This window comes from Macrotis lagotis, chromosome 1 (assembly GCF_037893015.1).
Source record: "Macrotis lagotis isolate mMagLag1 chromosome 1, bilby.v1.9.chrom.fasta, whole genome shotgun sequence".
Taxonomy (NCBI): Eukaryota; Metazoa; Chordata; class Mammalia; order Peramelemorphia; family Peramelidae; genus Macrotis; species Macrotis lagotis.
This window is the reverse complement of record NC_133658.1, coordinates 150,930,452-150,991,399: the sequence shown is the minus strand read 5'-3', so window position 1 is coordinate 150,991,399 and position 60,948 is coordinate 150,930,452. Positions and strand designations below refer to the sequence as shown.

General features: G+C 38.2%; 3 protein-coding genes across 4 annotated transcripts; 1 reads left to right on the top strand and 2 right to left on the bottom strand.

Annotated features, from left to right (window-relative positions):
• Positions 1-2,427: 2,427 nt before the first annotated feature.
• On the bottom strand, positions 2,428-7,479 carry NPM2 (nucleophosmin/nucleoplasmin 2). The gene is made up of 7 exons (XM_074209105.1): positions 6,426-7,479; positions 6,091-6,176; positions 5,830-5,955; positions 5,217-5,310; positions 3,759-3,967; positions 2,804-2,869; positions 2,428-2,555 (listed from the first exon to the last, which is right to left on the bottom strand). Exons 1-6 carry the CDS (start codon positions 6,478-6,480, stop codon positions 2,831-2,833), a joined length of 609 nt encoding a protein of 202 aa, XP_074065206.1. The 5' UTR covers positions 6,481-7,479; the 3' UTR covers positions 2,428-2,555; positions 2,804-2,830.
• A 2,430-nt stretch (positions 7,480-9,909) lies between these two features.
• On the top strand, positions 9,910-15,472 carry LOC141504230 (protein PBDC1-like). The gene is made up of 6 exons (XM_074209104.1): positions 9,910-10,062; positions 10,157-10,222; positions 12,946-13,005; positions 13,433-13,573; positions 14,300-14,411; positions 14,635-15,472. Exons 1-6 carry the CDS (start codon positions 10,024-10,026, stop codon positions 14,745-14,747), a joined length of 531 nt encoding a protein of 176 aa, XP_074065205.1. The 5' UTR covers positions 9,910-10,023; the 3' UTR covers positions 14,748-15,472.
• XPO7 (exportin 7) lies at positions 15,293-51,346 on the bottom strand. 2 transcript variants are annotated; one of them, XM_074209102.1, is made up of 28 exons: positions 50,956-51,346; positions 49,798-49,944; positions 47,466-47,559; positions 46,768-46,934; positions 46,445-46,537; positions 43,984-44,088; positions 41,450-41,615; positions 40,780-40,853; positions 39,313-39,432; positions 37,619-37,765; positions 33,825-33,997; positions 32,208-32,401; positions 31,770-31,875; positions 30,160-30,295; positions 29,667-29,740; positions 28,560-28,640; positions 27,844-27,907; positions 27,246-27,354; positions 26,636-26,742; positions 24,695-24,783; positions 23,786-23,893; positions 22,696-22,778; positions 21,893-22,107; positions 20,528-20,666; positions 19,647-19,807; positions 18,772-18,870; positions 17,406-17,533; positions 15,293-16,938 (listed from the first exon to the last, which is right to left on the bottom strand). In XM_074209102.1, exons 1-28 carry the CDS (start codon positions 50,974-50,976, stop codon positions 16,845-16,847), a joined length of 3,294 nt encoding a protein of 1,097 aa, XP_074065203.1. In that variant the 5' UTR covers positions 50,977-51,346; the 3' UTR covers positions 15,293-16,844. The 2 variants fall into 2 exon arrangements, with proteins under 2 accessions (XP_074065203.1, XP_074065204.1); XM_074209103.1 differs by having other exon boundaries at positions 46,472-46,537; positions 50,956-51,345.
• Positions 51,347-60,948: the final 9,602 nt, after the last annotated feature.

The following is a 60,948-nucleotide window of genomic DNA, read 5'->3' as shown; positions in this document are numbered from 1 at the left end:
CCCCTCCCACACCCAAAGGTCAGGAGGAGGAGGAAGAAAGGCCATATGGTCCAGGGAATAGGATACAGTGGAAAGTACATAAGACTGAAATTCAAGGAGAGGAGAAGGGAACAGCATTTATGTAGCCCTAATTACATTGACAGTCACAACATTTCCTCATTTAATCCTCCCTATAACCTTGGTAAGTGGGTACTATTATCCCCATCTTACAGAGAAAGAAACTGAAGCCAAGTTGTTAACTGACTTGCCCAGGATCTTCCTGACTCCATGTCCAGAGCTTTCTCCACTGTATCACCAGCAGCCTCAGGTTCTGGTTCTGTCATTCACTTTGTGATTTGGGTAAATCACGTCTGTTAGGCTTCAGTTTCTTCTTATTTAAGAGGTCAGTTTTGCTCGGGGGGGGGGGGGGGGGGCGATCTTTAAAGCACCTTCCAGATCTAGCCTCTGATTCTATGACATTACAAAGTATAATATTCTACACCAATGCCAAGGATGATAATTGTATTATCAGTGTTGCTTTAGTTTTCCTTAGTGTAGGGTTATACTCATCTCTCCCTCCCCACCAGGGGACCAGAAGGTGATAGATATAATGTGACTTTGGTTTTGATTAATCTCTATCTTTAGTGCCAAGTTCAAACCCCACTCCCCATCCCCAGCAGGAACTGTCTCACACCTACTTCTTCCCCTAACACAGAAGTGGAGAGGTTTGCTAACAAGACTTCACTGTCACATCCATAGTCGCAAAGTCTTCATCCTATTTCATACAGGACTCTCAGTTCCGACCCACCCAAAATATTGGAACTAAAAAATGTGGGAAAGTCTAAGGAGTTGTCCTTCTGTTCTCTGGCAATCCATTTGACTTTCCCCTTCTCTAAAGTGATATCCCACCAGCCACAGCAAGATTAACCAGACAGGCTCTGGATTTAGGAGCTAGAAGACCTGAGCTCTAGTCCCAGCTCAGTCTCAGGCTCACTCTAGGATTCTTGGATGATTTCCTAGCCTAAGTTTCTTCATCACTAAAATGTAGGTAGATCATCCCTTTCCTACTTCCCTCAAGGGAAGTTCTGAGAATCAAACTGGACAGTGCTTCAATAACCATAAAGCATGATATATCAGGTAATGAGATAATCATCGTCCCTTCCACCACCCCCCCCCCCACCAAATTTCCTTGTTGGCTTCTCACATCGAAAGGGAAATGCTAAGTATTTAGGTTCCAGCCCTACTCTGTGCACCCAAGGACATCTCTAAAGTTTTTAGCCAATCTTCCCGCCCTCCCCCCATACATCTCCCCACACACCTGGTCTGGTTATTGTATTCGGCTTTGCTCCCCAGCAATGGGGCCATGCAGCAAATCCTCACTCAGGCCAGCACCAAGACCAGGTCAATGGTGCACAATGGGGCCCCCCTATGGCTCCCTAATCCCTTATTGTGTCCCCCTATTCAGGACTGTTCTGGTTTGGAAAAGGGGGGGCTGGTTTAACTGGAGCCCAGTCTTTGAAAAGTCTGTTTGTGTCTGCATTCATAGGTACAGGAACAAGGTTATAGGTGTGTGCATGCAATGCTTTAGTGGTTAGATTGGGGGGAAGGGAACAGTACCCTTTCCTTCAGTTTCTTCACTTAAAGATCTATAGGTGTCTCAAAGCACAGCTAGAGACAGTAAGAAAGCTAGACCAGAGATTTAACCCAGCAATCAAGCCTGGTCCCAGACTGATCTTTCACAAACTCCTTCAATGAGTGAGAGATACACCATTTTTATATTCCTATCTATTCACTCCCAGCAGGTATGCCCTCTATAAATGAGCCCTTTTCCACTATCCTCTTCTCCCTTGAATTTACTTACATTGCCCACCCCAGTCTAGTTTGACTCTCCTTTGGAACACCTCTGTGGCACCTCCTTGACTTCTCTGGGCCCTGCCTGGGTCCTTAAACTAGCCAGCCACATTTTATAGATCTTCAGTGACTTCCATACTGTTCCATATTGGATTGATTATTCCAGCCTAAAGTGAGCTGGGATAAAGTCTAGCCTCTTTCTTTATCTGTCTCTTAGTGAGGGATGGGGAAGAAGAGCTCTGGGTGCCTGGGATATTCCCTGAAGAAAATGCAAGGTTGGTGGAAGCACAAGGTGGGGCAGGGAAGAAGGGTTTTTAAACAAAAATCTGTCCCCTCTAAATAAAGGCTTCCAGAAGAAAGGGAGGAGAGTTTGGGAAAATGGGAAACAGTGCCCAGGTAAGGGCTAGGGAATCAACTGCAGAGGCAGCTTCTAGTGGAAGAAAAGGGGTTACAAGGGCTGCTCTGAATGTGGAGCAGAGCCGGCCAAACAAGAGCCACTACAATCACTGTTTCAGCAGCTCAGACCTGACCTCTGCTGGAGGTCTGGGTCAAATGCAGCTGGTTGGAGGCAAGAAGGGGGATGCCCACCTGCCAGGTGGGATGTGGAGGGGAGGGGAGGAGGGGAGGGAAGAAGGGAAAGGAGCCCAAGAAGCCAGAATTCCAGAAAACAACAACTTTTTAAAAAATTATTGTTCTCCCAGTTCTTGCTTTCCTCTGCCTTGATCCTGTAAAAACCAAAGAGAGTCTATGAGAAGGAGGAACAATGAGAGAAGAGTCCGCAAGCTGAGTATCAGCCTCTGCCTGTATCCCACCCCTCTCACACAGAAGGGGCAGGGAAGGGAACAGGAACATGACATTGTTCTTTTCTTTCACTACCTTCTTCTTTGAGGTTATATCTCAGCCCAGTGTCAGACCTTGGGGGAAACTGAGGTATCCCATTCATTCCCTTTTGATGAGACTATGCTTTACTCACCCTTACTCTTTCTTTTGCAGGTTGCCTTTATTTCCTGAATTCTGTCCTTGCCTTCTTGCTTTTTCCCTGTTGGGGGAAAAAAAATAAAGGCTTTGTGTTTCCCACTTCAGATCACTGGGTCACACCTTCATATAACCTCTGTCATCTCCTCTGCTTCTACCCTTAGTTTCAAGACTCATTGGGGAGGGGATTCTAAGAAGAGAAAATAGGGTCTCATGCTGGTACCTCTTGAGACCAGGCTAAAGAATTAGTGTTCCTAGGAAGAATTGAACTTTGACAATTTGGGGGAAGAAAGAAGTAACGATTTAGAGGACTGGGCAAGGTTAAGAGAGAATATTTCCTCATAGTTGCTCCAGATTCAACTCTGATCTTCCCCCAGCTTCTTTTTTTGCAGTTAAAGAAAAGAGCAGTGGCTAGAATGGACTTTATGGCCTCTAGTCAAGACCTCTCTAAAACAATGGGTTAGATACTCTGTTCCTTCTACTTCTGGGCAACTGTTGGCAGCACCTTATGGATGAAGGGCCGAAAGGAACTTTAGATACCATCTAAGACAATGTTTTCATTTTACAGATGAGGAAACAGAGGTGCTGAAAGATTATGTCTCAAGTCACACAGCTTGTCAGGGTCAAAGGTAGTATTGGAATTTGTATCTTTCTAACTTCAAATCCAACAAGTCTACTCATTACTCAATGAGGTTTTTAGTTGGAAAGGAATTTTCAAGTTCTAGTGCAATCCTTCATTCTCTAAAGATATTACATTTTTACGAACTTGTTTAGTGCCACACAGATAGTAAAGAGAACTAGGACTTGGGAACTTTGTCACTTACTTCAGATCCAAAGCTGTTTCTACACTAGATTATCTAGGGAGACCATTTGGTCTACATAAGGTGATGAGCCCCTACACTTTTTCTTTTAATCCCTCTATCCCAGACAACATCTGGGAATTCTGCTCTCACCTTCCCAATACCTTTGCTGGAGGCCCGTCGCTTGGCTGATTTAGGTGGAGAAATCTCCTCCAGGGATATATCTTCAGACTCTTCATCATTGTCATCTTCATCATCATCGTCATCATCATCATCATCATCATCACCATTGTCTTCATCGTCATCATCTTCCTCTCTGTCCTCATTCCTCTCTGCTTCTATCCAGGATGGATCTAAATTCACTGCAGTAATAGAAATACCAAAAAACCTTTCCTAAAACCCTTTCTTCTTCCAGTTTTAAAAAGACTTGAATGAACTAATGAAGAGCCAGGAAAACAGTATATATAATGATCACCACAACATAAATGGAGGCCAGTGCCACAAAATAATTGAAAATGAATATTATTGGTCTCAAAGAAGAGATATGAAAAGATACTTCTAGCCATACCCATGCTCTTGTATTTGTGATTGTGTATGTAGACAAGGGGATTGTCTATGGGTGTGGAATATTGAATGTATTGTGAGCTTTCAATGAAGTTTTGCTAATTCCCTCCCCTCCTTCATCCACTCACACTTTTCTCCTTTTCTTTTTTAAGTTTCTTTGTTATGTGGGATGACTTTTTGAGAACCAGAAGGGATGGATACATGGGGAAATTTTGTAAAAGCAAAACAAAACAAAACAAAAATGTTTGTGGCACACCTGTCCTAGATGCTGAGGAAAACCCAAGAATCAGTAAAATTTTGAGGAGAGGGACTAAATTAAGAAGGCACAAAGGGAGGCATCTTCCCATAGTCTTTAGAAGTGTTCTCTGCACATGCTAAAGGCTTGATAAATGGATGTTGAAAAGAAAGATACATACACAGGAAATAGGACTAATAGGAATAATGAAATGGGGGCGGCTAGGTGGTGCAGTGGCTAGACCAGCGGCCCTGGATTCAGGAGGACCTGAGTTCAAATCCAGCCTCAGACACTTGATAATTACCTAGCTGTGTGACCTTGGGCAAGTCACTTATTTCCATTGCCTTAGGGGAAAAAAACAACAAACAAGAACAACACAATAAAGCAATCTGTACCAAGTGCCACAGGACTTTATGCAGTGGGCTAGGAAAGTTAAGGAAAATTTTCTGGAGGAAGAATGTGTGTGTATTTATATGTATATATTTGGTTTTTGTATACATGTGTATATGTGGAGCATGTGGGAGGAGAAGGGAAGGTTTTAGGAAGACCTAGAGAGGAAAAGGAAGGCTTTTCAGGAAGAAGAAAGTAAAAATGAAGACTTTGAAAGCAGGATTGAATAATGTGGGGATCTATGTTGAGAAGTTGGGGATCAGGACCAGTTTAGAGATAAATTTGAAAAGGCACGGTTGGAGATAGACTGAAGGGAACTTTGTATCCCAGGTCAACGTTTCTCTGGACAGTGGGGAGAACCAATTGCTATTGCCTATCATATACTTAGCAATGCAATCTCATACTCTCTCCTGCTGACTTACCAGTAAGATCGTGGCCACTGATATAGACTGGGCCTGAGCCACACCGAAGGTGGAAAGTGATGGGGGGAGTGAGCTCCATTCCTGAAATATTGGCCTGAAAAAGGAAGCCATGAGGAAGCAGAATTTTCAGGTTTCCTGTCTCTACTTACTACCCTGAAGCTACTGGTTTTGCTAAGTAGCTTTGGAGAAAAGCAGAAGTTGGTCAGTCTAGAGCTATAAGGGATACCCAGTTAGTACAATTGTTAGCTTGCATAGCTTACCCTTTTATTTAAGCTTGAACTATTATTTAAGGCTTAAAACTGCTTTAAGAATAACCCCAAATTCATGGTGAAAGTGAAGTCAAGAGTCATCTTAACCATAGTTCTTTCTTCCCCCCTTTTCCTTTGTGCCCCCTTCAGTCTCTCTACTTCCTCAGTGATGCTCTTATTTCCTAAAATGATGTTTATTCATTCTAAGGTAAGAGTAACTGAAAGTGTTACTCCTCCCAGAAGTCTTGAATTTTAAAGAGCCTAGCAATATTTAACTTAATGAATCTCTAAGGGTGGAATTTCAGAGAAAGTAACTGGTCTCAATCCCTACTTATCTCTCACCCTCAGGGCCACGGATGGCTTACCATGGGCAGGACGGAAAGCTTCAGAGTGGCAATGGGAAATGCTGGTCTCTCCTCGCCATCCTCACTAGGGGGTGGTATGATCTCTACTACATTCACATCATCCGTGCTCTTCTCTCCTAGGCAGATCTGCAAGGAGGTTTGGGAACAGACTCAAACTTCTTCCTAGCTACCACCCATTGCCTGGATATCTATCTAATTGGTCCTCAGGAACACTATTCTTTCCTATTCAGGATTCCTAGTCAGAATTAAGGGTTCACTTACCAGTTGCAGCTTTAACTTATGGTCACCCTTTTCATCTTCCGAGGGGTCAAAGGTGTACGAACGATTATTCCAATTCAACTCACAGCCTTAGGAAGAGGAGGACGGGAAGGGGAGTTATGAAGAATGCTTTCCCCTTTTCTCTGCCCTTGCCAATGACCTCTTCTCTACCATTTTAGGTCAGCAAAAATGGAACTCTAGGCATCAATCAACAATTTTTTGTTGCAAATGACTTTCTAGTCCCAGTTCTGAGAACAGAGTAGAGATGAGGGAAATCCCAAGCTGGGAACACCATCCAAATCCTGACTTTTCCAGGTACAGAATCCCACCCTACTTACCCCAGAACAGAGACAAGGACTTTTCAGCCTTGCTGCTGACACTGCTTGGAGGCATGATGCTTGAGGAGGGAGTTTAAGGGTACCTGAGACTGTGAGAAGAATAGGGGAGATAAGTAAGGGCTGCCCTGAAAACTCTAGCCCACAGTAATCTTCCAGGCTTCTCAACTACAGCTGCTCTAGCCTGTCTATCCCTCTCCTTCAACCTCTTATCTGCCTTGCTGTGTCATATAACCAACCATTCATTAGGAGTGTAGACCTTTTATTCTCAGACAAATTATAAGTTCTCCTTAGATTTCTTTTGTTTTCCTCCAAAATCCTAAGGTACGGGGCACACAGAGGGACTCACTAAAGGCAAAATGAGTAAATAAAGCCAAGTTTAATACTAAACTATAGGGTTTTAATGTTCAGAGGTCACCCATTCCTCTCTTAGGCACCATCATTCCCTCTCTTGGGGAGTTACGAAATTTGTAGATAAAAAAGAAGCTGGGGATCAGGAAGGAGCTTTGGTTCCCACTTGCTTGATCTCACCCCTGCAATGCAGTCTTCTTGTCCCCCTCAAACCGAAGTCATTCCATCCTGGCCAGTGTTTCTGCCACTGCTCCCTCAGCTATGCTGCCTCCATGCTCACCCCTACTTCATTCTCCCTTTATCATTGGGCAAGGTAGTCACACAGGTGGTTCTTATGAAGCTTGTTAGATCCAATCAGCCTATTGACTGAAGGTCTTAAAGTAGAAGAGACCCTTTTCCATATGCCACTTTCTTTTCCTAATAAATCCTAAAGTGTTTATAGAGGATTTAGCTTCTGTCCAGACCTAGGACCAGTTAGGAAGAAACACAAGAATGAATGATAAATTCTTGGGGACACAGTCTTAACTTGGAAATAAGAGTAGCACAAATTCGGGAAACACTCACAGTTTAAGTATTTCTCATTTTCATCCTCAGCCTCCAGTATAGTGGGGAAAAAACCCCAACCTTATACACCATATAATAAAATAAGTGCCAAAAGATGCATAACCCAGATATAAAGTCACATCATAAAAAAAAAAAAACTAGAGGAAGGATGGAGATAACTTTTGTAACTTTGGTTAAAGAAAAAATCTCATGACCAAATCAGGGATCACAGAAAATAAAATGGATAATTTTAATAGACTGAAAAGTTTTTGTACAAACAAAATCAATGTAATTTTAAATTAGAAGGGAAAGAGTGAATGGGGAAATTTTTTTGCAGTAAATTTCTCTAATAAAATTGTCAGCTAAGACATATTTTTAAAAAGTACATAGTAGAAGAAGAGCTGTTACCCAACAGATAAATGGTTAAAGGTAGTTTTTAAAATAAAAATTCAAACTATAAAAGTTATATGAAAAAATGCTCTTCAAATAATGAGAGAAAGGTAATTTAAAACAACTTCTAAGTTTCATCTCACTCATCAGATTGGCAAGAAGGATTTCAGATCAAGATCTTGGAGATGGAATAGTTTCAAGTGATGGTGTCTTCCAAGTATGATAGCTGATCTTTATTCTATTCCAATCAGTATTAATCAGTTTGATATGATTCCACAGAGATGGTAATTATAAATTCTGTATCAGAGCTGTGAACAACAGATTGTAAGTTCATTGGAAGCTAAGTGGATTACTTCCATCTTTGTTTTTGCCTCCTTATGCAGAGATGACTCAATGATGAGGAAAGTCCCCCAAGTATTTTTGTGGCCCCTCAGTCCTTTGTCATCTTTCTATAGGTCTACATATTGGCTCAATGGGACTGCCTGAAAGGTCGATAGGTCTGTCCAGGTCTACTTATCAGTTTATTTGTCAACCAATTCTGTATTTTGTGTAAACCCCTCTGGAGGATCAAGATCTATCAACCAACGAGGCTCTGCATTTTATGTGCCACTTCTGTTTGTGCTGCATGGAAGATACTGGCACAGAACCACCAGTAAGGGCTACTTTCATTAGGGAGGGTGATGTGTTCTATGAGCAAGACAGAATTGAAGCAACTCAAAGGAAACTTGAGATATGTAAGTATAGCGTAACCACTCCGGCTGTGCACATGAACAATTTGTTTCCCCACCTTGTATTATCCGTATTTATTAGTCTGATCAGCCACAATCAGACAAGCCGCAATTTGTCTCAACTACAGTGATGTCATTTTGGCCTTCTTCAGCGAGGAAGGTCAAGAACTGTATCATTTGAGTATCTTTGAGGAAGGAAGCATCTCAGATTGTGAAAAAATCTGAGGTCCGCTTCATGGGAATGGGTCGTAGACCTTTAATAAATTGCAGTTGGAACTCCTCCAAGGGCTCTGGACTCTGACCTGAAGAATGTAGTCCTTTTCCTAAGGGCAGAATTTTAAGGGGAAACCAATTTAACCAACAACTATTCTCCGTGGCTGTAGGCAGTCGGTATTCTCCAGGGAAACCGGAAAGTCAGAAAAGCTAAGGCTCCAGAGACCCTGAGGGAAAAAAAATCAGAGGGGGGACAACCTGAGAATTCAGAGCTAAGGATTATCAGGGAAATAGAAGCATAGGTCTTTGGAAGAGTTGTAATGACGGTGCATATTTATTTTTGTCTTTTTTTTTTTTTAGGTTTTTGCAAGGCAAACGGGGTTAAGCGGCTTGCCCAAGGCCACACAGCTAGGCAATTATTAAGTGTCTGAGGCCGCATTTGAACTCAGGTCCTCCTGACTCCACCTAGCCGTCCGAAGGTTCATATTTATGTGGAATGTTTAACATTTACAAATAAGAACCCCCCCCCCCCCCCCGAGGAAGTAATACTATCTCACAAGTGAGGTGGGCTGTATGATTTACGCCCCGGAGGAAGGCTCCGCGCGTCAGACCGGGGCATACATGCTCTTTTCTTCGTTTTCCCTTATTTTCTTGCTGTTTTTATCTTTTTTAGATTTTAGTAAGGCAGCGGGGTTAAGCGGCTCGCGCAGGCCGCCGCTGGTCACTCCGGGGTGCCCGGGGGTCTGCCATCGGCCCGGCTGGGGGCTTGGCAGAGGTCTGAGGCGGTGCCCCCACGGGCCCGCCCCTCCGAGGGGCAGGAGGGGCACCGCCCCGGGCGGGGCGGCTGGAGTCAGGAGGACCTGGGTTCAAATCCAGCGTCAGACACTTAATAATGACCCAGCCGTGCGGCCCCGGACAAGCCACTGAACCCCACTGCCCTGCAAAAACCTACATTGCAAAAAAGGGTTGCAAGAGTTGCGAGACTGAAAAGAGGGAGAGAAGGGTCTCGGGTGAGAGCTCGGCAGAAGCGCTTCCGGGGCCTTGAAGAAACAAGGAGTCCCTCCCTCGCCCCCCGCCAAAAAGCCGGTCCGCGCCCCGCTTTCCCCCTAGAGCTTGGTTGTCCCGGAAGGCTCGCCCCCTTCCGCCGAAGCCCCAGCGTGCGCCTGCGCCACACAAGTGCTACCGGGTCCTTGGCGGGAGGAGGGAGCCCAATCGCTTCCGTTTTAGACCCCGCCCCGTGCAGGGGCAGTTGGCGCGCGCGCGCACGCAGGCGCAGGGCGGCCCGGCCGCTTTCCCGGCCCCTCCGTAGGCGAGGATGTACTTCCGGGGCCCGGCCGGGCCGGGGCGGCGGGGCGGAGCTTGCTGGCGGGGAGGCCATGGCGGCGGGGAGCGGCGCGAGTTGCCTGGATGCGCTGGTGAGGCGGCGGGAGGCCGGGGGGCGGGGCGGGCCCCGGCGCGGCGGGAGGCCGGGCCCTGAGCCGCGCTGTCTCCCCGCTCTTGTCTCCGCAGGGCCCCGGGGAGCTGCTGTCGGCGGCCCGCGCGCTGTCCCTGCCGGCCGAGGCCTACGGCAACGACGTGAGTACGCGCGGCGCCGCGCCCCCCGCGCCCGCCGCGCCCCCCCGCGCCCCCGTACCCGCCGCGCCCCCCGCGCCCCTGTACCCGCCGCGCCCCCGCGTGCCCCCGTACCCGCCGTGCCCCCGCGCCCGCCTGCCCGCCCGCCACGCCCCCGTGCCCCTGTACCCGCCGTGCCCCCCGCGCCCCTGTACCCGCCGCGCCCCCCGCGCCCGCCCGCGCCCCCGGCAGAGCGGCGTGGGGGCCCCGCACCCTGACCCCGGCTCGCCCCTCCTCCCCGCGGCTCTTCTCCAGAGCATCCTCCCAACCCCATCTCTGCCCTCGGTAATCTCACCCTTCCCGCTCGGGGCCTCCGTCACCCCCGGCCTGGACTATTTTTTTTTAACAAATTTTATTTATTTAAGGCAATGGGGTTAAGTGGCTTGCCCAAGGTCACACAGCTAGGTAATTTTTAAACGCCCGAGGCCGGATTTGAACCCAGGGCCTCCGGACTCTGGGGCTGCCCCAGCCTGGCCTTCATGGTCTCTTGTCTCAAGGCTTTTCTTATTCCAATTTATCCGCCTTTGCCAAAGACATTTTTTTCGGTCTATCTCAGGTCTATCTCATTCACCATCTCAGTTAATTCTTGGCTCCCTATCACCCTTAGCATGAAATATAATTTTAGGTATTAACAGCTCTGCCCAACACTGTGACCCTACCCTATCTTTCCAGGCGCTACAGTGCAGCTCCCACACGGAGTGCCTTACCCTCCTTCCTCAATTCCACTTTAGAATTCCCTACCTAGCCTCTTTGAAAGCTCAGCTCACTGGCTCATGTTGCCTTGCCCATTCTCCCCAAGTTATCCATTGTCTTGTAATCTGCCAGTATAAGCTTTCCCTATTCTCTTTGTATAACCAGTATCCAGCACAGTGTCCAGCTTTGGGGTAGTGTCTAATAAATGGCTTCTTGATTAGGGTAGAACACCACCCATGCTGAGGTGGAGAATCTCACCAGTTGGTCACAGATGGCAGGTTTTTGGTCACAGGACCTCTAGATTCAGCAAAGAAGTATTACTCTTTACCTCTGTGGTGGGAGTGCCAACACCAAAGAAAGTCCCTGTATATTATGTACAAGGGTACTGGTGGTGAAATGAGACATCACAATTCCTTTATAGGATTTAGGGTTTAGAACAACTACCCAATAGTAGTGAGGGAGGCATGGTATGATAGGGACAAGGGAACCTGGAATTGCATCCTGACCTGGCCACTTAGTACCTTGAGTCACTTACAGGTTTCTGGCCTGTTTCCACATTTGTAAAATGAGGCCGGCCCTTGGATTAGGTGGCTGAAGATCCTTGGAACAACAATGTAAAATAAGTACATTTAAGGTATAATGAGGTGGTGTGGACAATTCATAGAAAGACTAGCCTTCAAAAACAAAAAAAGGCTGGCCTCAGAAGACCTGGGTTCAAAGCCCGTCTCTGCCAAAGACATAAAATTGTTACTGACCTGCTGTTAAAATTTCAGGTCTTGTCTCCTTCACCCTATATAAATAAGAGAGCAAAGGTTAAGAAGGTGTATTGTGGCTCCATTTCAGGTAACACTGGCTTAGGTAGGAAAGAGATGCTACTTCATGATTTGCTATGCCTGAAAATATTCACATGGTGGTTAGTTTTATGGTGATGACCTAGCATTAGCTAGGCTTTTTCCAATTTTTTTGAAACCACATTCATTCTTGAAACTTTGCTAGCTAAATGGATAGTACCTGCCAGATTTTGAGCTTAATTGGTATGGCTATCAAGAACAAGGGTCAACATGAGGTTGGAGGAAGCTTTGATATTGATGATTATTAGTGATCTTATTTTGCATAGCACTTCTAGATAGTTATTATATCTTGACTTGGCATTAACCTTCTAATTGATCTCTGACATTGTGCTCTCCCTCTATCAATCCTGTATGCTACTTACCAGTTAATCTTTAAATTGTCAGGCACTTATTGCCTATTGAACAAGCTCCAAATTTCTTAACCTAGCATAATTAGACTCTTCTCCCACTACTTATCTCTCGGACCCTGCCAAACACCATTCCCTGAACTCTGTTGCTTGTACATTTGTGACCTTTTTCCTTAAAGCTTCTCTCCAGTCTTATCTGTAAAATCATGTCCTTTGAATCCTAACTTGAATTTTCCTTTCCTTTTCTTCTATCTTTATTGATTACCTAGCTAGAAACAATATGTACCCTTTCTATGCACTTTACTTATAATGTGTAAGCATTTCACAATGTCTCACATACATACTAGGCAATTAATAATGGAAAAGCATCTTATGAATACAAAAAGTTGATAAAAAATGAAAACATGTTTGTATTTTATGTTGCATTTGTTATTAATCTTGTTACTTTAGGAACACAGATTTAACTTAAACCAGTTTAACCGACTGTCCCCAACAGTACCTCCCCCAGCTGCTATACATCAGTGTAATTGGCAAGACTCATGAGCCATCTAGCTTAGTAGTTAATTTTTGACAACTGTGGTATCTAGAGAGCTAGCTTAGCTTGGATCTTCAAGTGTATCTTGGATAGCATTCTAGTCAGTCAACTTGGAATTCCTGACATCATTTGTTCAGAATAGAGCAGGGCCTCATTTCTCCCCTCTCCCCCCCTCCAGGTTTTCCTTGTCTTATTTAGTTTAGGCTCTTTTGTGCAAGCTAGCCACAGTGCTGAAATGACATGTCCTTTGTTGTGTTGCAGCCTAACATTGAGATGGTTTGGGCTATGAAGGCTATGCAGCATGCTGAGGTTTATTACAATGTGAGTCTTTTTTATTTCAACTATTCAAAGAGAATTAAGGAGAGACCCTTCAAACATTTGACAGTACCTGGCTTCTGGGAGGTTGGGGTAGTATTCATCCTAGGGTTTAAAGAGCAGAAAAGAATTAAGAACTTGGCTTTGGCATGGGAAAAGAAGTAATGTGTATTAACTTCACTCTCAGGTTGGTTTTTCTGGTTCCTAGGAAACAGTGATACAAGTAGATTAAGTAGATTTGGGAAGAAGGGACTTGAGTTCAAATTCTGGTTCTGCTCCTTACAACTTGTAGGACTTTGGGCAAATCACTTAAATGTCCTCTTCTAGAGATTATATAGTAGAAATAGAATAGACCAGGGTTAAGGGGATTGCAGTATCCTTCTCAGGAATTATAGATTTCTGTTTGAAATGTTGCCTTCTCTGTATCTGGCAGTTGATTTCTTCAGTTGATCCCCTATTCCTAAGACTCACTAAAGTGGATGACCAGATCTATTCTGAGTTCCGGGAGAATTTTGGAAAGCTCAAGATAGATGTGTTGGACCCAGAAGAGCTCAAATCAGAACCAGCTAAAGAGGTAAGGAGTATCTTGTAAGGACTGAATTAAAATTGTGGTTTTCTTGATATGGAATCAAGAAAATTATGGGCATTTCATATGTTATTGGCATCTCTAGGGTAAACAAAGTCCTTAAAGAAAAGGTTAAACTATAAGATTGTTAGAAATTGGCTGTATTTCTGTAACTTTAGTTAAGAGGATTTTGACTGTTTCTTCCACAAAAGGCATTATTGTCATTAAGTGTTATTACATATTCATTATGAGCACTATTTAAGTAATACAGACTCTGAGCCCAACTTTTCTTTCTTATGAGGCCGAGACAAGTGCATTCATGGGGTCTAACCCCACTATTGATTCGTATAGAAACATTATCCTGTTGCACTCATTGGTTAGTTTGCCCCCTCTTTTAGGCAATCTAGTGGCATGTAAAGACTTTATGCAGACATCTGATCTGTTCAGCTCCTCAAGAACTCCCAGATTTATCTTACAAAAGAAGCAAGTGCTCCCTGTGGGCACTGCCCTGCCCAGCTCTGTTCTCTTATATCTTTTGGATCAGTAGCATCAATTTAATAAAATTTTCATTTATTTTCGTAGTCATATAGTTAAATCCTCCTATGGGTCCTTCTATTAAATTCCTTTTCTGTTAGTGAACAACAATTTCAAGCCTGATGTAAACTTATTCCCAGTGGAGATTTGGCCTGTGTGGAGCCACAGTTGATTTTTCCGGTGTGGGTTTTCATTTCATAGAAGTGGAGACCATTTTGCATGAAGTTCAATGGTATTGTTGAAGATTTCAATTATGGTACGCTGCTGCGACTGGATTGTGCTCAGGGATATAGTGAAGAGAACACTATCTTCGGTGAGTGTGGTGATGCTTTAGTACAGATTTTTTTCCCCCTCCTTGGTCTTACTTAAGAAATTACCATTTGGATACCATGTGTTTGATTATCAGGATTTCTATTGGGACATAAAACTATCTCCCCCCTTTTTTTCTTGTGGGTGAAACCTTTGAGTGGAGGGAAAGTTTTCTTATTTTCTGACAGAAGAAAAAGAGGTCTGAAACTTAACTCTTTGCTTTCCAGCTACCAGGATACAATTTTTTGCTATTGAAATAGCTCGGAACCGGGAAGGTTTTAACAGAGTTGTTTACAACAGTGCTCAGCAGAACAGAGCAGCAGAGAAAGATAGCAGGTAAAGACTGCAGGAGCTACCAGTCTTTCAGAGCACTGAATCTAATATCCAAGAGAACCTGCAGAGACAAAGAAGCATCACCATTTGGCATCTACTCTGCATTTTCCTGATTGGACCATTGGAGGTGTCACCCAAACTTTTCTCAGGTGTTCAGAACTGTTCAATGAGCAATCAAACTATTTAAGAACTGTAGTCTTATGACTGGTATGGATATAATAGGCATACCTTAATTAAATAGGCACAAATACAAAGGCATTGTTGGGTGTGTGCATGAATTTTTCTATGGGAATTTTTATAAAAAGGATTTTCTTTGTATTTTATTCTACCTAGGTCTTTCTCAGAAGTAAATAGTTCCTCAAATGTATGTGCTGTTTAATTGCTCTAACTCTAGGACTGCTAGCTTTGCTAAATATCTGATGTGCACATTTGTGGATTAACAGTTTATACTATGTCCTATATTGTCTAGAAAGAAGTTGGTTACAATGGTAACCTGCCAGCTGTAGCCATTAGGACATGATTAGAACACTTAAACAACCGGATGAGAATAAATTCAGTAGAAACCATTTAAGTTTATTGGCGGTCACAATGCTTACACTGTATGTAGCAAACACCCTTACAAGTCAACCGTCAATCTGACCACGCAAGAAAGGACCCAACACACAATCGCCAGAGGAAAACAAAAACAAACACAAAATCAAAAAAAAAAACAAAAACAAAAACAAAACAAAACAACTAAACAGGGTTGGGTGGGCAAGGGAAGAGAAATGAAAATAAAACCTAATTGATGTATCCCTTGGGCAAGAGCTGAACTAGAGATGCACACAACTAGCAGCAACAATTGTGGTAAAGGTACAAGGCAAATAGCTTTCTCTATTTCTCTGTAGGTAATTTTTTTGTTTTTAATATTAAAAACATTTACTATGGTGGGTGTTTTTAAAGGAAAAAATTATTTTTTTTAAAAGGGGTAGGAGAAGGATGTTAAATATTCATGCTAGGCAGACCTTGTTATTAAGAACCCCCTCCATTGTGGTAACTTTCTCCAGCTCATACATTCATGAGTGCAGGGTATATATAGATATATATAAATATCCACACACATACACATACATACACCCACTCATCTACACACACACACATACACACTGCCTCAAGGGCTGGGGAAGACTAAAAGTTATTGGCCACAGGAACTAGGCCGGAAGTAGCCATGTTCAGAGCATTCAGCCCCAGGGCAATAAGCTTTTATTAGCTCCTGTGTCTCCATACTTTAGAGACTCAAGAAATCATTTAACATACAGTTAAAATCACACTGCCTTAGAGCAAGAGGCCTCTGTCCAGGGAAATGGAAAAAGGGAACAAGATCAAACACTTTAGCTGGAGTATCTGTCAGTGGTGGGGAGAGGGGCGCTCAAGGACATAAAGGAGGGATGGTGCTTGGTTGAACATGGCTTAGAGTTCCTAATAACAAGGGTTAAGACAGTAACAGGAAGTGGTAATTTCAGGGAGAAGTGAAGGGACGGACAATAAGAAAAAATATACATTTGGAATTACTTTTTTTTTGCCTCTCTCTACACTTGTCACTAAATATATCTCTGCACTTTCACACACCCTCATCCAGTAAAGCTTCAGGCCACCAGAATACACATTTTCATCACTCGCATACGTTACAACCCCTCACTTCAGCATTGGTGCACTAGACTCTGTAAAAATTTTTCAATCACACTTTTTTTTTAAACTTGAGTCAATATAAACCTTGTTCAAAATGTTATGAAAAAATGTACATGTTTATACAAGGCAGGTTGTGTCAGGACGCTGGGGTTCTTCCCCTCCACCAGGAAGAGGGGGCTGGATTCTCACACCTTCCTGCTTACTATCCCCACTTCCCCCAACCCCACCCCACCTCCCAGGAACCAAGCAGTGCCCTGCCCCCTGGTGAGCACAGGCTCACACCCCTCTTCCCTGGGAAACCAGCCAAACTGACCTTTGTAATCCCCCCCAGGAGAAGGAGCAAGGGTCAGCCATACCCTCTCCCCCTCAGAATTGTTCAACCCTCTGGGCCAGACCAAAGGGACACTGCTCTGTACAGGTGGAATCTGGTAAGGTGTCAGCTCATCATGTCATTGCTATTCACGCCATAGGTGGAATTTTTCATGGAGTCATTGACTTCCCGACGAAATGCTGACAAGTTCTGGGTGAACCTGTAGAGAAACAAATTACATGGTAACCCAGGAGGAAGAAGAGTCACTGTCTTAAGAATTTTCTTATCCAAACATGAACATTGATCATTTGATATTCCCCCTCTTTGAAGGCTTTGTGGCAAATTTAATTAGGGTTCTAGTTAAGTCTCAGGTTCATAGCAAAGAAAATTTGAAAATTTGCAGGTGGAGCTGGGTAAAATTCAAAAATATCACTTTAGAGCTCAAATGGACTTTAGAAATTCCTCAAAATCCTCATTTTACTAAGGAAACCTATTTATAGAAATCAAGGTCTTAGGCCAGCAGAGCAAAAAGAACACAGGCCTCCGCTTCCAAAGTTATTTCCACAGTACTATGGTGCTTCCATTAAACAGAGTACCCAGCATTCAAGATAAGGAAAAGGGGTTAGTTGAGAAGTCAATCTTGTAGCTGTGTTACCACATTAGAAAATGTCATCACTACACACTCACCTATCTCTGTTTTTTGTGAGAAGATTTCGTTCAATGCCTTCCATCAGATTCTCAAAACACAGGTGCATTGCCTGCTGTTTTTCAGGGGGTTGGCTGTTCACTATACTGTTCCTCAAATCTGAGAAATACTGTTAGGTTAAGAAGGATAAGACAGAAGATAAAGGAAAAAGAAAGGATGGTTGAGGTTTTATAACTATGTGCCTTAGCTAAATTCTGCTATGTACAAAACACTGCTATATACATATAATCTTTTAAAGTTGATATACATAAAGCTGTAAAACAGACTAAAAAACATGGTAAGCACATAAAAACGAAACAATTCAAGTTCTGAGTGTAGTCAGTAAACATTTTTTTTTGGTTTTTGTTTTGCACAGCAGTGGGGTTAAGTGGCTTGCCCAAGGTGACACAGCTAGGTAATCATTAAGTGTCTTGAGACCAGATTTGAACTTTGGTCCTGACTCCAGGTCACCTAGTTGCCCCTCAGTAAACATTTATGAAGAGCCTCCTATGTGCTAGCATTGGTCCAAACACTGGGGATACAAAGAAAGGTAAAAGACAGGCCTGCCTTTGAGGTAAAGATGTATAAATTAAAAACAAGAAAAATTTGAAATAATCAACAAATGCAATTCTTCCTGTGTTTTTTACCTGCAAGGTCTGATAGTCATCTGAGCATTCCTAGTTTTTATTTATTTATTTTTTTAGGTTTTTGCAAGGCAAATGGGGTTAAGTGGCTTGCCCAAGGCCACACAGCTAGGCAATTATTAAGTGTCTGAGACCGGATTTGAACCCAGGTACTCCTGACTCCAGAGCCGGTGCTTTATTCACTGTGCCACCTAGCCACCCCAACATTCCTAGTTTTTAAATCTATAAATAGTGGTAGAAAGCAAACTTACAAGTTGAGAGACTTAAGTTCCCTGTATATCTCTGCTAGTAGCGCTTTGGCCATCCTTTGTAAATTAGAAAGATGGCTTAGAGCAGGGTACTCAACCTGGGGGCCCATGGAGAGATTTCAGAAAAATCTCTGAATTTGAGTGGGGAAAAAACAGAAATGTTAATTTTTTATAATTGGATTTCTTTCTAACTTTATGTATTTAAAAACATTCAGAGTTTGGTTTAATTCTATGATTCGGACCATACCCATACCACACAATCTGGTGTGGTAAATACTTTTATTTTGTAGCCACCTGAAGACTTTTCAAGATTAAAATATAAATATTCCATTAGTAATATCAGATCTATGCAAAAAAAAAAAAATCAGCCTAGCACTGCTCAGGAAGGGTCCTGTCTGCCCCCCTCTGCATTTTGGATGGTTTTTGTATAGTAGCTTCTTACTAAATTTTAAAACCACGGTGTCTGACTTTCTTACCTTTTCATTAAGTAATATCAAACCAAGTAGAGGTCGGGACATGGACCACTGGTTCCGACAGTCCTCAAAAATGATAATATTCAGCACCGTTGACAGCATCTGGACCAAGGACCAAGAATATAAAGAGAATCTTCTTAGACTGTTGTGTAGTTAATAAAGAGAGCTGCCTGTGAGGTTCCACTATTTAGGAGCTATATAGTATCCCATCTACAAGCTGTTGGAAGGTTGAACATGGTCAAGGCAAATGGAACTTTTCCAGTTTCTATGTATTTATTTTTTTGTAGGTGGGGTTTGGTGGCATTATGAAGCTTTAAATACCCTTATAGATTCTCACCCCTGCCTTTGAAACCTGTCTTTATTATAACATTTCTGCAGGCATCAACTGTCTCTACTAATGGAATAGAGTTAGTTCAGCCAGAACATCTTGATGATGCTAAGGTATTGAATTTGTTTTATGTGGGTCAGTTATTTTCACACTGCCTTAAGACCACATGTATCCTCTTAAGACTGACAAAGTCATCTTGAAAATAGGTATGTAGACCACAAAGGAGACCAGATCAAATAGGATGAGTCAGGGTTAGTTTAGATCTACTACTCTTTAAACTTTACACCTATGTCTTACCTCAGGCTAATACATGGGGGTCATCTTTATAAAAGAACAGGATAAACTGAGGCTCAGGTAGAGCTGTACATCAGGAATTGTGACTCCTAAGACTAAGTCCCAAACCTATCAATATAAGACAATTACTTTGCTGAAATGATATTGACTTATCTTCATAATTTGGGGTGAGAGGTATCCAAATACTTTGTGTGGATCTTCCTAACAGCTCTCCTGATAGAATTCAATTTCCTGACTTCACCTTCAATTTTCTCACCTGTTGGATCATCTCTGGATGCTGCTGCATAATATGCAGGAAACGGTCACTTTCCTGGGTAAGAGGTGTTGTTCTTTTCTTGGTACTACGTGATAGCTGCTTGAAGAGGTATGTCACAATGTGGTCCAGGCAGGAGCAGCAGCCTGTGCATACCATGGTGTCTGGGAAGGCCAAGAAAGGAGAGGAATGGAACTGAGATGCTACTGACTCAAGTCCTTGGACAGATAGATTACTTGTGCTTCACACCTGACAGCAAGTAGTGATTTACAGCAAGATAAGAAACTAGACTTGTTTCTTACCAGGGCAAGAATTCCCATATAATAGGGTATATCTAAACTTTAATCTGTGAATCATGAGCTTAATATGACTCAACTCTAAGATAGTTTAAGTCTCTGATCCTAGATTATCTAATTTATTTAGATTGTCATTCTAGATTGAGTGCTTTTATGATCAATTCTAACAGAGAAAGGTCAGACTACACTATCCACTTTATAGAAGGGAAAGCTACAGTCCAGATCAATTACTCAAGGTCAAGAACCAGTACCTTCTTTATGATGCTATCAGTTCTCCAGTTCCCAAAATTATACAAAAACTGTTTAAGAGCCAAAGGAAAATACTTAACTAGACTCTCTAGATAGGCTCAAGTTTCTTTGGATCCAAAGTATTGCTATTATACCAGCATTTTCTGTTTTGGTAGACACATTACATCTACTGTCTATATCACAATAGAATTCAAACATTCAGTTCTCTTCTATTCCACATCTCCTTGTGGTTTTTCTATTTCAAAGAGGTTTTACTAAATGCTTCATGATCATCATTATACAAGGTGGGCTTTCAATAAAGAACATGTGCATTCTTGTTGAAAAATCCCAGATTCTTACCTAGTGCAGTGAGTCCTTCAGAAATGGAAGAAAGAATGTACATGATAACATGAGGTTCCAGGCTGGCAATAAAGTTCATATGGTCCTGGGTGAGGACTTCCAGTAAAGAATAATATGACTGACTGAGTTTGGGATAATCCTGTGGGCAAAAATAAAGATACAAGTCAACTGAGGACAATGAATGACTTAGAATAAAGTTGCAGAACAGAAGAATTATCTATTCTGTATTAACAAACTTCAAGATAATATGCTAGAAAGGGGGAAAAAAGCAATTTGAAAACAACTACAAATGCATATAAAAACAGTTTAGCTGATTGGTTTCAATAACCATAATTATTAATAAATTAAAGTCAAAGCTGAGAAGCATCAGAGTAGCTAAGCAAAACAAACAAACTCAAGAAGATAAACTACTGGGGGAAAAAAAGATCCGATTTAACAATAACTTCTGGGAGAAATGGGTAATTTGGCAGAAAAAAAAACAGGTATAGACTAGCATTTAACAACACATACCATAATATATCAATCAACAAATATTTATTAAGTCCCTTAAATAGTTTAAGTAGGAGATTGGAACTGTAGTTAGGTGGAAAAGTCATACCAAAAAGAGAAATAATCACAATAGAAATCTTTTATAATGTAAGAAGCTTTCAAATTAGAAAACATTTTTGTATCAAAACACCTTGTATCAAAAGTCTTTTAGGGGAATGACATAAGCTTAAAAGCTACTCCCTAAAAGAGCTTAAAGGTTTCTCTGAATAGATTTCAAAGAAAGAAATACAAATTTCAAAAGCTGTATGAAAAAAACCTTCAAATCACTAATAATCAGATAATTGTGAATTTAAAAAAAAATCAAACTTCTAGTTTCATCTCACAACCATCACAAATATCAAAGGTAATAAAAAAGATGGAAATAGCTACCACTGGAGGGGCTTTGCAAAGATGGCTAAACCATAATACTTTTAATTCCAACTTGAAAATCATTCTGAATTATGGTTAAATGCTCATATCCTTGGGTATATTCCCCAAGAATGTAAGTGAAACTTGGGCACTCCATGTACCAAAATATTTATGATGACATTCTTTGTAGTAGGAAAAAACTGCAACCAAAATGGGTTTTGTTGACTGGGGAAATGGCTGAACAAATTGTGATTATGGAATGTTGTGGACTAGGAAGAAATGATAAACATGAGTAGACACTGCACGAACTGATATGAGAAATGGTTCTGGAGTGAGGAAAATTTACTGGTATTTAAGTGTGGTAAAAAGGGCAAAAAGCATAGTTTAAAATAGTAAATCATACTCTAAATGGAGAAAGGTGAAAGAAAGTGAAGGCTGAGACCCCTACCAGTATAATTCAGATCTTACCAGGAGGTCACTATGTGGGATAGAGAGGAGCAGCTTGATGAATGTCTGTAAAGCATTGTCCAATGCATCATCTCCATACAGACGGAAGACCCCAAAGTTGACATAGCTTCCACTGAGTGCAGCCTTTAACATGGAGAAGCAGATGGAGATGCCCTTGAGTTTCAGCGCATAGACCTGATCCTTTGGAACTTCTCCTAGTGTCAGGATTCGATTTCCTGGGTACACAAACACAACATATGAAAGGCACAGATAGCTGACAGTTAATCTCGGTATGGCTACTCCAAAGAAGTTATGGGAACCAAGAAGAAAGATTTAAGAAAGCCTCAGTATCTTTATCCAAAATATAACTGCTAGATCTTTTCCATATCTGACTGGATAGTATATTTTTCTATTACATACTTAAAGGAAGGAAGGGCTCTTGTAGCAAGAGCTTCATCAGGACACTACATCCTTCTGTTGATATTCCTCGTAATCATTAGGAACTCAGTATTAGTAGGTATTATTTCTCCCCCAAAACCTGCTAAGCCATCATGTACCTTCTTTTTATTTTTCAGAATACAGGACAGTTCTTGTATGTCTGTTTGTTGCCTTTGTCCCAAGTTTCCTTAGGGCTGGAACTTCCTATTCATCCTAATCATCTGTGTCATCTAGAATGCTTTGCACCTAGCAAACACTTTGGAAATACCTGATAAATTGAGCTAGATAAATCCTGGGAAAGTCAGCCTAGTCAGGGGAGCTCTGAAGCTTCTATTTTCTGCTTGCTATTCTACAGTCAAGCTATAATCCAGATCCACTATACCTACCATATGTAGTTATCATCTTGCTGGTTTCCCGGAAAAGTAAGATGCCATTTGGGGAGGAGACATCAAACTGAAGTCGTTGAGACCTGAGCAGAGAATATGAGAGTTGAGTCAAATGAAGAAGTCAATGTGTCTTAAACAGTCCTGTCCTTCCTCACTCTCCCAATATCCTACTCTATTTTGGGTACTTTGAAAAAGCTTATTATTGGACTTCCTGGATTTTTATTTTTAATGTATTAGGACATATACAGCAGAATCTGGGCTTCTGTTCTTCCAACACTCTCCCCCCAAAAGTTTAATAAGCTCCACAAGGCATGCTACTTGTATGCAGAAAGATTGATTTTAGGTGTTCTGTTTCACTGAAGTTTAAAAATTTAGAAGACAGTGAAAAAAGGAGACGGAAAATATCATTGTTTCTTTAGTCTCTGATAGTCATTCAATAGTTCCTTTAAAGACATGATTTCATGTGGTTTCTGTGGCAAGTAAAAGTGTGCATGAGTGTGCTTAAGTTGGTAGGGATTGTCCAGAGGCTGTTCTTGATAGAATTGAATTGAAGGGTGGGGACTTGCTCAAGGTCAAAAAGGAAGCCTAAGCCAAAGTTAAAAATCTTTTGCATCTCTAACTCTGCTTACTATCCTATGCTCTTTCTTCTGATCTACATTATGGTCTGACTCAAATAAGTTTCAAAGATTATATTCTTTATATTTATGGATTGCCTATTACCTCAGATACTTGGTAGTTAATAATTAAATCCTTTTTTTGTTTGGCCAAAGCTCTATTCCTGAAGTTTCTGAACTTCTTTCTTCCAATAAAAAAAATTAAAAACATTTAATGCCCTAATAAAGCCTGCTAATTAGGATAGTTTAACTGGTGGAGATGTTTATGTGTTTGTTAATGTCTCTACCAGGATCAACATTAAATGTGATTAAATATGTTTTTCTTTTATGGAGAAAACAGAGGTGCAGGTTAAGGGATAGGAAGAAAATAATAGGTTAGCTTTTGGAGAGTGAATCTCAATGTACACACCAAGTCTGCCTGGGGTATCAGAAGTAAATTACCTCAATTTCCTTTGTGACTCTCCTTTCAAGCTTACCTGTTATGTACCAATTCAGCCATCAGTTTGAGCACAGGTGTAGTACAGGCTGGGTCATGGTACCAAAGTTCAATTGCCCTCTGAAGGATTGGCATGTAAGATGGGTACCTGTAAGTAATAAGCTAAGGAAGCCCTCTTTGGGCATATAAAAAAGGCCAGTTATAAAATTATCTGAACAGCTGCCAAAGAAAAGGATCCGACAACAAATGTTTCTAGGCTCACTTTTCTGATTTGTGAATAATAAACCAATAACAGCAAAATCTTTCTAGGGGGTTCTACTCTACCAGAGTAAGGGGTTGTCGTTTTGGTCTAAAAGACTACTAATTTACAAAATATATTATCAATTTACATAGTTTTTCCCCACAAGGAACTCAAGTTTTTAAATTCTCATTTATCTTCATATCATTGCAGATATGAAAAGAGTGACAGTTCCTTTCCTGATTTCACATTTAGGTGACTTAGCTTCATCAAATAAATTCTTTGTTCAAGGTCAAAATCTGAAATGAAAGTCAGAACTTGAACTCAGGTTTTCTAATTACGGGATGTTTCCAAAAAGTGATCTTACATATCTTTTCTTAATGATTTATGACTCCTATTGCCAGTAAAAATGTGGAAATGACTCAAGGTAAGACTGCTGAGGTGGGCATGACCCTATTATTCTTGACCCTAACAAAAACTTCAGTGGCTTATTTTCCCACACTCCAACTTTACCAATCACATTAAGTAATACAAAACTGCCTATGTGTTTAATGGAATTTATATAGCATGCTTCCCGTGAACAGAGGAAAATTCCTCACTACCCCATTTTTTTTTTACTGAAAGTCAAAGTCTACCCCAATTCTACCCTAAGGAAGAAATAGCTTCTAATCAATTCTCACTGTAGACCAATTCTCTCCTGTGTCAGGATACATCCATTCAAACAACATCATGAAGCTGGTCTTCGCATTGAAGGCAAAAGCTATTCCCCTCAGATCTCTCACTAGGCCCACTAGGGTTCGCTGTAGCAAAAGACAGAGGTATGATTATTATTTTTAATAAAGAAAAAAACCATTTCAGATTTAATGTTTCCAGAGTCAAATTTCTGTCTCTTCACTTTAAAGATTTTCCAATCCCATCATTTTTATTTGTATTTGTGTATGTATTAAGGAAATGAGGCAATCCCCAGTTCCAAAACAATTGAAATTAAGTGAAAACATTCAAAATTTAAGACTGCAAATGAGTGTCATGTGTGAAAACTGGCTTGGAGAGTTAAATAATCAATTTATAAAAAAGAGCTGAAACTATAATTTCTAAAACTTGGTAGCTTTCCTAACTATATAATGGCACAAAGCACTGTTGGAATCAGGAGCCATTTCATACCACATAGAAGAGTTAAATGCATATCAAAATAACCAGGATATTCCCTTTAAGCTGATGTGTTTTAAAGTAAGGTAGAGGGGCAGCTAGGTGGTGCGATGGATAGAACACTGGCCCTAGCGTCAGGAGGACCAGAGTTCAAATTCCATCTCAGACACTAACTGCCTGTGTGACTTTGGGCAAGTCACTTAACCCCATTGCCTCAAATAAATTAAATTTAAAAAAAAAAAAGAAAAGAAAGTAAGGTAGGATAAAGTTATCTCTGAGGACATTCAGCATTTACATCATTAAAGATTATGAGATGGAAAAGATATTAGAACTCTTATAGTCCAATTCTCTTATTTGCCAGATGAGGAAACTGAGGCTCAAAGAGAATATATGACTTGATCAAGGCGCTTCAGTTAATTAATGACAGTACTGGGATGAATCTGGTCTCCTAATTAGTTCATAGTCTATTGTTCCTCTATACTGTACTGCTTTTCAGTCTATCTGTTGGCCTTGAAGTACATAGCATATGATCAATAAGTCTTAGAAGAAATTGTGCCCTTGGGACATCATGGTGACTCAACAAAATAATATTCCTCAGGCATCTCTGGCTAGAAGCTTAGCTTGAAGGAAACCATGGGTAGGCAGGGCTACTCCTGGTCTTATGCCAAAGGCCTAAATTAAAAGCTAAGAAGTGGCCACCTTGAAAGGTTGAAAAGATAAAAGAGCAGCCAGAGTTAATACTGGGGCAGGCTGTTACCTTAAAAACAGAAACAATGGATTAACATTCAGTACTAGACAATGCTCAGTCTATACTGCAAAAGATAAAACACAGAGAGGGTTACAGAACTGATACCAATGAGACTGGCTTGCTCCCACTGAGGATTAAAATGAAGTTGCTTTGTAAATATGAAAAAAGAGAATACCAGGGAATGCCTGATATTTCTGCAAAAGTAAATGATTTTGGTTCCTTGATCATAGTTTGTCAATTATGCTTGGCCCTGGAACCAAAAATAGTAGCAGTAATATGAACTCATATTTACATAGTGCTTTATAAAGGTTTCCTTACACTAACCTTATAAGTCCAAAGCGTATTATCCCAATTTTACATAGAGTGGAAAAGAAGGCTCAGAAATAGCAAATTTGCCAAAAGTTTCACTGATAAAGTTGGAATTTGAAAGCACGCCTTCTAAAAACAGTCAATAATATAAAGAATTTTTAAAGTAGTAGGGTCCTAAGTGTTTAGGTAGGATGCTGAGGTTCTTTTCATAAGTGACAAGGTGGCCAAGAAGTAAAAACAACAAGGAAAAATTAAGATGACAATTCTCTAAAGTTGCAAGAAGTAAAATTTAACATGAAAATTGACTTTAATCCTATTCCTAGGTCACAGATTAAGCAAAAGGATCAAGGAGCTAGACACATGACAGAAGACCGCTTATCTGCAATATATCTAACTAGTCTCTTCCAAGGAAGACTTTTAATCCAACTGATCACTGGGAGAAGACTCACCTTTGCTTCCTGTTCATTGAAAGTATTGGTGCTAAACATCTGGGCAACAGCTTCAAATGCTGCTGTGAGAGGCAACATGAACTGTTCATACTGATCCTCATCCTCCCCTAAAAGTGAAGAAAACCCAAAAGTATCAGGCACCTGCCACCAATTCAATCCTACACTGTCATGAACATATAAAAAACAGGATGGGGTAGGAGAACTTAGCAGTCCTTAGACTATCTTTAGAAGTATCCATACCTCTAAGGAGAATACTCCTATAGGATTGGTGCCAATTGGAGAAGGAAGAAAAGTCTATGTGGAATATAAAAGGAAAAGCTGCCAGATCTTGCTTATGCGCTTCCTAGCCTCCCGACAAATAAGAGATTTTTAAAATCATGGCTCATCTGAATAAAATTTCAAGGATAAAATTTTTTTTTTTATCTTTCAGTTACAAAGAGCTTATTACAGCATTTCAAATTTCCTTCCTTGCCTGGCTAAATGATCAAGAAGCTCTTACTCTTAAATGAATGTGGATAGAAAACACCTCACAAATTCAGAGCTTCCTATGTCCAAAACACAATACAAAACAATGAGTATTTAAAGGAACCCCTAGTATTAACTGTAGTACCTAAATCCACCATGAGGAGGCGCCCAAGTGCTGTGTAGAATGTAGTTCGACACCGCATGTCTGTCAGGTTGGACTGATTGTTAATACCCAAAAATGAAAAGTGCTCGCTCTATTAAAGAAAAGGAACAAATCAAATAGATGAGTTAAGATAGTTTACAAACCAAGAGCCTTGGAATCTGGTGAGACCTTTGCAGCTGACAAGCACCTGAATATTTTTATGGAGCTGGTGGTTGTTACTTTTCGATATTTGCAGCTAATATTTAAGAGTATAAACACCAGCCAGAAACTGTTAACGTGCTTAAATTGACCACCTCTAAGCACTTCTGCCCAGCTGATTTCTATGTGGTGTGATGGCAATGATGGTCATTTCTACGCCTCCCAGCACAATGTAGGTGCTTAATGCTTGTTGGGGGAATCACAGACACTTGAAAAATCTGTTATTTGAGAAGGTAAATTAGGAACCACTACTGCTGCAGTATATCATCAAATAACTTCACTCTGAAGTGACATCAGAGTGTGGGGTGTGTGTGTGTGTGTGTGTGTGTGAGTGTAGGGTCTGTAGGTCAGGAAGACCTATAGAAAGAAAGTAGACACTCACCGTGTGATTGTTCAGCATAAACTGTACTGCACTAAGTTTCACCAATTTCCTCACACTACTGTACGTAGAGACGAGGGGGAGAGGAGTCAAGGAAGAGAGTGAGTGGAACTGGGGTTCAGAAACTGGGTAAATTGAAGTCCCATATCTAAACTATCTTCTGACTGTATCACTGAACAAAACAGAAAAACTCAAAAGCTGCTCAGTCCATGTATATTTGGAAGTTTATTGCCCAAGGATAGAATGCTGACAAGATTCACTGTCAGATTTTTCTGTGGAAGCAAGGCTTCCTTCCTTTTAGCAAGACCATTGATCGATGCAAAGCAAGTCTTAAAAGCTGTGGTGGGCTTAAATCTAAGAGGATTGGACAACTTGTTTTCTATCCTTTCTGCAGAGATCCCTAACTAGGATTGTGCCAATAAACTGAAAGGACATCTTAGGGAAGGCCATGGACATGGAAATACACGCAAAAATTCTAAGATAAATGTCAAGAAGAAATCTATAGTAAATAGTCTGGTTTACTGTTCTCTTTTTATGGACTGCAATTTATATTCTATTTGGTTATTATATTTGGTGTCTACAAAAATAACAATTACTAGAGTTTGCACTAAACTTTAACTAATACCAAATGAGGGGATGGCCACAAAATAATAACTGAGTCATGCTGCTATTTGTGTTTTGTGTATAGATTCTGATGTTAAAGAGAATAAAAAGGATATCCGATGGAGAGGTCGTTGAGAAGCTGTAGTGTCTTAGAGGTGATTGGTTCACAACGGCCCCAATACTTCAAGTTGGTGATGCTATGAACAAAACAAAACACAAAATACAAACCTTTTAACTTTCTTTGATGCCGGGGAAGAGGAGTTAGGGGAAAATTATCCATCAAGTCTCTTCCACCAATTCACAGACATCACAACCACAAAATATGGTATAAAATCACTGTACTTACATTTGTTGACTAGAAAATTATCCTTCAGATAATCTTCACTACTTGGTTCCAAAGCTATACTGGCCCATACCCAGGCCCTTGGAATTCTGGGGCACTCCAGGGCTGATTTCTGCAGCAAGGGTAAGAGATTTCTGCGGCAGTGATAACACGCAGACGTATGCAATTCTACACCTGCACCATCCACTGTCAGTTGCAGAATTCTAGTAGTCCTTGCTTCTGGATTCCTGATTGGGAGAGTCCTTTAGACCCCCCTTGTTTGGTTTAATTTTATCAGCACATTTGAGTGTGGTTTGGGGAAGGGAGAAATGAGAGAAGGCAAAATGCCATTCTGCACACAGCCCTGGGTGTGATATTTGGCTCCTGGTGTGTGCTTCAAGAAATAGCTCCCTGAAGGGAGAGATGCCACAAAAGAACACAAAGGTGAGGCTGACTTTTCAATCTAAAGAAAATGGCCAATGATGTTCCACTTCAGGGATGGTCTGATTAAGAGAATGAGATTTCAGAGAATGAGGCCCATTTTGAGATAAATGTGAATCCCTGGAAAGGGCTTCCATAGCTGCACTATAATAGGCAAGCCGATAGGCATTGGGTATGGACCCATTTTAGTAATGACATCACCACCTCCGGGGTTTTCACTTGTGTGCCTAAGGCCAAAGTGAGATCTATAGCAGATAATTGGGGCAACCCTGGAATGCTCTGGGGCCGGGCCACATCTCTAAACACAATCTGTCACACAGTCAGATGCACGCTGCTCTGACGCAAAACGACCAAGGCTGAGAGACCAAAGCAACAGCAGCACATCTCCAGGATCACAAATTAACTGTTCCAACAGAAGTGCATGGCCTGACTCCTGTTGTCAGCAAGCTCTAACACTTACATTTTTCCTATGAAGACGCTCAGGACCATGGTCTCATCGTTTAAGCCCAAGACTTCTGAGAGTCGACGATACAGCTGGTTGTTACAGAAAATAAAGAAGAAAAGGGCAGTAGGGAGAGAGAAGTCAAAATATTCATATTTATTCATCAACCTTTCTTTTAGACCTAAGGATGAGAGGTGTGTGAGGAGATACATTCAAATGTCTCATGTGCTAAAAGGGTGAGCAGGTCTTTTTGCCCTGGTATAGCACACTAGCTGATAGTGCTCTATATTCTAAATGTGGCCTGCTCAAACCTTACTCTTTGCCACTCAAAATATACACAAATCCCCATACTTGGGGACTCGTTGAGCAGTTGTTTTGACAGAAGTTTTCAGAATTCAGAAGCCTTGGAGCTGAAATCTGCTTTCAGTCTGGTACTTAGTCTTGAGGATGTCACCAGCCCCCATCTACACTGGGAGTTCCACTAGCTGTGCTAGTGGGGAGTGATTGTTACCTTGGAGGATTTCTGCACTTGGTCCCCAATGTAGATCTTACGGAACTGTTCAAAGAAGCTCAGCATGGCCAGCTCTAGTTTCTCATTCCCTGCCTGGGCCAAGCGAGAGTCTGTCAGGTTCATCAGCTGGAGTACCCTAGAGGTAGAGATGCAATGATTTTCTCAACAGCAAGAAATCCTAGATGTTCTAGGAGATCTAATCTACTCTGAAATACCTTAGTTAGAATATTTATTTACCCCTCTTAATAGACATAATTTTCAGATTTGGGGCTTTTTTTATGCCCTATAGGTAAATAAACAACCATTTTAGTCCAGGAATGAACAAGCAACTAGATACTAATACCCCTAACTATTTAAGAGAGGCATCAAAGTATTGTCAATGAGCTGGCCTAGGAATCAAGAAAATCTAGCAACAATATGTGAACCCAGGCAAGTTATCTTTCTTTATAAAATGGGATGAGTGAACTGAATCATCTTTGTCTCTTCTTCCAACCCTAAATTTTCATGTATGTGAATCCCTTGAATTTGGCTACAGAATCAGAAAGATACCAGATCTACATACATTCCTTTTCCTAATTTTCTTTCTGCAAGGCAATGGGGTTAAAGTGACTTGCCCAAGGTCATCCAGCTAGGTAATTAATATGTATCTGAGGCTAGATTTGAATTCAGATCCTCTTGATTCCAGGGCTGGTACTCTATCCACTGGACCACCTAGCTACCCCCCTCCCCTGCCTTCCCTAATTTTCAAAAAAATTGTTGTAAGATAGTTAAATTGAACTCATCACATGAAGAAAAAAATAAAAGGGTATATAAGTTGTGACTATAGAGGGAGGAGGGAGGATTTCTAGAAGGTGCTCCCAAACTACAAAGTGAACTTTAAAATGTGATGTTTGACATGCCTGTGTTAAAACCAAATAATTTTAAAACACTAGGCTGAACTATAGTCCTCTCCAATGAAGTCAATGTTTAGGGCACTCCAGGGTGTTTATGTCTCTATTTTATCACAAGTTTTCAGAAACTCACTAATATGACATTTCTAACCTCACTTCAGTGGAGAAGTTCTTTAAAAATGCTTGCCTTTGATTATCCATTAAATGAGAATCTTAGTTAGATTCACAAGAGATCTTGTAAGCATGGAAATTTTGTGATCAATGGTTTGGATTTATGGCCATAGATCAATAAATAAATAGACTGGTCAATGATTTTAACTCTACAGACAATCACAGAAGAGTTATAATATCTTGGAATTATTTCCATAAATATTTTATGTCAATCTACATATCATCAACTCTCTTTGACATTTTCTGGTGCCCTTAAACAGATTCTAGAAGCCAGGGCCTATCTTGGCTTTTCAAATACTTTACTTACAGGTACCTGGGTAAACTACTTCAAATGTCTTCCTTACAAGATTGTATGTTCCACAAGGTAAAATTGAGCCTCTGCTTATATCTGAGTACTAGTACTAAGACTTCCTTTTCATAAACAATTTGCTTCTCCAGCTCATTTTTAGGGAGCAAGGAATAAAGCTCTTATAGCAGAAGCAGGTCGTCATAGCAGCCCTACAACTCAGAAGAGATGTCATCAAAGTGGGAGTCTGAGGGGACATTTACCGACAGACCAGTTCCCCATCCATAGCATCCTGCTCATCTGTACTTGCAAATGAAACACGGCCACCAATTACTGCACCAATAATGTAAACCAGCCATGTTAATCGTCCTGCAATGAAGAGAAGCAATGTTAATAGAAACTCTTTCTTTCAGTGACCAGGACCAAAGAGAGATTTCCCACTACACATTTTCCTTTGCACTACTGAGCTGACTGACCCTGAGAACAATGTTTTGTCAGCAACAATAAAAGCCTTGCTTTAGTCAAATTAGATCTGAAATTTTTCTAGAGTTTATATTACATATAATTAAAAATATTTTTTGGTGTACAGATGTTATTCAAACACCCTTCCGAAGAAAAAGAATCAGTTTCAGAGAGAAAAAAGCCTGATTGCATGCTCAAAATCTCATCAAAAACCGAAGGACCTTCCTTGGAGCACTCACCTTCCTGCACTGCGATATCCATGGGGCTAGCACTGGCACTCTGGAGCAGCTCCTGGTATGACTGGGCTGACTGGTCAAACAGCTGGACAAGGAGTGCACATGTCTTCTCATATTCACAGCGACCAATTGTAGACAGTTGGTCCAACTGCTGTTGGACCAAGCCTGTATCATCCAGGGGATCTTCCAGACCATCTCTGTATTCAAATAAGAGGGAAGGTAGCCCAGATAACATCAATTCTCTATCTGCAACCATTTTTTCATCACTTTGAAGTCCTAATAATTAAACCACGTTTCCACATACAAAGCAGAAAAATAAAGAGAAGGCCTCTGCTCTGGAAACAGGTTCACTTAGTGAAATGTTTTGTAAACAGATATTTATTTATATTTTTGTTTTCTGCGTTACCAAAATTTCCCTTGTTATCCATGTACTTCCCTCACCATTCATTTCATGTAACAAATGATGGGGAAAAAAAAGAGGAAGAGGATGGATCTCCTTCCCCTGAAAAACTTGTCAAGTTGGAAAATTTATTGAATGCTCTACACCCACTGCTTATTTTTTACTCTTGCCTGTCCTGATCTTGTGAGAATTGGTAATTTCATTCCATATAAGTTGGATTTGAGAATCTTTTAAGTTCTTTCAGCTCTAAGATTCTGTGACTAAGACTCTGATGGCCACTGGAATATGAGATTTTTGGCTCACCCTGATAGACTGGTTCCTACCAGTAAATTTTGACTGTTGGGTTTATACAAGACTCTTTAATATCTTTCCAGCTCTAATCCTATATTTATCTACTCCAGTCTGCCAGTGTTCAAAATATATCAAAATGAGAGAAAATTTATAAAAGTGCTTGCAAATATCAAGCGCTTAACGTTTATTTCCTTCCTTCTCTACCCTTCTCTATCATCACCAATGCCAAGACCATAGCTATGTAACAATCTAGTTAGGCCCTGAACAAGCTAAGAGACTGAAGATAACAGAAAATCAAGTTAAGTCTTGAGCTTTCAAGAGAACTCCACTTAGTAGCAATCACTGAAAGTAAATGCAACAGGAAGGTTTTCCCAGATGAGGAATCATTTCATTTTACAAAATGTCATTCTGATAGGATCTGAAACTTCTTTGACCACAATTATGGCTGAAATTCCATTACTCCAGGAATGTCCAGAAAGATAGGATCCATGTGTTAATGCAGAAAGTGATCAACTACCTAGCATTTTGATGTTTTTTTCAATGAGCCAAATGTTAGAAGTGAAATAAGATCTTGTGAGGAAATAAAGCTTTTATTTAAATCTTAAAAAACTTAATACCTTTAGGGATTTGATATGCAATAGCCATATTATACACTTATTTTTTTAATATTTTTTGTTTCTCATGTGAAAAGAGAATTTGTAGAACATTATATTGATCTTATACATTCAAAGAATGCTACAGCTGATGGAAAAACTAGAAAGATAATGAAGAAGAATAAATAGCTCTCTTCTCAAAATCAATGATGTCATTTTTTCTTTAAACAAAGGAAAAACAACCTTTACTTGAATTAACCATAATTATGACTCAAGTCACTGCCCTGATCTCCCCTTCCCAGCAGATAATAATCAAGATGATTCAGTGCTCTTTACCTGAGAATTATATGAACAGACTCCAAGCGAGATGTGATGTAGGCTTTGGTGACTTCAGGGGTATAAGTTTCCAGCATATGAGGCTCTGTGGCTTTGACATAGGGTACAGAGGCAGCCAGTCGCTGCCACAGACTCAGGAGATAGTGCACGCTATTTGGGGCAAATTCCCAGTGCTAAAGAAAATAAAAAGGTGGAGGTATTATTTTTACTTTTGTGAATAATACAGAAGATGAGTCACATGCTACTGACTGCAACAAATTGAATACTTTTTTTTTAGAATGGTGCCTTTACCCAAGCTTTACTCTTCTATGTAGCATGTAGCTCAATAATCTCAGTCATTCCAACAAATGTTGATATTTGTGTTGGGATAATAGGGATAACAAAGCTTAAAAACAGCATTTTTTGCCCTCAAAAAAAAAAGTATGATTAACACAATAGAAACTAAACAATAGTAATAGTTATAGCTCTTGTCCTCACTCTCTCAGGTGAGAACTTTGAAGTTAGTGGCTTACCAAGGTCTCACAAATATGATCCACCTTTTACTTGTCTTCACTATCTTCTTGACCACTTGATGCTTCCCTAATGTATATAAATATGTCCATGTCTCCCTTGTCCTTATCCTTACTTGATGTTGATTCCCCATTTGGAATTAATCAATATTTCTTTTCCCTTACATGGTAAAACTTCTTGAGAAGGCCATATATAATAAGTAACTTCATTCCCTTCTATCTAGCACTTTTCTTAACTCTTTATTATCAGGTTTTTCTGGTCTTACTATTTAAGTGAAACTATTCTCACCAAACTTACTAATACTCTTAACTGCCAGACCTAATGAGTCTTTCTGATCACCCTCTTCTCCTTGATGCTCTCTTGTTTCTGTGACATGAATATTTTGATTCTCCTCCTACCTGTTTGGCCACTCTATCAGTCTTATTTACTTCATCTTCATCCATGTCACATCTGATATTGGTGGATATCCTCCAGGGTTCTGCCCCAAGTCCTTTTCTCTTCTACTCTATTTTACTTGGTGATCTCATCAGTTCTCAGGGATTCAATTATCATTTCTATGCTAATGATCCTCAAGTCTACTTCTCAGACCTAACCCTCTGTCCTAACCTCCAGCCTCTAATTTCCAACTTCCAATCAGATCTCTTGAAATGAATTTCCCAGATTTCTTAAAATCGATTATGTCCAAAATTGAACTCATTATTGTTTCCCTCAAACCCTCCCCATTCCTGTTTAGGATACCACCATCCCTCTAGTCAACCAATATCTAAATTTAGGTATCATTTTCAACTACTTAACCCCTTATTCTTCAGTCAGCCATCAACTCCTGACATTTCCTATATATATTCCCTTCTCACCTGACACTAGCAGAACCATGGTACAAGTCTTTATCATCTTGCACCTGAGCTGGTGAGGTATTCTGCTGGCCAGTCTCTCTACCTTAAGTCTTTCCTCACTCTAGTTCATTTTCTATTCAGCTATCAGTGATTTTCCTAAAATTTGCACCTGATTTCACCCTCAGGTCACATATAAAATCTTGTTTGACTTTTCAATAGGCTTTTTCATAACCTGGCCCCTTCCTATCATTATATTTTACTTCTTTCCATGACCCCCAGAAGGTATTGGTCTCTTTATACTCCTTTACAATTTATCTTGTACATATTTTGTTTTTGCCCATAGTAGTCTGCCTTTCTTGAAGGAAGGGGTTGTTTTTGTCTTTTTCTGTATTCTCAGTCCTTGGCAACCATGCCTAGTACACAGGGGGTGCTTAATAAATACCTGTTGACTGATTTGGCAGAGGCAGTCTAATTGAACTATAAACTTCTCTCAATCCTCTAGTTCTAATCTTGATGTTTTGGGGAGCTGAGGGAATCCTCTATCTTAAATGGTCCAAGAGAATTTTTATGCTTTCTGTTCCTATCACCTGACCAACCTTGCTATTAAGCAAAATAAAACTGATCCGAAGATTGTTCTATATTTCTGACATGATAATGTTGGAGGCAAAGCAAAAGTTTTCTCTGTTAAGACTGCTATACTTCTTTGGTTTATTTGCTAATTACATATTTCATAGCTAAAAGGAAAACTTTTATTAAAACATAACAGGACTCAATTACTAAGTATCAAATATTAAAAAACCTATCCAAAACTAATTTGGAGATGAGGACGGAGAAGGTGTCATTTAACATTAGGTAGGTAGTTTTACCTATTCTACTGGTCTTCACAATAAAGACACATTCCAGGATAAAGTACTTAAGGATGAAAGAAAATATACCATTCAGGTGAGGTTTCCTTTGCTCATATGTCCATTATCTACACATAGCCCTTCAAGTAGTGTGAAAATAAAACTTCAAAGGAGGTATAGATAGGGGTTCCATGTTAAAATTAGTAACCACCAAAGTACTTAGAAAATAAATGAAAGACTTTTCAACACTTCCTGAAAAGAGACTCAGTCCCCCACTTAACTAAGCATTTGATTATGTGAGCTATGAACTGGCAACATGCAGTAGCTATGGCTCTTTTAGAAAAGGCAGTACTTAACCTAAATTCCTACTCAAAAGAGTGGTTTTTTTCTTCCAAACATCTCCCTCCTCCCCACTTAACGAGAATCTTCTTACCTAGTTAACCTGCAAAACTGATGTGGGAAAATAAAATTTTAATATATTATGTACTGACAAAAATCATTATATTACTTCAAGTTCATTTATCAGTACTATTCTATGTACACATGTTATGACCAAAAATGTTTTCTTTGGACACACACATATATGAACCATGGGAAATTATGGGTTACTTCAGCCCTGTACCCCCATTACATATCTTTGAGGAAAAGTGAAACAAAATTAAATAAAGTAAGGCTCACACACAGTTCACTTTTTGTTTCACAGTGTTAGATGCACAAAAAGCAGCACTGATTCAAATTAATTTTTTTTTTTAGGTTTTTGCAAGGCAAATGGAGTTAAGTGGCTTGCCCAAGGCCACACAGCTAGGTAATTATTAAGTGTCTGAGACCAGATTTGAACCCAGGTACTCCTGACTCCAAGGCTGGTGCTTTATCCACCATGCCACCTAGCCACCCCTCAAATTAACTTTTTTAAATGACAAGGAAGATATAAAAATTAGCATTAATAAGTAAAAATGGAGAAAGGCTCTACAAGGAAAGGAATATTAACTAAGATAACAGTTGTCATTTTCACCTAGGTTAGGCTTAAATGGAGAACACAATGGGAATATAAATTCTTGTTTTTAGTTAAGGAAAAGCACTTCCTTGTTTACCTATTTAAGTTTTATTTTTGGCATTACATTTGAAAACAAATGCCCACATATGGCAATGCTTCTATCTTGAGCAATGACTTGATAGTTCCTCCATTAGCCTTTTCTCTGGGAAAGAACCATATCTTTATTTTTATTAACTTGGCACCTTGCCTAGTAATAGACATGTAGTAGGTATTTAATAAGAGATTATTGGATTGGATGACCCAGAAATATTTTATGAAATCTATTATCTCAAAAAAGTTTTACAGATCACTCTTTAAATTGTTTTAAAACTCCTATCTAGTGAGGGATAATATGGTCAAAATTTAGAAATCATCAATCTCTTACTTCACACCCCCCCCCCCCCCCAATAAACTGAAATTATTTGAGTGTCTAAATCAAGTATGGTTGTTAGGGGAATTAAGTTCATCATGCCCCTGAGCTGGTTACATAGACTCTGGGTATTGTTCCTACAAAGGTAATCGGTAGTAGCAGTGTATCCTTGACAGGAAAAAAGCAAACAATTCAAACCAAACCTGTAAGCTTGTCACCGTGAAGTTGGCTATTAACCGGATAACCTCAGGGTAGTTTTCCACCTTTACCAACTCTCCTAGTTGGTAGTTACTTTTCAATCTGGCCAGAAGCCTGCAAAACTCATGATAATTGTTTGGGTCTGACAAACTCTGAAGGAAGGAAAGAAGGAAAGAAAAAGCTTCAGTGCCATGAGTGCCAACTCCTAGTATCATAAAGGGTAAATATGTGGGAATTTTGGGGAGGGGAGGGGAGGGGAGGGGGAGAAGGGGAAAGAGCAGGAGGGGTAGGAAGTGATAAAGGAGGCTTTAAATTCCTGAGATCAATCTTTATTCCAAACATTTTATATTTACATAGTGCAAAAAAAAAATCGAGGACTTTCACATCAATTATTTCTTTTTTTTTTTAGGTTTTTTTTTTTTGTTAAGGCAAATGGGGTTAAGTGGCTTGCTCAAGGCCACACAGCTAGGTCATTATTAAGTGTCTGAGACCAGATTTGGACCCAGGTACTCCTGACTCCAGGGCTGGTGCTTTATCCACTACGCCACTACGCCACCCTTACATCAATTATTTCAATCAAAAAACTACCTTCCGATGGATGAAAGAAGTTTTTCCTAAATGAGGGAAAAAGTGATTTATCTTAAATTGAGATTAGGTAACTTGTCTAAATTATATTGATTACTAATGATGTATTTGGGACACAGGAACATTTCTCTGGGTCACAAAAACTAATTTATATGATTTGTCACGTGAAGTACTGAGTACAACAAACAGGTAGAAAGTTACTGGAATGTTTCATTAACAAGACAGGGCAGAGTTTGATATTTCAGGATAAATCTTATAAATGTTGCCTTCTAGTGTACTATTAATTAAGCAGATTAGAATTGCAGAAAAAGTATATATGAAAGCAAATAAAAATAACAATATTAGAAAGAAGCATGGCAGAGTGGAAAGGGGGGCTGGCTGGACTTGGAGCTAGGAGAGACAAAACCAGGTCGAAATTCTGCTGATTGTGATCACTTTAAGAAGGCTTAATTTCCTCATTTGCAAAATAAGATTAATGAAGTCAGTAATATTTATCACACAGGGTCGGAAGGGTAGCATTATAGATCAAATGAGATGCTGTTTTGCAAATTCAAAGGCATTCTTTATCATCTAATTTATAAGATTATTTATATACATACATACACACTAATAAGTCTCAATTTTGGCTAAAATGTTTCTTTCCTTTAAAATCATTTACTACAATTAAAATCATTTACTACAATAATCAATTATACATTTCCTCCCCAAGTTCCTCATATCACACAAACAAAGAGAACTCAAGCATATGAATGCTTGGAAGCAAATATACTTCAGCAGGTGTAAAACACATAGTCTGATTTACAATACTCCTGGTGTGCAGTTGTTTGAACCAGATGAAAATGTAATTGGGAATTATATAATAAAATACATAGAAATAGAGTAATGCAAAGATTGTTTTGTTATTTTAAGTCAATATGCAGTCCACAGTCTGCATGTGGTTTAGCAGCCCTGGTTCTATTTAAGCTTGACACCAATGCACTGAAGCATTTAAGATTCACTTTTTTCCAGTATACTGCCAACCATGGCTTCCCCAATTTCTTTTTCCTGACATGTGGTACATGTTAATCTGTACTGCTGTCCTCTGGATCACAAAGGTTGAGTCCTATACTCTCACCTGTGGATTTTCCAGTATTCGCTTAACACCATCAACAAGATGAGAGAGAAACTTTGCCCTTTCTGCATTATTAAACAGGGACCTGCGGACTGAAGCAATTTGTACTAAACAGGATAGAACCTAAAAACAGAAAGATAAAAGAAATTAATCAGGAAAAAAAGTTGAAAATAGTACAACTGATTATTTTACCCACATACTCTCAACTAAAGAAGTCCTCTCATTTCTTATAATGGCATCTGTTTTTATACCTCATTGGGCTCTCTAATTTCAATGGTATAGAAAGATCAAGGAGAGTATAACTCAGGGCATCTGGGCAGTTTTATTATGAGGCAGGAACATTAGAACCAAGTTGATCATGGCTGCTAATTGGATTCACTGTTCTCTGCCCAGTTTAATGGTTCCTCTCTTGTTCTGGCCAACATACATATTTAATGCTTTAAAACTTCAAGCAATTAATAGCTTAATTGCTTTAGTTTTCAGCTTAATGGCCTGTTTTTCTTTTTAGCAAACCTTTTAGTACTTCATCAGTCTTAGCTAAGTTGTAGTGTTGTAAGAAATGTCCATAAAAATTACATCATTTTTCTACCTGCAGTGAAGTTAAAATTTCTGCTACAAGATTAGCTTTTCAGTAACTTGGAAAAGCATTAAGGTATCTAATAACCTTAGATCCATTGTAGAAACAATTTTTTAAAAGTAGGTATTTCTCTACGTACATATAAAAATCTCTTTCCTCTGCTTTTTGGTATCCCTGTATATAAACAAATATTACTTCAATATTTAAAGAAGTCTGCTCAGGAGTGTTCTAAAAAGACATGTCATTATCAAGCAACTCCATACAGTATCTTGGGTAGGTAACTGGATTTGGTTTCACACTACACCTTTCACTTATTATCTTTATAATGCTCCTGAAGGAATAAGTCTGATTTTTAGTAGTCCAATTTTTTTAAGATGAGGCAATGACAATTGCCCCATAACAATCTGAGGTATAGGTTAAACTAACACTTAGTAATAGTACTAAAAAAATCTCAAACTTGACCATCTTCATTATCTGATAGACAAATTTTTCAAAGTACTAACTTGAAATTAATTGACTGAAATAAGCTTACTCAAATCTCTCAAACAAATCTAAATTCAGGACAACTAGGTCTCTTAGGACTAAGCTCAAGGGAAGGAGGGATAGAGCACTGGCCCTGCACTGTAGTTAGGAGGACCAAGTTCAAATCTGATCTCTGACACTTAATTGCCTAGCTGTGTGATCTTGGGCAAGTCACTCAATCCCATTTGTCTTGCAAAAAAAAAAAAAAAACCTAAAAAAACTGACAATGACAAACATATTCTCAAAAGGATTTATTATCTCTGGTTCAACTAAATCATTTTGAAGAAAATACCTTGAAAGATATATGAATAAGGCTAACTCATCCATGCTAAAGATACTTTACTTTTTTAGAAACTGTTGTTCTGACTCACCAGAGGTGAAAATGAAGGAGGGATGGAATGATACAGGTCAAAAAACAGCTGCAGGGTAGAAGAATCTAAGAATGCTGAAACAAATAGAAAAAAAATCACTTTAATAAGTATGACTGCTTCATTTTTGCTGCTAAACTTCTGGCAATATATCCTAATGCATACGCAAGATATGAAAAATGTTTGAGGACAAAAATATTTATTCCCATAGAAAGTGTTCTCTTTATCTTTTCAAAGCTAAAAATAGATTAATGCCTCTGTTAATTTTGGATCAAAGTGGCATCTATTAGAGAATGTATTAAAATGATGCTGAAGAGAAAGAATTTTCATATGTTAAGAAATACAAACAGAAAAGGACCTTAAGAAAGACACTATACAAAATCACAAATGAAAAACGTAAGTCCCTAAGATGATTAATGAAGAAGTTTAGTGGAACATCTCTAGAGCAGTCACCCCTTAAAGAAATCCTCTCTAAGAAGGTCATATGAAAAGGGTTTCATCTCTGGCTTCTTTTTTGCCGGCATACTTATTTTATATTCCTCTGAAACTACAATTCCCACTTTCTCCAAGATTTCCAAAGGAGACAGTGTTTGAATGGTTTGGTCAGTACTGTTATTTCAGAAACAGATCTATTTCAGGTGATGAGACTGTTTTTCAGTTCTCTGATTGTTACCTGATCTCCAACTAGTGGGAATTTGTACTGTGCAGAGGTCATCTGAGGACTCATCTGTTGATGTGCCGATAAAATCAAAGTTTAGGCAGTTATGGGTGAGTTTGAGTAGTTGCATGAGCAAGCCATGCTGACTTTCATCATTCAAATTCAGATTTTTTCCTGAAGCCTGTAAAGATCAGGAGATTAAAAACACATACAAAACAAGAACTATCTACTCAGAATCGAGAAAAATAAGATTGAAAAAGTATTTCCATTTTAGTAGATTAAAATTATTTACCTAAATAGGACACTTATAAATAGATAAGTAATCATTCAGTTTTACACAAATATTTAGCAAAGTATCCTTTTTGTGGACTGGACAGTTAATACTTGCTAAAATTCTTAGTTAAAATGAGAGGACAAAAAAGGAAGCACAAGATGAACCTAGGCCACACAAGTTATGCCAATGCTAAGAAAAACTAACCTAGCAGCCAAAAGTTGTGCTTCCTTATCTACCATTTGAGTTAACATTCTAAAATCGGGCAAGTATTGCCAGGGAAGGGGAGAATGAAGAGAAAATAATGAAATGTGCCTCACGAACTACTACTCTTTGAAGGGTGATGGAGAATTTTCCATATTTTGTAAATCATCTTTTTAAGCTTGGGCTTCTTTAATAACTTCTTGCAGAAAAGGACGTGTTAGACAACATTAAACTAGAATTTTACAGATTTACTTTTTAAAAAGGCATGTCAAACTCCTAAGTCTGTACACTAGATTTTTTTTTTCTGTTGACAGAGAAATTCAGAAAATGAATTTATATGTAGGCCAAAGAACAGTTAGCTTCTGGTAGGTCTAATTCAGGGAATGGAATGGTAAACATGTCTCCAAAAGAAAGTTCCTCAGCTTATTGTATATCCTTTCTGATAAGGAAAATATGAATATAATTTTATCAACAATATTAGTGTCCAAAAAGATATATAGCTAAAGAAGCAGGTGGTACTTGCATTCATGAGAATGCAGCTGGTGCTATCAGAGGTGTGCATGTGTTTGATTGACATCTTTCTCTCCTAGGTATTCAGGATAGGAAGCTTCTCCTTGATAAAGAAAAATAATGTGGGCTAAAAGACTTTTTCGGGAAAGCTGTATGACCTGGGTATGCTTTGGGAATTCTGGAGCAGTAGAAATAACTGATGAAAAAAGGGCACACGAGAAAGGAAGCTGTTTTGTTTCTAAAAATTGGGGCATCCTGGAAAATGAGAACAGAATGACAAAAATGAACAGAAGAGGTTAAGTTATTTCCTCAGTTGTCACACAACTCCACAAAATCCATTTTGCTTCTCTCAGGGGACAACACACTCAAATGGAATCACTGATGTGTTGATGATATCTTTTAATTTCCTCATTTTAAAAAAAAGTAATTTCGTTATCTAATATTGGCTTCCCCTCCCTCCAGGTCAGTAAACCCGAATGGATGTTAAAAACAACCTTAAAACTCCTCTTTCTACAGATGCTGCCTGTTTACCCACTGTACTTCACTCAAAGGGAGTTAGTCAAATCAGCCTAGTTTCTGTGTATTCACACAGAGCAGCTTAAAGCCATCCCTAGAGTAGAAGGAAGCTTAAGTACCATTATGCTTACTCTTCTGAAGGTTTTTTTTGGTCTTAAAAGTATGGTTTGAGATAAGGTCTGCCTGTAATTTCTGTTCCTGGGGGAGATTGACACTGGTGAGTCTCTTGAGTTCTGAGCTGTAGCAGGGCTAAAACTGATTGAGAGTCCATATTAAATCTGGCACTGAAATAGTAAATCTGTGGGAAAAGAGAGTACCACAAGGCACTCTAAAGAAAGATGAACTTTCCAGATGAGGCTGGAAAGAAGATTAAACTTCCATACTAATTAGTAGTAGGAGTAGCCAAGAGGTACTATACTGGGGAAAATAGAGAGACATAGTCTCAAAAAAAGAGGGTATAAAGTTTAAAACTTTGGTTATATAGAAAGTCTTAAAAAAAATAGGTTAGACAGGTAGCTAATTAATTGCTATAGGCTGGGTGAGATGGGAAAGAGGGTACAGGTTTATGATAGTTATCAATGGTTGGGCATCTAGACGGCATAGTGAATAGAGCACCAGCCCTGAAATCAGGAGGATATGGGTTCAAATCCGGCCTCAGACACGTAATAATAACAATGTAGCTATGTGACGTTGGTCAAGTCACTTAACTTCACCACCTTGCCAAAAAAACCCAAATAGGTTCATAAATGATAGAAGTAGAATTTGAACCCAGATCTTCTGACTCTAAGTTCAGCAGAATTTCCATTGTATCAGGGTGCTTCTCAAGATTGGTAAAGGATGAGGGTGACTAAAGAAGATGCTTAAGTTTCTTCTCAGAAGAATGTTAACTCAGGAAAGGTATTGTTTTTCATTTTGTCTTTATATCCCCAGTACTTAAGTAGTATTCCGTGAAGAAACTGGATTAACACCCCAATAGAAAGAAATATCAACATACCTCAAATTATTTTCCCTTTTCCCCAATAAATAAGGACCAAACCTTCAATCTCACCTGTTTTAGTAAATTACATGAGAGAGTGAAGATATCAAATAATGATGAATCTCGAAAAGAAGAGGCTATTTTTCTATGTTTGGTCAGAGGATGGGTGGTGTCTGCCTGTATAGAAAATAAATAAACCCAATGAAAGTTGAGAATTCATTAACAAAAAATAAAACTGAAAACTTTTAAAAAATATTTTAAAAGTCACTAACTTCCAGGACAGTAGTTGGCGCAGTAGATAGAGTACTGACCCTGAAGTCAGGAGGACCTGAGTTCAAAACCAGGCTCAGACACTTAATTACCTAGCTGTGTGACTTCGGGCAAGTCACTTAAAGCCATTGCCTTGCAAAAACCAAACCAAAACAAAACAAAAAAACCCCTAACTTCCTCCCAATATGCTCCATGTGAGAAACTGAATATAATACTTTCAATTACAACCTATATTTTAAATATTTATGTCCTTTTATCATGAGGAACAAAGAGGAAATGAAGAATAATTAGCTTCTAGCAATCGAAAAAAATCACTTTAGAGTTTATGAAGAAATACAACTAAGAAGAGTTAAGATGAAGAACTGACATGGAAAATTTCTTTTCTTTCTCCTTCAACTTACACCATGTAAAAATTACTAAATTATTTTAGTGTAGTTTGGCCAACCCACAATATTTTCTAATTTAGCTAGGCAGATTCTCAGACAAAAGATATAAAACTTGTCACTATGACTGTCTCAAAACCATTCTAGTTTGACAGAAGGTCCTAAACAAACTTAAGTTCCACTAGCAAAGCCTTTTGAGCCTAGAATCCACCCCCCCTTCATGGCTTAATGAGGCATTAAAATAGCAAACATATTATTTTACTATATGGTATTTTGTATATGATTATCTCATTGATTCCTCTTATGGGTCTTGATTTCCCAACTAGATGGAAAACTTCATTTAGGGCAGGACTGTTGAATATATACGGTATTTACATTTTCAGTAACTTATTGCTTTCCTAGAAATTTGCTTTGGAAGGTTAGGGTACTCATACTAGCTATGTCCCCAAAAAAATCAATTTTCTTTTGACTGTACTAAGAATGTCACATAGCAATTACTTTTGGGAACATTTAAGTCAAGCTATATAACTCCCTTCAATTTATTCTAAGTGGGAGAGTTGCAGGAGGGCAGAACTCCCCCGAACTGCACTTTCTTTCTTATATCCAGCAATTACGACACAATAGAAAAGAACAACTTGAAAACGTATACGGATAATATCAAAGCACTTTACATATATTATCTTATTTGGTGTTGAAAGTATTCTCCATATCTTGTTCTAGTACCTTACTTCTATGTTTAAGAGTCCCGAGCAATATATTACTAGATTACACATAATAAACAATTTATTATTTCTAAATATTGAGACAAAAGTTTATTATGAATCATGTCTAAGTGATTTTATCCTTTCTGAAGGGTAAGGCAAAAAAAAAGTGGTGGAAACATTTTAACAGGACAGATCTATTTAACAGACTCATAGAATTTAAAGCTCAAAGGTACTTCAGACTTAACAGTTTTACAGAGATTAAGCTACTTAACGACAAAGTCACACCACCAATTCTGGAGCTAATATTTAAAAATGAAAGTAAAGAACTCAGAAAAACTTGTATGTTAGCTCAGAGAACTCAAGCTCACCTACTATTACTAATGCTCACTACTATTACTAATTGTAATAGGAATTGCATGCAAAAAACAACATGATATGGACTTTAGCAGACTGCAAACTTCAAATTAGATTTTTCTCAGAGCCAGGGTTAATAAAAATGTTTGCCAAAGTATGAGCAATAGCATGATTAATATAATTAATATATTGACAACTTAAAGGGAGAATAACAATAATTGATATTGATCTATTTATCAAGTGAACAAACTAGAAAGATTTAGAATTCATTTCCCATTGGCAAATTCTGGCATGGTCCCAAGGTGAAGAACAGAAAAACATTTCTTTTGAACTAATTTGTGACGTCAAGTAAAAACAATTGCTTTCCCCTAATATTTTTTAAAAATTATTTGGTACATAACATTATTTTATGTATTTTGAAAATGAGCCATAATTTTAATAAGATAGTTGAGATTTTAAAATGAGTATAGGAGGCCCTAAAGGATGCTAGCAAGAATTTGGTGACTCATCCTGTTGAATTGAATTGCTTTCATTGGTAAAATGTTGCTAACACATTATAGTGTATTTCAGCATCATGGTTATCTTTAAAAATGAATATGAATATCACTAAGGAAACCATTAAAGTATAGTTAAATACTTGGAAAAAGAAAGAAGAATGTGGTAATAGGAATGAGGAAGGTTGTGCATAGAGAAAAAGTCAACCAACTATTTCAGTTCTAGAAAGGACATTACTCACTTACCGCAAAAGCACACAAATGCCAAAAAGATCAGCAGAAAACACAGCAGAAAACACCAAAACTAAAGAAAAAATAGAACACTTACTTCAATGAGGAAGGCTGTAGCACTTACTTGATTAATTTCATTGGTTAGCTGAGACAGAATCGTCACTCCAATGATACAGTGTTCAACACTATCCTGATGAGAAATAGAAAGCAACAAGGTTTGGTTTGGGGCTTACTTATCATTTTCACTCTATATAGGGAAGAGGGTCTGTTTAGGTCTGTTACCATAAGAAATAATCTAGATGAGGTGATAAGGATTCTTCCTGAGAAAGCTGCTGCTGATATATCAAGCAGTTAAATCATTTGATTTTTAGAGAATGAAGGAGAAAGGTGGCAAAATAAAAAAAAAACCCAACAACTCACCTGTAAAAACCTTGTGACATCTGTGATTACATTTCTGAAGACATACTCATCCTTCTGACAGTCAAACCAACCCAGTTTTGTAATTCGAGCATATAACTGAATAAGTGCTTGGGTCACAAAAGTAGCCAGCTTTGGCCGAGTGGCAAGATAGTTGAGCACATAGTTCCCTATGATACAGAAATAGTGTAATAGCAGACACTGGATAGTCAGAGAATAGTTAACATAAAACGGTTCATTATAACATTTCATGGTTCCTCTTTATTTTATTAAAAAATTTCATAAGAATAATTCCAGATGTGTGAATCTTATATATGCAGATATATATATATATACATATATTAATATGCAGGGAAATATAAAGCTAGGCATTCCTAGGCAGCTAAAAAAACTGTCCTTGATGAAAGTGCAACCTTAACCGATATATTTCTTATTTATTGGTGTTGATAAAGACTAGATCACAGAAGACAAAAATATTAGATTAGATATAGAAAAGATGAGTCACCTACAAAATTAACTGGTTTTTTTATCTGCATTTCAAGTACATCTATATGTATTTTCACCATTTCTAAAGGTCTTAATAATCTAATATGAAGAAATTTTCAGAACATTATGAAGCAAAAGTATAAATTTAGTACTTATTCAATGTAGTACCAATAAAATCAATTTCTTTGCTTCAGCATGGAAAATTCTGTACTTACGGATGTCTATCCGTTGTTCCAACGGCAAAGGGTTGTTTGTACGTGATACAAGCTTTGTAAGGCATGTAGCTGCCAACAACTGAGAGTACGATGACTGTGAAAACAAATCAAGAAAGTCTGAGTTTCAAAATGAAGGGTTCAGCTGATAAACCAGGAGAAGACTTTTTATTGTAATATTTAATTGTTCCTCAAATTCTATCTTTAAAGCAGTATTGAGTTTTGATGTATTTTATTCTTAGAAAATTAACAGCACATAATTCTAAGGATAAACTAGTGTTATATAGCATGCTAAGGACAGACACACATAACTTTAGTCTGGAAACATAATAAATTAATTCAAGCAATTGGTGTGAACCAAATAAACCAATAAACCAAAAGGCTCCATGATAATAAGGAACCCCAATTCAGATATCTGTTGAATAATGAGATGGCAGATCATATCACTGAGCAAAGGGAAGTAATAAAGGACATACACTAAAAGGTATGAAAGGTTATCTACACCGGTAGGAGTAGATGCATGGTTACTGATCAAATACATTTCTGGGAACTGACTCAGTGTCAAGTGAGCTTCAAAGTATAATTAATAAAATTAATTTATGAAAAACAGAAATTATCCCTGTAGATAAGTAGAATTACTACTACACTCTTGTGTATAGGTTTTAATGAACAACACTCTCATGGAAAAGAACCTTGGGTGCTTATAAAATGATAGGAAGCAAGGAACAGACTCAAGGTCTTCATAAAACAGTAATTTAATAAAGGGTCATCAATAATTGAGTGAAAAAGGTGTATTATTCATTAATGTTAATGCAATGTATTATTTTAAAATATAATAGAAACAAACACCCAATTATCTCATTTAAGAAACTAACTGAACTTGTATCCATGACAAAAAATATGGTTATATTATATTATTCAGTCAGACCAAGCATGATCAATAAGTTATCTGGGAAAAAATTATAGAAATTAATGCTAGGGAACACGAAGCCCTAGGCAAGAAACTAAAGACCTCATGGCCACAGGTGCTCTTTTCAACTCCATTACTAATGTGACTTCACAAGAGAAAGGAAAACATGGAAAGAGAAGAGCTAGTTAAGATAATGCTGAAGATTTTGATTTGGGGGCTTTAGTTATAGGAATGATGGACTTTGGACAGGAATGGAACACTCTTACAAGGGCTGGTAAACTTATTACTATGGAGAGCTGTTCCTATCAAGAGATCTTTGAACTGATGATGTATAACATATAAATAAAATCCAAGTGTAACTTATGACCAAGAAGTTTTAAATATTATTTGCAGATACTGTAAAGCTGTTTGAACATGTTTTAAAATGACATACAAAAAAGTTACTTTGCAGACCAAAGTAGCATTTGTTTTTTAACTATTAGCTTGTCACTACATTTCCTAGGTTTTACATTCCTTAATCCAAGGATACTTATAAATTAGTCTTTAAAAAAAAACTTTTGGGATTAAGTCTAGAATATAAAAAGAAAGACTAGAAATTGTACTACCATGTACTAGGCATAAGTTCCATTCCACTGCTTCACCTAGTGTCTCATAACTGTGAGACCATTTACAGGTAAATTGTATAAATAAGCCTTTTGTGATTCAAGATTTTTGTATGCATAAACAAATAACAACTTAAAGGTTTTTTAAGTAAATATCTTACAGGAAAAAAAGAAGGCATTTAAAAATTATTTATGTGAAAGCAGCTACTGATATGAAATAATTAGTAAAGTAAATTAGGTATAAAAACTGAAGAGTTCCAAAAAACTAGTTTAAGATGACAAAGTTAAAAAAAATTAATTTAAAAATAATTTTCCTCATGGGAGTGTTTGGCTCCTATGATCTAGTCACTATAAAACCAAGTTCTATGGAAAGAGAAATATGAATATATTTTTAAATGATAAAGTAATCAAGTTATTACAACTACAAGTCAGACTTTTTTTTCAACCAATCATGATGGTCAGAGAGAAAGGGATAACTAAAGTAATGCAGTGGATAGAGAACCAGCCCAGAAGTCAGGAGGACTTGAATTCAAATCGTACTTCAGACATTCTATATTTATTTAGCTGTGTGACCTTAGGCAAGTCATTTAACCCCACTGCCTTGTAAAAATCAAAAGAAAAGAATGCCTGAGAAATCAAAGCAAAAAACATCAATAAAACACCACCCCCGCCCCCTCCGCCCCCCCAATACACCAGGTTCAGGTGTCCTAATGATCATCCTAAAATCTTTGTAGATTCTATCCCTTCCTCTAAGTTAAAGTGGCCCTAGGTGTTTTTCCCTTAGCTTTCCTCTACTCTTCAGCAATCATTAGATCATACGCACACTCCCTCTTTCCAGGAGCAGCTGGCACTTGCTCAGGCAATCGGGACTGTTGGTGAATTCAACCAAGGCCTTCTCTGCCTGGAGTCGGGTTGTTGTATCGGTAGTTTCGTAGAGCTGCTTGCACAAGTTCTCTAGTTGGGCTAGGCTCTAGAAGAGATCAACCACAAAGGAAAAAAACTCAATGAAAACAGGATTATTTTTTTACTTTTGAGTAGTGTTTGGAAGAGATTCATCCAATACTAGCTAAAGAAAGTTTTTTTTTTTAAAAAGATAAAAGCAGTTATGCATTCCCTAAGCATTTACATTGAAACAATCTTTGAAACTACATTTTTTATTTAACATTATAGCAAAATAATGGTTCGCTAAAGGATACCATTTTAAATAGGTCAATTTATACATTCAGAAGGTTTGATTTCTCAAGGATATAGTACACACACACACACACACACACACACACACACACAATCTCACAGCACAATTTCCCCTTTTAATTCTCAAGCCATTTCTACAATGTCATTCAAACAAAAGGTCAGAATTTATTTCTGCCAACAATTTCATTACTGATGAATCAAATGCATTGATGCTATGTTATTTAACATTTAAATTATATAGACAGTAAGTTCTGAAGTACACTTCTCCCCTCCCCTTTCATTTGACCCCATAAAATACATATTTATTTTAATATTTTTGAAATAAATATTTGCAATATTGTATATTGCAAAAAAAAGGACTAGTTTAAGTTCACCACATTAAAAAAAATCCCAGAACATCTGACTGTGGCTCCAACTTCACTTGTATTGCTGGCTTTTTGTTGCAAAATGTGACATTGGACAGCTCATTTTTCTTTGCTGGGACACCATTAACGATCTCTAGTGTCCACCAGTTCTAAGAGTCAATGCTGACTATTAGGCAGTAAATTTCAGTGACTAAAACTTAAAACAATCCTTTCTTAGCAGTAGGGGGAATTAGTGGAGATAGTCAACTTTAAAATTAGACCAAGGTTAATTCTTTTCAAAAACACAAACTAGTTATGGGACCATGGGCTCATCTGTTTCTTGGCATTTGAGGAAATTCTCTAAGAGTATATATGTTATAAATGAGTTGTTACGTAATCAAGTCTCAACCAAGAAAAAAAGTAAAGTTTCAAAATTTACGCACCTTTTCCCTCAAGTACCTCATGTCTCAAGTTGAACAGTGCCTCTCTCTGTTGTGCATGAAACTCCTGGGTCAGTTACACATTTAAATGACACTGGCAATTTAAACCCAGCTACAACATATGTTTACTTGGAGATAAGAAAAGGGCAACTCTCCCAAACAAACCCTTCTCTCCAAATCTTGAACTACTTCCAAAAAAGCAGGGATGAGGTAAATGTAGGACTCAAGACCTAAAACTGATCTAAGTGACTAAGTGATCTAAATCTATTCCAGTGTGTCCCAACCTGTTCAAGAGTGGAAATTCTTCCTTTCTTTTAAAGTAAAAGAAAATTTCAAGAACCTCATTCATGATGGTTACTAAATTATTAGCATACAAATCACCATGAATTTTGCAATACTTTTAAATGAATTTTCACTTTATTATCATAACATTCATATTTGAAAAAATATAAATTATTATTCAATCTACAGAAGCTATGTTTATTATACAGTCAAATTCATTTTGTTGGCAAAAAAAGACTATGCTTAGTACATATATAGATGTGGACTATTCACAAGAGCTCAGTCCACAAAATGGAACCTTTTGATGTACCCATCAAATGCAAAATGGTTTATGTAATGGGCTTGTAAGAAATAATGAATATAAAGAGTAAGGAAAAGCATGGAAAAACTTAAATGATTTAAAATAGGATTAAGCAAACAAAACCAGGATGACAATATAGCCACATAATTAAAAGGAGCAATAAAATAAAACTGAATGCTATGTAATTATGATTAAGTTTGGTTCTGGGGAAGGGACTGAGAAAATGTGTCTAATTCTTTTAATTAAAGAGGATGTGAGTGTCTGTGTGTGTGTAGTATTGCATATGCTGTTAGGCACAGCCCTAGTATGTTGGCTGACTAGAACTCCTCCATCCCCTTTAAACTTACAAGGGATGGCTTACTGTATGGACAGAGAAGGTAGGGGAGAGAGAAGTATATTCAGAAATGAAAACAAACAGTATTAATAAAAGTTAAAATGTTAAAAGATTGGTTTGAATATAAAGTAGGCATTTGACTATTCTCAGCAATAACAGGACTTACTTTCTGAATAGTTTGGGGATCTTGCTATTAGAAAGTAACATTCACACATACACACAAAATAAGCAAGTCAACATGTTTAAACTGACTATTGAAAGTTATAAATACAGTTGTACATCCATTATGTCCTAAGTTTTTCATTACCACCTCACTTCATTATGCTGTGTCATTAACAATCATAGCTTTTCTATTAAGCAGTAAACTCTACAGGCCATGAAAACTACTTCCTATTTTGCTCCACCTGTTTAATGAAGCTCAAATATCAACCCAAAGGAAACAGGCAAGGCAGATATTACAGGACATAAAGATCAGTTTCAACTGGGAGATGCACACACTTTAGGGTCTTCACCAGACTTATTTAATTTGTTCCTCTGACTTCTCAGGAGCCCTACTATCATTACCTCTTCCAATTCAAAACAAGGAAAAGTAGAAAAACTGTATGTGTACATAAAAATCTGGCATCAAGGATAAGTTCCAAATGCAAAACACAAACTCTTCATAGTTTTATGCTACCCCAAATAAAAGATTTAGTAAATCTCTACCACAAGATATTATTTCAGGTATGGTTATTGGCGCTTTTTTTTTTGAGCTCCACATCATAATTCACAATAATCAAAAAAATGTTCAAAAAAGCTCATTCTAAATAAAAATTAAACAAATCTTTAAAATTTCAGTTACTAGTATCAATCAAATATACGAATAAGATTATAACACCTGAACATCCTTACACAGATAATTCATTCAAACAATGATGGGTTTTTTTTTTGTGATACAATGTGTACATCAGCAAATGTATCTCATTTATGTGTATTATACCTACATTGTTGACATGATTGTGGCCAAGCATCTGTTAGTAGTTTCTCCCCCCTCCCTTTTTTAGGTTTTTGCATGGCAAATGTGGTTAAGTGGCTTGCCCAAGGCCACACAGCTAGGTAATTATTAAGTGTCTGAGACCGGATTTGAACCCAGGTACTCCTGACTCCAAGGCCCGTGCTGTATCCACTATGCCACCTAGCCGCCCCTGTTAGCAGTTTCATACTGCTACAAACCTTCATTCTATTAAAGGTAAATTTTTAAAAAATCCAGCTGACAAAATGCTGCAGGGTGAAGTTTGGCAATGAGTTCTAGACTCAAGATACAAGTTTTTAGAAAGTTATGTCGATTTCATCATTTATGCAAAGAGTTTGAAGATCTAGATCGAATTCCTAGTCTCTAGAAAGCTCACAAATTTGGTTTCAAACAAATTAATCCAACAGTTTTATGGTTAAAGAGTCCATAATTTTAAGGCTCTCCATACTACCATTTTTCTGTCATGGAATCCTCTAGCAATCTGGTGAAACCTATGGATTCCTTTTTGTTATAATATGTACAAAAAATAAAATATACATGACTAAAAGGAAATAAATTATACTGAAATATACTGAAAAAAATTTAAAGGTTCCTAGCCCCATCTTAGGAACTCCTGTTATATGAAATCAATCATAAGGAATCTTCCCCTAACCTCTCCCAATTACTTGAGAATTCCCCAAGTAAACCAACATTCTCCTAACTCCTCTTCAGGATCAATTATTTTAATATCTAGCCACAATCCCTACTCTAGACCCAGATGAGTAACAACTAATTTCTCTACCCAATTCTTCTCTGGCTGGGCTTTACAATTATTTTACATTTACAGGGCACATTACCAAATATGCTACAGTAAAGTCACAGAAAAGCTCTCAAAAGAGACTGCTGCTCAGATCCTTACTATTCTGAGTTTTCACCTAGTTTATTCTGGAATGACCCACATATTTGACAAATAGACTTCTTCAGAAAACTGGAAGAGTTTCTAATTAGTAAAATAATGCTCTTAAATACAAGGAACTCAATCAATCTACCTCAATACAAATCCCAGAACCACCTTGTTCTCACTAACAATAATAACTGAAGGAATGACATTCACAAAAGAAACTAACATGTCTTATAATCAAGACAGCAAACTTACCTTTTTTTCAGATTTTGCTGTACCACTAAGTTATCAAGTTTCTTAAGCCTAGGTGGAAAGAATATAGGCCACAGTTATTTTGATCTTTAATGTAAGGTGTGACCTGTTGAAACTACAGGCTCCAGCATGTAATACTGTCTCAACAGTAATTCAGTAATTTCGTTTGAATTAAGATGAATTACATTACAAGCTGGACATTTAACATAACTTACATTATTCAAATCAAATGGAAATATGGAAACACTATTTTGCAATCTGTTGCTTTTTAAAAAGCAATCCACTATTACATAACCTTAATGAGCAGTTAAATCAGATATATCTTTTGGTTTTCCAACTAGTTGCTATCTCATCCTGTGTTGGGTGAGGTATGTACTGCCACCAATAGGTAGCATTGAACTGGAAATGGTTTTTAGTTTAGTCTCAGATCTTTTTCATTGAACTACCTTAAACTATCAGAAGCTGTGATGGTCTCATCATTGAGGAATTCTATTTTTAAAAGGCAAAAATTTACATATTTGTAAATATTTCTTTTTTCTCAACCTTGAGTCTAATTAAGGTACTGCTAAAAACTAAGCCATTTCTCTGTACACAAAACCCCCCATCAATCTAGAATTCACTAATTACTCATTTATTTAGTAAGATTTAAAATCTTTGTATCCTTTAGTTTTTCAAATCAAAATAGTAGAAGAGAAGAAATTTAACCAACTTGAGAATTAACCACTTTCAAGCACTTAGTAACAATACATAAAGATAACAACTGATGTGTTAATTACACTTTCAGTAAAGCAGTTACTAAAAAAAACCCCTCTATTATTGCAAAATTTTATTAATTAACCTAACCATTGTACTTAAGACTTAAAGAAAGCTAGAGCTGAAAAGAGACTAAGAGTCATCCCTCTGAATTTTACAGATCAGGAGAAAGTAAGTAGCTTAAGACTATACTTGCAAGCTAGCTAGTACAGTTTTTGTGCTATTAATTTAAATTATTGTAATTTTTAAAAATACTCAAGAAGAAACTCTGGAACTGAATCCAATAATTGTGGCTGGCCTTTTCAAGGTCTTAATTAATAAAGTGTTTTTTTGGGGTTTTTTTTTAGGTTTTTGCAAGGCAAATGGGGTTAAGTGGCTTGCCCAAGGCCACACAGCTAGGTAATTATTAAGTGTCTGAGACCGGATTTGAACCCAGATACTCCTGACTCCAAGGCCAGTGCTTTATCCACTACGCCACCTAGCTGCCCTTGGTTTGTTTTTTTGCTACAAAGTCTAAATAAATTCTTTTGCAGTTAATTTGTGTCTGACTTTTTATGACCCTATGGACTGTAATAGGCCCTTCTATATCTTCCATTATATCTCTAAGTTTGTCCAAAATCACATCTGTTGTTTCCATGATCCATCTCAGTTTCTGCTGACCTCTCCTCCCTGTCTTCAATCTTTCCCAACATCAGGGTCTTTTTCCAATGAGACTTGTCTTCTCAGTTTATGGCCAAACTGTTTCTACTTTCAGTATTTCTAAAGAATAGCCTGAATTACTTTCTTTAAATATTGACTGATTTGATCTCTTTGCTGTCCAAGGGACTCTTAAAAGTCTTGTATAGCAGTTTGAGAGCATAATAGTTAGCATAAGAGCCTGTTAAGTAGCAATTAATCAAAAAGCTATTATTAAGTGTGTATTATGTGCCGAACATTGTGCTAAGTGCTGAAGATAAAAAGACAAAAAACGAATTGTTCTCCATTCTCAAACTAACATGTTTATCAGGTGAGATACAGTATTCACAAAATAAATTCAAGCTTCAATTAATTAGGGCTTACACATCCCAAAGCAAAAGGGTCTGGAGGGACCAGCTAAATCAATTAATTTTAGCCCCACCAAGGCATATTGGTCAAAGCAAAGCAATGTAAAATTACTTCCTTTAATCTTAAATCATAGTGGTTATAAGCATTACTTTTTACAAATTCTTCCTGTATCCTTTTTAACAATGCAAAATTTCCTTTTAATTCTTCCTTGAGAAATCATATCCTTAAGGAAAAAAAATTAAAAGAGAGAGATAGCAAAATTACATAATAAGATAACTTTTTTTTTTAAATTATAGGTAATAGTCTTTGTTCAAACCCCACCATTTTTCCTCTGGATACAAATGGTATTCTCCATTGCAGATATCCCAAAATTGTCCCTGATTACTGCACTGATGGAATAAGCAATTTCCTTAAGATTGATCATCAAGGGGAGGCTAGGTGCTGCAATGGATAGAGCACCAGCCCTGGAGTCAGGAGTACCTGAGTTCAAATCTGACCTAGCAGTGTGGCCTTTGGGCAAGCCACTTAACCCCACTGCCTTGCAAAAACTTTAAAAAAAAAAAAAAAAGAGCACCAACCCCATGTTGTTGTTAGAGTGTATAATGCTCTTCTGGTTCTGCTCCTCTTGTTCAGCATCAGTTCATGCAAATCCTTCCAGGGTTCTCTGAATTCCCATCCCTCCTGTTTTCTAACAGAATAGTGTTCCATAACATCCATATATCACAATTTGTTCAGCCATTCCCCAAATGATGGACATTCATTCAATTTCCAATTCTTTGCCACCACAAACAGAGCTGGTGTGAATATTTTTGTACAAGTGATGTTTTTACCCTTCTCATGATCTCTTCACAGTATAGACACAGTAGTGGTATTGCTGGATCAAAGGATATGCACACAAAACAATGAAATTTTAATAGAACAGAAAAAAACCATTAGCAGTAAATCAGTAAAATAAGATTTTAGGAGTCACTTAGGGATATTCTGTTACTGAGAATAAAAAAGCAGGACCTTATTTTGCTTTGCTTCTGGGAAATGTCTGCAAGCTATCAACTAAGATAAAAATTAAGACTTTCAACAAGTGATAATGCAAAGCAGGCATCTGGTGGGCATTAGATAAGGGCAACAAACTAACACATGAAACTGCAAATTTCTAAATTTAACACCATAATTCTAATCAAGTTTTAAGGTAATAAACATGTTATGTGACTTGTGAATTATGGGTAGGGAGCAAGGAATCAAAACAAACAAGTTATTACAGAAGTCTATGCTAAAATTAATTAGGCTGCAAAAGATTTATTGAAGTATTAACTTCATTATATTAATATTCTCATCTCTGTCAAATGAACATCACTGGAATATGGGATTAGTTCCTTCTCACGGAGACCAAGAGAGATGAAAAAATTAGAGGTTGAAATGCACAAAACCCTTCAACATGTTAAATGCTAAAACAACAGTACTTTTCACAAATCAAATTCTTGTTCCCTATAGAATATAAATTTGAATTTGAGAAATTTGTAGGGCTTGACTTAACTTTGGATCATTAGACTTCTGTCCAATTTGGTTAAAGTGTCTTTGAATTTTCCCTTTCAAGTACAGCTATACAAAACCAGGAGAGTAACTGTCATTTCTAGAGAGCTTTCAGGTTTTTGAGAAAGCATGGGATTGTACATCAAGCTAGTCCCTAGCTTCTGAGCCGGAAGACCCATTCCAAGTTCTATTTCTGACAACCAGGAGTCCAACCTGGACAGGTTGTTTTGCCTCTCATGAGTTTTTAGGTAACTCCAGATGTCCAAATTTCAGAGAATGCACAACAGGTTCCTTTATCAGGAGTTCCCTACCCAGTGACATCTCAGGTTCAGTCCCTCTCCCTCTTGTAAGATCTGAAAAAGATCAAAAAGCACTTAAGTGCTTACTGAGTTCTAGGCCCTAATGAAGGAATCAGGACCCCAAGAAAGACAAAACCAAGGTCCCTGACTCATGGAGCTCACACTCCACTAAAGAGACAGTATGCAAGTAATTATTTACAGACAAGATACAGAGAAATGAAAGCCATGAGGGTGGAGGGAAGAATGGGTAAGGAGGAGCCTCCAAACAGCAGAAACCAAAGAAAACAGGGACTTGTACCAAGAGGAGAAAGGAAAAGACAGCAGTGGATACGGGGGAATGCAGCAGGTGATTTGATATATGGAACTGGGATGGGAGAGGAGAGTTAAGGCTGATTTTAGGGATGTGAAGACATGAAGAGAGAACCTGGCCTGGGATCAGGAAGACAGACTCCTTTTCCATACTTCAAACTCAGTCTCAGACACTTATTAATTTGTGTGACCACTGGAAGTCATTTCACCCTGATCCTCATTTTCCTCATCTGTAAAAAGAGTTGGAGAAAGAAATGGGAAATCACTCCAATGTCTTTGCCAAGAAAATCCCAAAGAGGTTCATGAAGAATTGGACATGACTAGAGAAAAAACTAACAAAAAAAAGAGATAGATTTGGGGACGATATGAATTCTAGTTTGAACATGTTAAATTTGAGGTGCTGATAGGACTTCAAGGTATACATGTGTAGCAGCCTATTGGCAAATGGACAAGAGTTCTTGAAAAAAGAACAGAGCAAGAGAGCCAAGGGGCAGGAAGAAAAGGTGAGTGAAGTCAATCCCCTCAGTTCCCCCAATTACTTCCCAAATAGATCTAAAACAAAAATGTGCCAGACCTAATTTTAATTAAGATTTCAAAGGGGAAAAAACCCTTACAAATCATTCTTCCACATCAAGGAGGCAAAAGGGAAACAGAGAAGTCTTGTAAACACTGGGAAAGCCTCTACCATTAAAGGACCAGAGCATTTCAGCATAAGGGAAGAATATGAACTAGGGTGAGAAGAGATCCTTAAGTCAGCAAAGAGGTGTCTGACAGTACAAGAACAAGTGTCAAAGAGCAGCTCTGTTGCTCACTACCAAGTTCTAGGTCAAAGACTCAGCACTGACTGAGTAGGGGACTTGTGCTTAGGTGTAGTTTTACAGGGTAAGAAGCAGACAAGCCCTGAGCTGTGAAGCTAATAAAAAGCAACCCCAGAAGCCAATAGTAATTGTATGCCTCAGACCCTAGACTGAAGCCTGAAGAGAAATACTAAGTGTAGAAATCCTAGACCAAAGGCAAACTTCTAGTTGTCACTATGACCCTCAGTTTCCTAGATGACTGATAGTGGTTAGCCCAGCAGCAGTCTACTCAAAGTCCAAAGGGAGAAAGCATACAGACCAGGGTGCTTGAATCCAAACCCAAGTAATAAACTTGCAGTGCTCAGATGGGAAGGGGTGGGGCAGAGATCAGACTTTAATCTGGATCAGACCACTTTAGCAGATCTGTAATCTTGGGAAGTTTCCAGCCTGAGCTGTCCCTGAGAGTATGGAACACACTGCTCAATAATCCAAGCAAGCAGAAGCAAGACCTATCAATTTCTACTGTTTATATTTTTCATGTTTTAGTTGTTTACATGCTGTAGCTCTGGTTTTTTTCATCAGAAATTCTTGGAAATACTGTGTCTGTAAATGTGAGATCCTTGAGGTATGTATCGTGGTTTTGTCTTTTGAGTCCAAAGGGCTTAGCATAGTGCCTGGCATCTAGTAAGTGCTTTATAAAAATTTAGTAGAATGCAAATAGAAGCTAATAATTCCATGATATAAAAATATTAATAAAGTCAACACATTGGAAAAAATGAAGAAAAGTAAGATATGTCATAACAAAAAAAAAACCCACCAGACTACAGAAAAGTCATTGGATATCATATTTCAAGAGATCAAAAAAGAAAACTGCCCAGATCTTTTAAAACCAGGGGACAAAATAGAAATAAAGAATCTACTGGTCACTTCCTGAAGGGAACATCAAAACAAAAACTCAGAAACATTATGGCAAAAATTCCTATCTTTCAGGTCAAAGAAAAAAAATTTGCAAGCAGTCTTGAAGAACTCACATACTGAGGAGCCATGGTCAGAATCACATGAGATGTAGTAATAAAAGAGCATAGACTTTGGAATATATAAACTCTGGAATATATTCCAGAAGGCAAAGAATAAAGGTGTACAAGCAAGAAGAACTCGCCAAGAGAAATTGAAAACAAAATGGACTTTACTGAAACAGGATTTCCAAGAATTCCTGATGAAAAGACCAGAGCTACAAAGAAACTTGTAAGTTGAAACACAGGATTTAAGAGAAACATTAAAAAGCGAACACAGATGAACAATAAAGCACTAAATACAGCTTCCATTCTAATATGGGGAGATAATATATGTGTACCTTTCTGTACCCTATCATCAACAGGGGTCACAGAGGGAGTCTAATTAGAGTAAGGAATGGTTTTGTTATATCTTGAAATAATCTTACATAGGCTAGGTGTTTAAGCAGAAATCTAAATAAATGAGAAAGGAATCCTGGGGACAGGCTGACTCAAACCTCACTTTCCCACAAACCAGTCAAGGGTGGGAAGCATACATACACATAGAGTAGTACAGGAATAAATTTCACTGAACAAAAAATAACAGGAGGAAAAGAGGCAGAAAGAGAAAGGAAAATGAGAGGAAGATACACCAAAGTGAGAAAGATTAGTTGGAAATTGAAGGGGTGCCCACCAATTGGGGGGGCAAACCATGGGGTTTTAATATGTAAAAGTGTGATTAAGAGTACTAATGTGCTTTAAGAAATGATGAATTTCCACAGAAACTAGGGGGACTCTGAATGAATCAATGTAATTAGAACAAGGTGAACATTTTATACAACATCAACATTGCAAAGCTGAATAACTTAGATTTAGGAACTAGTACTGACCACCATGATTCCAGAAGACTAATGATGAAATATGCTATCCACCTCCTGATAGAGGAGTGAAAGATTCAGGAGTGCAGAATGAGACATATTTTTATACAGACACACAGACAGACACCCACCCACCCACCCACCCAACTCCTCCCTCAAGAGAACAAAGAAAGAAGGTAAATTTTTGCTAAGAAAACTGAATACACCTGTTGGTGGAATTATAAACTGACACAACCATTCTAAAGAACAATTTGGAACTAGGCTGAAAGAAAAAAAATCCGATTAGTTAAAGAAAGAAAAGTGAGTGCAGGCACACATACAAGAAATTATGAGAAA

Bases quoted from the DNA above. Each gene is read 5' to 3' on its own strand.
- NPM2 (XM_074209105.1), bottom strand. From the start codon at position 6,480: ATGCCTCCAAGCAGTGTCAGCAGCAAGGCTGAAAAGTCCTTGTCTCTG. The intron at 5,956-6,090 runs GTAAGTGAACCC...ACCTCCTTGCAG, and splicing joins ATAAGTTAAAGCTGCAACTG to ATCTGCCTAGGAGAGAAGAG. The intron at 2,870-3,758 runs GTGAGAGCAGAA...TTCCCCCAACAG, and splicing joins CCAGCAAAGGTATTGGGAAG to GGAAAAAGCAAGAAGGCAAG.
- XPO7 (XM_074209102.1), bottom strand. From the start codon at position 50,976: ATGAGGTACTTGAGGGAAAAG. The intron at 30,296-31,769 runs GTAAATGTCCCC...CTCTACCTCTAG, and splicing joins GATGGGGAACTGGTCTGTCG to GGTACTCCAGCTGATGAACC. The intron at 27,908-28,559 runs ATATCCTTTTTA...CCTCGTCTCTAC, and splicing joins CTCAACGACCTCTCCATCGG to GTACAGTAGTGTGAGGAAAT.
- LOC141504230 (XM_074209104.1), top strand. From the start codon at position 10,024: ATGGCGGCGGGGAGCGGCGCGAGTTGCCTGGATGCGCTG. The intron at 13,574-14,299 runs GTAAGGAGTATC...TTCATTTCATAG, and splicing joins AATCAGAACCAGCTAAAGAG to AAGTGGAGACCATTTTGCAT. The intron at 14,412-14,634 runs GTGAGTGTGGTG...TTTGCTTTCCAG, and splicing joins TGAAGAGAACACTATCTTCG to CTACCAGGATACAATTTTTT.